The sequence below is a fragment of the Carassius carassius genome, chromosome 17 (assembly GCF_963082965.1).
Source record: "Carassius carassius chromosome 17, fCarCar2.1, whole genome shotgun sequence".
Taxonomy (NCBI): Eukaryota; Metazoa; Chordata; class Actinopteri; order Cypriniformes; family Cyprinidae; genus Carassius; species Carassius carassius.
In genome coordinates this window covers 3,618,585-3,690,673 of record NC_081771.1, presented here as the reverse complement: position 1 = coordinate 3,690,673, position 72,089 = coordinate 3,618,585, and the positions used below count along the sequence as shown (strand labels likewise).

General features: G+C 36.7%; 2 protein-coding genes across 2 annotated transcripts in view; both read right to left on the bottom strand.

The window, feature by feature from the left end:
- Positions 1 to 13,024, bottom strand: part of LOC132160778 (protein FAM83C-like) — a 14,515-nt gene extending 1,491 nt beyond the window's left edge. Inside the window, exons 1-3 of the mRNA XM_059570467.1 lie at positions 12,303 to 13,024; positions 11,450 to 11,617; positions 10,961 to 11,085 (exon numbers count right to left, since the gene is read on the bottom strand). Coding sequence (XP_059426450.1) covers positions 10,961 to 11,085; positions 11,450 to 11,617; positions 12,303 to 12,806 — 797 coding nt within the window. The 5' untranslated portion in view covers positions 12,807 to 13,024. The remainder of the gene's footprint in view (positions 1 to 10,960; positions 11,086 to 11,449; positions 11,618 to 12,302) is intronic.
- Positions 13,025 to 26,376: 13,352 nt separating this feature from the next.
- Positions 26,377 to 49,379, bottom strand: LOC132160777 (ubiquinol-cytochrome-c reductase complex assembly factor 1-like). Its single transcript, XM_059570466.1, has 9 exons — positions 49,163 to 49,379; positions 48,585 to 48,695; positions 47,310 to 47,417; positions 46,281 to 46,353; positions 45,882 to 45,939; positions 44,856 to 44,964; positions 33,200 to 33,277; positions 32,986 to 33,099; positions 26,377 to 26,612 (listed from the first exon to the last, which is right to left on the bottom strand). The coding sequence occupies exons 1-9, from the start codon at positions 49,235 to 49,237 to the stop codon at positions 26,478 to 26,480; spliced, it is 861 nt and encodes a 286-aa protein (XP_059426449.1). The 5' UTR covers positions 49,238 to 49,379; the 3' UTR covers positions 26,377 to 26,477.
- Between the last annotated feature and the right edge of the window lie 22,710 nt (positions 49,380 to 72,089).

Genomic DNA, 72,089 nt, shown 5'->3' with positions numbered 1-72,089 from the left:
TTTTTACATGGTAAAAGAAATGGACACAGGGACCCCATTGGAACTCAATTGAGACAAGTGAAGCCCGTTTTTAGCTATTTTTAGCACTTCCGTTTCTGAAGCGCAGACTCAAACTAAGTTTGATGACGTCAGCAACCTGCCTGACAGATGTACATCTTCTAGTAGCTGTGCGTGCAAACTGCCATCGTTATTCTTGCAGAGACTGCGAGCTTGAGCGGGGAGTTCTTTGGCGTAAGTGAGAAGGAGTAAGTATTCTGATTACTTATTTTGTATAGTATTTTAAAATGTAACGCCAGTAAGCCATATTAAGTTAATTGCCTGCGAGCTTCTCCTCCTGTCTGTACGGTAATGCGACAGAGAGTCGAGTGGTTATGACGCAATCGTAAGCCTATTTTTACAAAAACTGTTTCTACGGGGCCATAATGTAACATAGAAGGTAATGGAGCCCTTTATACATTGTCGTGTATCTTTAGAAATAAATAATGGACAAAAAGTCTTTAAACGCCTCAGATGTAAAGTTATTCGCTGTCAAAGTGACACCAAAATGAATGGGAGGTCAATGGGATGCTAACGCAAGTGAAGTTCTGCTACAAGATGGCAGCACCCTGCTGACTTCAACTTCCGGTCGACTTCCTTACCACCTGTTTTTTTTAAGCAATGGCGGCTCGTGGAGCCTCTAAATAGTTCCCGGAAGTAGCAGCAAACCGATGCCGTGCCGTAGAGATGCAGCAGAACAAACCGTTTGCGACGCACTTTTCAAAGGTAAGACGTTTAAATAATAAGATTGTATATTATCAGTACATCTTAACAATAAATTGTAAATTAAAACCTTCTAGTAGATTATCGCTCATTAAATGAGTAGATTTAAGGGATGCTATCAGATAACTAACAGATTAGGCTAGGATTGGAGCTGAATAAAGTTAGTAACGAACACCCTATTAATTGTAAAATCTGTTATCTTAATTCGTTTTCATCCATCGTGTTTGGAATTAGAAAAAAAGGAGTCTAAACTTTTTTTTTTGCAGGGTGGGGAAAGTTAGCTAACGTTACATAGCCTATTACGTTAGTTCAATATAACGTTTGACCGCGTGTGACAGCGGTGAGTGGAAGTGGTAAAAATTAGGTTATAAAGTTTTTCCTTATTACACGTATTAAATAATTAAATTCCTTAATAAAAAAATGCACCCTATTGATATAAATTTAGAGTGAATTGAGTTTGCAAAAACATGGGTGGAGTGTTTTTAGTCATTGTGATTCATAGACTATTACCTGTCTATATTATATAACCTGTCTATATTATATAATACTACTGTATTATATACTTAAACTTGTTAGTGTATAAAAGTAAAGGACCTTTTTGAGAACTGCATTTTCATTCTTTATTTTTCTTAGTGCTGCATTTTTTTTAAATATTTTTTCTTGTCTCTTTAATTTTTTTAATAGACCCAGGGAACTGGCTGATGGTTCACTGGAATGCAGACTGACTTGCTGCTGGCTGACTGAGTAGTGTCACCTGTCCCTGTCTCTCCTCTCTAGCCATGTCCTCTATTTCTTCACTGTCACTTTCCCTTCTCTGAGTGTCCTCATTCTTTTTTTCCTCAACCTTTGAAACTGATAGAGGCATAATACATGGAATTGCTAATTTTAAATATTGAATATATCACATCACTCCAAAATGAGAAATATTACTTAAACTAGTACGAGTTTGTACTTATATATGTATCACCTGAAATGATATAGCTGTAATCAGCAGCCATTTGCTGTATGTTTACAGGTCTAGGGGTGCATCGTGGAGCAGGGGCCCTCCTCTTTTTGACCACAGGATGATGTACAAAGATTGTGGGAATAGCATCTGGTCTCTGCCTACTCTTGAATTTTTTGGTCATGACAAATTGGTTTGCCTCAAAATGTGCCTGCAGAGTGACTTGAGTTTAGTTTCCACACACAACTTTTTTTTTTGTCTACACAGATACGTTACATATCACATGGTGGTTAAATGCACAGTTATAAGTAACACTAATGACTCCCTCCAATGTCTCACCTCCCTGGGTTTTGCAAGGCTTTGCTTGTTCCTTATTTCTAGTAAATCATTTTCCATGCAAATAAATTTAAGTATAATTACCTAACAATTTTTTGTTGTTGTAATTTTTATTTATATTTAAATTGCTCCTGCTGACTTGAGCCAACCATTATTTTCTCCTCTCCATGTCAGCGGGGAAGCCATACATTCGCACACCTTTCTCTGACCGAGTGGAGCATCCCATGCAGCACAGTAAACCATGGTGGATACTATGCAAGGACAACATGAAAGAAAGGACACATACAAAATCCTTGGCATGCTAATAAATTTATTAGAAATGTATTAATGAATTGCTGTAAATAGTTAATTGCATTTATTTGAATAAAAATACAAAGTAATCACGTAATATATAATTACAATTTAAAATAACTGTTTTCTATTTTAAAATGTAATATACTCCTGTGATGTCAAGCTGAATTTTCAGAATCAATACTTTTGAATGGCAGTGTACATGTTTATATACGAGTATACATAATTATATTACTATATGTAATTGTAAGAATTATAAACAGTAAGCTTCATTTTACATTTACTTAACATGCTAATTACTATTGCTAACGGTTAATTGACCAATAGTGCGGTGCGAGCTGAAAATCACCTGTAACCAGCCTGTCTCTGTACTACCTGAAAGTCATCAATATGACATTAGTTAACATGAGATCAGTGAAAAAAAGAACAATATGTAACAAAGGCAACAGAAACCTGTGTTTATACAACTTAACATTTTTAAAATAACGGTAATTGAACATTAATCCTCAAAAAAGACCTGATTTGATATTTTAAAAGCAAAATCGCTGCAACTACATACTCATGCTACATACACATGTCGGTGTGTTGTTTAAATATATAAAATAAATGCATTTATTTACCAGAAATCACAGTTCTGTCACTCTACTCTATCAGTTTGAATGGCCGCCAACGCACTTCCTGGAACTATTGGAAGTCGACACGAATCACTTGACAACCAAACATTTTGAACTTCCGTTGTCAAAACTCTCTCTCTATATGGCTCTGCATGAAACAGGAGCAGAATAACTTTCTGAAAACCATTCTTGCATAAATTGGGTTCTCTTACGAGAGCTCTCTCTCGTACTGCGTATTAGCTAAGACGCTACGGGAAAAGTCTCTTTTCACGAAATACTGAAGCAAAAAATTATCCTTAATTTTGTATTTTTGTAAAGCGCATTTGCAGCAGTACACAGCCATAGGCGAGACGGCTCGTTCGCTTCGCGCCCTTCTTGCCACTTCCCGCCGAAACGGGTGTGGCCCAACCTATAAAAGGAGCTCGAAAAGGCTGACTCACCTGATTTTTCATCTCTTCATCGAAGCTCACGCATCGCTGGATCACAGAGGAAGCAAGCGCCGTCTGAGAAAGCACAACAGCAGGACGAGCCATTCTGAAGCTGCTAGCATCGCCGCCTTCCACTGCCGTTCCTGCTGCGCTATCCGGCGCCTATATCCTTTCAATTCTGTTATATCCAAGCTGTTCTTTATGTGTGTGTGTGTGTTCGCCCTGCGACACACACTCGTAAAAGAGCTCGCGTCTTTTTTAAGATGCCTTCCTGCGACTCGTCAGAGCCCCACTCAGCGAGGGAGACCGGTACGTCATCTGTGTCTCCTGCCTGGGTGAAGATCATGCAGTGCTCGCGCTCGCTGACGGCGGATGCCCCCACTGCGAGCTGTTGCCATGGTCACTCTGAGGATTCGCCTGGCCTTTTTCTCTGAGCCTGCATTCTCCGCTGCGCTGAGGCGCCGTAAAAGCATCGCTTCCAGCGGATTCCACAATCGTCTTCAGCTCAACCGAGCTCGCCGGTTCGCCCTGCTTCACCGGCCCCCCCTGCATCCCGGTGGGCAGCGCCCGCTGTTTGCCGGCTCGTCGTCCGAGGAAGTCGTTCTCAGGGCCGCGTCAGGGGAAGAGGACACGCGCTCTCTGCTAGCTTCGGGCAGTGAGGGCTGGGCGAGCTCCGAGGATCTCGCGCCTTCTGCTCAGAAGCCCAGCAGACGAGCTGACATCGAGAAGGAGCCGGGGCGAATGCTCGTGTTGGCCGCGATGAGTCTCGGCCGCGAGTGGTTTGCACCAGCGCCCCCCCCCCCCTCGTTCCCGGCTGGATGGTATTTCCCTTTCGGATGAGCATACTTCTCAAAGCCCGCCTCATTTCTTCCTGAGCTTCACGAAGAGGTGGCGAAGGCTTGGAACGCTCCATATTCAGCGCAAACTTGTTCGTCTGTCTCACTAGCATTCTCCACACTGATGATGCTAAAAACAGGAACTACCACTCACTTCCGCCGGTGGAACAGGCGATAGCGACGCACCTTTGTCCGCCCTCTGCTAGACGGCGGCAAAAGCGGTGTTGCCATCTAAAGCCTGCTGTGTGACGCTGCGTCGGCACTACTAACGATGGCTGCTTCATCGAAGCGCAGGTGTACGAGTTCCGCTGTGGCCGAGCTCTCACCCAAGTGCGCCGCTGTTTCAGTTCCAGGAGTTGTGACTGTCTCAGCGTTTTCTGCAATGCGCAAGCCTGCACAGTTGCCCGCTTGCCTGCACATAAAAGCCATTATCACAACAGCTTCAGCAACGCAGCTCGAGACCCCCGTTCTCGCTCTACCGGCCGTCGCCCCGCGCCGCGGGGACCGCAGCAGAGGATTACGGTGAGGCCGGGAGCCCCGAAGCCATCCTAGGAAAGCCATCTACGCATGCTGCATGACGCTGCGTCGGCACTACACACGATGGCTGCTTCATCGAAGCGCCGGTGTACGAGTTCCGCTGTGGCCGGGCTCTCACCTAAGCGCGCCGCTGTTTCAGTTCCAGAGATTGTGACTGTTTTAGCATTTTTTGCAATGCGCAAGCCTGTACGGTTGCCCGCTTGCCTGCACACAAAAACCGTTATCACGGCTACCCAGATATTTCCCGAAAAAGGTGTAATTTCTGGTGACCCGGCCACGGCCGATGGTGCTATAAATGTAGTGATGATGCCCACTGCTCAGTGCCCATCTCCACATATAAGCACAGCCCTTCACACAGGGCTTGCGCCCATAAAAGCGACTCAAGTCGATCACGCGCACTACATAGTAGACGTGCCCACTCCTCAGTGCCCACAATTACTATGTCACACACGTCATGTAGTTTCTGTAAAAAACAAAACCAGTGCACGCTCGTCCGGCCACGGCCGATGGTGCTATAAATGCAGTGACGATGCCCACTCCTCAGTGCCCATCTCCACATATAAGCACAGCCCTGCACACAGGGCTCGCACACATAAGATCGACACAGATCGGTCGAGCGCGCCGCATAGTAAACGTGCCCACTCCCCAGTGCCCACATACACTATGTCACATACGGCGCGTGGCTTCTGTAAAAACGAGGCCCGTGCACGTACGCTCTGCACAGGCAGACAGCGAGTTGAAAGTGGTAAATGTGCACATATGCAGCCCACAGTTACTCGCAGACATATCGAGTCCCACGGGACCTGCTCAGCCTTCCCCCAGTCGGTTAAGCGTCGCTGTGATCAGCGCGCTCCCCGCCTCGAATGCGCAGCACACCCGAGCGCCGCCGTTTCCCGGTCAACAGAGCGCGCTTCGCATCCAGCCCTTAGCCATTCATGCAGATGCATGGTCAGCGCTTCCAGGGGTTTCGGATTGGGTGCTAGGCATTATAAAGAGAGGCTACTCGCTACAGTTTTTTTTTTTTTTTTTCGACGCCCTCCGCGCTTTTCAGCGCGCGTCGAAACTAAGGTCAAAACAGAAGTAGCACACATACTTCAGGCCGAAATATCAAAACTGTTGAGCAAAGGGGCTGTAGAGCCTGTGTCTCAAGCTCAAAGCGAGGGGGGGGCTGTACAGCAGATACTTTCTGGTGCACAAGAGAGACGGGGGTCTCAGGCCCATACTGGATCTAAGACAGCTGAACAAGGCATTGATGAAACGCAGTTTCAAAATGCTTACGACCAGGAAACTCCTCGCGCAGATTCGCAGAGGGGACTGGTTCATGTCAATAGATCTGAGGGACGCGTATTTTCAAATACAGATAGCGTCAAACCACAGGCGATATTTGAGATTCGCCTTCGAGGGCCAGGCATACCAGTTTACAGTCCTCCGTGGCTCCTCGTACGTTTACGAGGTGCATGGATGCAGCGCTCGCTCCTCTCAGAGGCATACAAGTGCTGAATTATTTGGACGACTGGCTGGTTCTGGCCCGATCACGAGCGGAGCTCGTGGACCACAGGGCCGTTTTACTCGATCACCTCGAGAAGCTCGGCCTCAGTGTCAATTGGGCGAAGAGTTTGCTGAACCCCAGTCAGACGATCCTGTTTCGGGTATAGTTCTGAACTCACGTTCCATGACGGCGCGGCTGTCACCACAGCGCGCGATGGGCATTCAGCGCGCAGCGAGTTCTTTCCGCTGCGGCGCGACCGTGTCGCTCAAACACTGTCAAAAGATGCTGGGTCTCAGCATCTCCGGTTCTGCAGCTGGGCCTGCTCCACATGCGCCCCCTGCAGTTCTGGCTGAAGGCTCGGGTGACGCGCAGAGCGTGGGCGTCTGGCCGGCTGCATTTCAAGGTCGATCAGAGCTGTGTTGCGGCTCTAGCACCTTGGACAGCGAACGGCTGGTACCGATCAGGTGTAAGCCTGGGGACTTCCCCGAGTGTGAAAATGGTGTCGACGGACGCCTCCACTTCGGGATGGGGAGCGCTGCTCGAAGGCAGACCGTCCTTTGGCATATGGTCAGAACGCGAAAAGCTCCATCATTTCAACTGCCTGGAAATGCTGGCAGTGGAGAACGCGCTGACGCGCTTTTGTCCCCATATCAAGGATCACCACGTCGTAGTCCGTGCGGACAACATGTCCGTGGTGTCCTACATAAATCGCCAGGGCGGTCTCGGGTCCCGAAACCTGTGCAGGCTGACGGAACGCCTCCTGGTTTGGGCTCAGCGCAACGTGCGCTCGCTGAGAGCAGTGCATGTGCCTGGACTGCAGAATCTGGGTCCAGACAGGCTGTCCAGAGGCAATGTTCCTACGGGCGAATGGTCTCTACACCCGCAAACAGTCCGGCTGTTGTGGGAAACTTTTGGCATGGCGGAGGTGGACCTCTTTGCGTCCCACGAAAACGCTCACTGCCCCGCGTTCTTTTCCAAGAAAGAAAGCGCGCTGTCACGGAGATGGCCGTGCTGCCCGCTTTATGCGTTCCCTCCCGTCTCCCTCCTTCCGCAGGTGATAGAACGGGTGAGAGAAACGAGATGTTCAATACTGCTTGTAGCACCTCTTTGGAAGAACCAACCATGGTTCCCAGATTTCATGCAGTTAGCAGATGTCTCCCCGTGGCCGGTACCATTGAGGAGGGACCTCCTCTCGCAGGCCAGGGGCTCGATTTGGCACCCTCAACCGGAGTTGTGGTCCCTCCATGTGTGGGCGCTCAACGGTTACCCGCTGATCTCGCAGTGGGAGTGCTAAATACCATCACTCAGGCTAGAGCTCCGTCGACACGACGTCTGTATGCCTCGAAGTGGTCGGTGTTCTCCAGCTGGTGCACAGCTCGAGGTTATTCACCCCTTAGTTGTGAGGTGACGGAGGTCCTCCCCTTCCTACAGGAGCTGTTGGATAAGGGCAGAGCCCCATCCACGCTCAAAGTTTATGTGGCGGCCATCGCGGCGTTTTCTGAAACGGCGTCCGGTCAGTCAATAGGAAGGAACGATTTAGTCATCCGGTTCCTCAGAGGAGCTAGGAGGCTGAATCCTCCCAGACCTCCGTCAGTCCCTATGTGGGACCTCGCGGCGGTTTTGGAGGCCTTGAAGGGTCCCCCTTTTGAGCCTATCCAATCGGTTAGCCTTCAGCATCTGTCGTTCAAGACAGTATTCTTGTTGGCTCTCGCTTCTGTGAAGCGTGTGGGTGATTTGCACGCGCTCTCGGTGAGCCAGTCGTGCTTGGAGTTTGGGCCCAATGACTCAAGGGTCATACTCAAACCTAGGCACGGTTATGTGCCGAAATCCCTCAACACACCGTTTTGGGCTCAGGTTATTGCCCTGTCTGCCCTGCCGGTGTCAGGGGAGGATGGAGACTCGAGTCTTCTTTGCCCTGTCAGGGTTTTAAGAGCTTATGTGTCTCGCTCTGCTGCCTTTTGGCAGACGGAGCAGCTGTTTGTCTCATTCGGTGGACGTTCCAAGGGAATGGCTGTTTCGAGACAGACTCTATCCAGATGGATAGTTGACGCCATAGCGTTAGCTTACGCTTCCAGGGGCCTTCAGTGCCCGTTGGGCGTCAGAGCACACTCCACAAGAGGTGTCGCCTCGTCGTGGGCGTGGTCTACTGGGATCTCCTTGCAGGATATATGTATGGCGGCAGGTTGGGCCTCGCCGTCTACATTTATCAGGTTCTATAACCTGGAGGTCCCCGCCTTGCAAGCAAGGCTGTTGTCGGTATAGTCGAATCAGGGCCCTGAGGGGAATTCTGAGTTCACGAGCGCTATGCGCTGCCGACTGTTATATGGGCAGTATTGCGTGAGACCCGCATTGCCACATTGGTCAGGCCTTGCCTCGGCTGTGTGATGTCATATTGCCGCATCTACGGATGCTGCTAGATATAGGACGGAGGTTTTTTTTCCCTTTTCTGTCCTGGACTCTCTGTGAGTCCCTCAGGTGACTGTGCACTGTAAATCCTGGGCGTTGCTTCAGGTTTATTGGTGTGTGATCCCTGCGCGCACGGCGTTTTACATTGGGTTCCTGTAGCGTCTTAGCTAAGACGCAGTACGAGAGAGCTCTCGTAAGAGAATGTACTCGGTTACTAAACGTAACCTCGGTTCTCTCTAGAAGAGCGAACGAGTACTGCGTTCTCTGCCGTGCGCACGATTCACTCTGGTTCCCTTCGGCGATGAAATAAATCAGGTTAGTCAGCCTTTTCGAGCTCCTTTTATAGGTTGGGCCACACCCGATTCGGCGGGAAGTGGCAAGAAGGTTGTTGGTCTGATGTTGCATCAGCCCGCGCTCGATAGGCTGTGCAGTTAACGCAGAACAAGCCAATGAGCGAACGAGCCGTCTCGCCTATGGCTGTGTACTGCTGCAAATGCGCTTTACAAAAATCCAAAATTAAGGATAATCTTTTGCTTCAGTATTTCGTGAAAAGAGACTTTTCCCGTAGCGTCTTAGCTAAGACGCAGTACTCGTTCGCTCTTCTAGAGAGAACCGAGGTTACGTTTAGTAACAGAGTACGTTTCATAATGGGAAAGGTTCAAAGATTCTGTCCATCCAGTTTTATGGATGGTTCACAAGTGTTTAACTATGTTCAAGCTAACCATCTGTTTATTACTGAAAAGTTTTGCATAATATTGAAGTAAAAGAGCATGTGATGAGCTGTACATTAGATCATCTGTCTTTTCCGGTTTGTAGATTAATACTAGGAAGTCTACAGTGAGCACAAGAGCACAAAAGACAGGAAACTGTATCCCAGCATGCATCAATCTCAGTTAATTATTTCCTTCCTGGTGAAAAAGATCTGAGAAGTCTAATCTTAAATTGTTAGTAATAAATTTGCAATCAATTTCCCTTTGAACTGTGTGGACTTCTAGTCAAACAAAACTCCCTGTTGTCTATTATGAGGACAAAGCCTTTAACACATGAGTGTGGCCTCACCCACTATCCACACTACTGTGAGCTAACACGCATGAGTTTATCCACGGGCTGCTATCAGTCGCTCTAACCCTGAAATAACAAGACAACTCCTTCACAAACTCATTCCTCCTATCAATCAACTGAGGAGCAGATTAGCCTGCAAGACTGAGATCATTTGCTGGGTCTAAACAAGTAAAAATGTTAACAATAAACACAGTGCCTGTATAAATCATCAGTTTAACTAAAACAAATCAATCAAATTAGCCACCGAGGCTTGAAAGCTGACAGTGCTGAGGCTAATGCTCAGGAAACAGTGTCTCGGAGAAATGCAGAATCATCATGTTTTCATTGCTAAGCTGCTCAAGTCTACAGATGTCTGCTGGAGCACGAGGCACATGTCCCGTCATCTTCCATGCGCTAAAATGATTTGCATAATACAGAGTGATATGAGTGGCATGAGATAAGCCTGGACTGATGGGTATTTCAACAAGAATAATTTAAAGCAACTGAATTCCTCCTGTCAAAAATGTGTGTTGCTTCAAGCGTAATTGGCTTTGAAAAACTTGCTGTGACATGCTACACAAACATACAGATAAGAAGGTACAGCATGTCTGAATGTGTTTTAATATTATTGACTAAAACTATTCAAAACAGCTATATTGAAACAAAGCTAAAATTAAATATAAATATTAGATAATGATTGGAAACATTAGCAGCTAAAATATGTTTGAGGTTGAAGCACTCAATGTAAAAAAAATAATCTGTAAAAACAGGCCACAATGTACTGTTAATATGAATTTTTTTTCCAATATTTTCTTTTATTTGTTTATTCATTTATAGTGTAGAAATATTTAAATTGGAAAATGTGAACAAATAAACCATTAAAACGGAACTACAACTGTACAACAATAACTGAAATTAAATATTAATACAAACTAATAGCATATAAATAAATGGAATAAAACACTGATCTGGCACTTTTATGTACTAACCAATTTATAAAACTATTTACTGTTTATTCATATATTCCTTTTATCAAATCATTGGTACAGCCCTTATAAATTTAACGTGCTAACCAGTCAATATAATTTTAACACTGTGGTTAAACAGTCATCATTTAAGCAAAACTATTCTTAAAGCACCATCATTTAAAGGATCGCATTAAATTACAAGATCTAGTAAACATAACTCCAGTAATTATGCTATTTTGGTAAAAAATGATGATTACATAAGAGGATTTTTTAAAAACTAAATTATACAATACATAAACATGATTAACATACCTATATGATCCAGCTATGACTTCCTCACAGTCAATGATCATGAATTTTTCTTGAACCTGACCTGTGAATTTTTTCCCACTTTTGGTGCAATATGTGTCTCCACACACACTTCTTATCCGCATATTCTGAAACAAAGCAGCATTAAATAAATGTTAATTAATTGTTATGATGAAAACACAGAGAGTAAATGTTTAATACAATTACAATGTTAATATTACCAACAAAATAAAAGCTGATTTGTTTTGACAAATGCTTTTGAAATGTGTGCTCATTCATCTTGACATTTGCTTTTGATGTAAATGACCTAACAGACTTATTTAAGGAAACTTACACAAGAATTATGTTTTGCTGTTGACTGACAGGTGTATTCATATACAAAACCGAGAACACCCATCTTATTGAACACTTTCTTAAGACTTATTATGTGCAAGGATAAGAACTCGTGAGCTGGACCACACCATTTTATGAAAGCACCAGCATCTGACTTACACTCAAGTGTGAATTCTGGACGTCCATTTCTGAGCACATGTTCAAAAAATAGCTGAGATTCTTCTCGTCAAGTAAAATATACACTGGAACCCGGCGCTTGTTGGAGGCCTCCATCAGATCACAGAACAAGTCGACATCTGTAAAAATATCCATGACTACAGCGATAACCTGTGGTGTAAAATACAAGCATTCAAATAAACCACACACTGTAAACATTCATCCCTAATTACTTCATTGCTTTCAGGTGATCATTTCATGGTTATCATCAAGCAATTTAGTTGTTTGCAATGTGTAATGTATTTTTTTATGCAATTTTAAATTCTCCAATTAGTAATCTGACCTTAATTTAGTAACAGCAAAACATTTGGACATTTAAGAAACACTTATAAAATCTCCAAATTTATTAAACAAACATTATTCTGTTTTTCTCAGAATAAATGGCACTTTTATAAGACATTTTTGCAATGGATTTCCATCACCGACTTCAGATTTTAAGTAAATTTATGAAGTGCATTTGAACAATTTTTTTTTTTTTTTTTAGTTTCGTTTGGTAAGTCTTTGTGCTCACTGTTTCTCAAAATCATGTAGGCCTACACAGGTTTATGTGTGGCAAAATTACTTTTAGACGTCTGATTATTTCTTAAGCACAATTTGTGATGCATAAAGGTTATAGTTGAACAAAAGCACTTAAAAAATGTACAGTCTGTCCAAATGAACCTGTCTGAAAGATGTTAAAAATGTATTTTGTTTACCTGTGACGTCACACGTCACATACAAAGCAGCCGCAGAAAAGCAAGTTTCATGGAAAACATATTTGTAATATGCCAAATGTTTTGCACATTGTTGTTCTTACCTTCTTGGCTTTACTTATAAGAGATCGAATGAGATCTTTGACATTTTTCGACTTGTCTCTCTGGAAGTGTATCTGCGCTTCTGTGGGTCCAAATCGGCTGGAAGCCTCTGGCCAGCCCAGCTCCAACATTGGTGGCTCCTCGTCGGACATCATGGGGAAATAAGTCCCTGATGTGAGCTCGGACACCGTGTCCCCTTCCTCCATGTCCACTCCATTAGTACTGCTATCCTCAAAGCCACTTTTGGCCACATTATCGGCGATGTAGCGTATTTCCAGCGAGGAAAGAAAGTTCACTTCTCTTTCGTCTTGCAAGACCTTTTTGTACTCCTTCTCTCCGTGCTCCAGGAGCGCGTCGGTGGCGAGCCGAGCGGTTTCGTTGTGGCTGAACTCGAGCGTTGATCCTTGTCTCCAGGGGTTCTTCACTTCCTCCACTCTGGTCGCGAGCTTTCCGAGCGCTTTACGCGCAGGGTTCGGCGTCGGACGCAAAACCTCTGAACTGATCATTTCCACGACTCACGTTTGTCCAAGTAATCTAAGTTTTACAAAAGCTCAAGCAAGCATTAGGTTATTAAAGCAGGTGTATTCCAAAGCTGACCTTGTTTTGTGTCATGGTATTTGGAGTGCTCTATTCACAGAGGCCTCTCCAAGTATTGTTGTGAGCTGCCAGGAAAATCAACGCTGTCCTCCACCTGCGCGCTCACCTGCCCTGTTCATCCAGCTGCTCCACCTCCTCTGACGTCATGTGGAAAGAAACTTGTGGCAGGCCATGTTAACATATACCTGATGGAAAAATATATAATATACGAACAATAAAGTGATTAACATTATTATCATTAAAAGTACGAATTATTATACATATTATTATAAATAAAATAAAAAATAAAACAAGAATTGAATAATATTATTAATAATGTTTATTTATGAAATATATCTAAACACTAATATGATTAATAAATATTATTAAGGTTATTATTAGTAAATAAAACCTATATATAAAATATAAATAAATATATAAAACATATAAATAATATTTTATTTATATAAATATATAATATAATAAATAAATAAAATAAATAAACAGCACCAAACAAGAAAATAATTCATTATTATTATTATTAACAACAGCAATAATTATCATTATCAATAAGAATGTTAAAATAAATCAATGGAAAATAACTAGAATAGAATTAAATAATCTATTTAATGTATTTGTATAATTAGTAAAAAAAAACATTAAAATTAATAACTATTATGCATATTAAATAAAAGCTAAAACAAAGGGAAAAACATCAGAATATAATTAAATAAATGTAATTATTGTTGTTTATTTAATTGTCAAATACACAAAAATAACATTATGATTAATAACAAAAACAATCATTATTATTATACATATTATTACAACTAAAAATAAGATAAAACAAATGAAAACAGCACAAAATGGAATAGAATTAATTAAATATTAGTAATGCTTATTTTTAAATAGTGACCAAATACACATGAATAATATTGACAAATATTATTATTCTTATATAAAATAATGATCAATCAAAAATAAAATACACACATTTGAAGATAAACATACAAATATCAGAAGTCTGTCTTTTTAATAAATGTTAACATGGCTTGCCATTCATAACCAAGCAGAGGAAGCTGTGCTTCTAACAATTGTGGCAACAGACAAACAATCTAGTGTACTCAACTTGGCGCCCATCTGTGGAATTGATAAAGATATTTAGACACAAAGACAGATTCAAATTACAGTAGACTTTATTACTGCAGATCGTTTATCAATAACTTGGCCAAAGTCTAGAAAAAGTACCTTGTAAAATTTTAGATAATAGGTATTAATATTTTTGATTGCTTGATGAGTGACTGACGTTCGAGTCAATTGGTTATAGTTCTTTTATCTGGACAGCAGTAACTGGAGTTTAGGACAAAACGACATCATGTGATCTCTCGATATGGCGGTTCTGCTTTTGTGAAGCATTTCTGCCTTATTTGAATGGTAAATATAGAGGATGTCACTTGTTCAATTCATTTACATGACTGATGTGTGGAGTTGATCACGAAGCGGAAAACGACACAGTAAGCAGACATACTCGAATGGCTGGTCTTTGCAGGATCCTGACTAGCTGTGCAACAGTTTTAGAGTAAACACTTCACAAACATCATACAGAAACAGAACTGTGTTGTATAATACTTCTCAACTCTCTTCTTAATGACACCATTGTTGTTTTTTCATCTCTATTGTCCAGCAGTGAGATATTTTTGGGTCTTCCTGTCTTTCTAAGGTAGCAGCCTCCCTGAGGCTCGGCCGGCTGTGTGAATCATAACTTTTCCATGACATACAGTAAAAGGGAAACATATGCAAGCCAACAGTCAAACAGAATTTTCTTTGTTCAAAGTACTGAATGGACATTTTAAACTCTCAGCTGGAGCTGTTATAGTTGCAAAAAACACAGAAAACTTTTCCACAGCTTTATAGCCTATAAAACACATCTCAGATGTCTGATGGAAACAGCTAATTTAATTGAGGATTAACACAATATAACACAAAAAACATCTCCTGATTAATTTTCAGTTCACCTATTATATGAAGAAATAATTTTTGACTGCTACTGTCATCATCCAGACGTCTCATACAGCACATCGTGGACACACTGCATGGCACAATCTTATGCTTGTCGTGAGTCACAGGGAGCTCGGAATAATGGTTTTACTGTATTGGTGACAGTACACTGGACTATCTGTCCATGCTTTGATGATAAAGGGCAAAATTTGAATTTTTGTTCATGAATAAAACAAGAGAAGTGTTCAGGCAGAGAAATATTGCCCTTTTGTGAGTTAAACAATTGGATCCAAAAACATGGGACCACTTTAGCAAAGCTTTTCTAATGCAATACAAAATGTTACATTGAATTATATTTGAGTGAAAAGTAAAAGAATTTGAATTTTTAGAAAAAAATAAATAAATAAATAATATATATATATATATATATGTTTTTTTTTTTTTTTACTTTATAGTCATCAAAGAATTCTGAACATAAAAATATAAAAAAATATTAAGCAGCACAACCATACTTAGCGTTGATAATAATCAGAAATGTTTCTTGAGCATCAAATCAGGATATTAGAATGATTTCTGAAGATCACATGATACTGAAGACTGGAGTAATGAAGCTGAAAATTCAGCTTTGCATCACAGGAATTAAGAACATTATATAATGTATTTAAATAGCTAACTATTATTTTAAATTGTATTAATATTTTACTGTTTTTCAGTTTTTACTGTATTTTTTATCAAATAAACGAAGCATTAGTAAGCAGAAGAGTCTTCTTTCAGAAACATTAAAAATGTTACCAACCTATATGTATGGGTCAATATCACTGTAGGGTGCCTTTTGGTGTCCTGTACATAACTCATTTGCCATTATAACTTAACATAAAAATGACTATGAAAGTGTGTGTTTTTATATTTATAACAAAAACTTTACTTGGCTCTTTAGATACATTTTCTAGGTTTGTTTTGTTTGTTTTGTTTTGTGTAAGAGGATGCATGTTATTTTGCTATGTCCCATGCACTGCTTATTAAATTAGAAAAATATAAAAAAAAAAAAATCCTATTAATATTTTGTTAAATAAGAGATTACTCAGTTAAAAACTATATTTTTATTAAATAAAAAAAGAAGAGTTTGTCCATGTCCCTTGAATGGTTGTCCACCCTGTCGTATTGGGGAATCCACCCCATCCCGTTTAGTGACATCAGAACAACAAATTTTTTGTCTCTTCAGTGGCGGGAATTTTAATGGCTGAGATGAATAAGTAAGTGACTTTTCAGTTGACAAATTTTGTTCATCTGAATTAAATATACCAGAAGTGATTCGAATACAGTATTTTCAAAATATGTAAGTTAAAATATACCAAATTCTCTTCAACAATGACTAAATATTTAGCTAATCATAGTTTGTTGTAAGCTAATATGCTAATTGAAGCTTGAATTTATGGTTTATGCTTTAAATAATGGCCCATAATTATATTAAAAAAATGTGTGGGAGCTCAGCTAATATGTTTCTATAGTACTTAAGTGTCTACTGTTTATGATATGACAAAATTTGAGTATTGTGAGGGTTTAAAGGCACTCTATGGTGAGATTGAACGATATATATTTTGTTCTTTATCACATAATTTTATCAATAGTCATGTCAAAGCAGTAACTAAATCAGCATACTATTGTTAACTATAAACTTGTTCATGCCTTCATCACCAGCAGGGTGGACTATTGTAATGGGCTCCTCACCGGCCTTCCCAAAAAGACCATTAGACAGCTGCAGCTCATCCAGAACGCTGCTGCCAGGATTCTGACTAGAACCAGAAAATCTGAGCATATCACTCCAGTCCTCAGGTCCTTACACTGGCTTCCAGTTACATTTAGGATTGATTTTAAAGTACTTTTACTCGTATATAAGTCACTAAATGACCTAGGACCGAAATATATTTCAGATATGCTCACTGAATATAAACCTAACAGAGCACTCAGATCATTAGGATCGAGTCAGTTAGAAAGACCAAGGGTTCACACAAAACAAGGGGAGTCCTCCTTTAGTTACTATGCCGCCCGCAGTTGGAATCAGCTTCCAGAAGAGATCAGATGTGCTAAAACACTAGTCACATTTAAATCTAGACTTAAAACTCATCTGTTTAGCTGTGCATTTATTGAATGAGCACTGTGCAATGTCCGAAATGATTGCAATATATATTTTCACTGTTTTTTTTTTTATTTTATTTTATGTAAAATCATTTTCTAACTGTTTTAAATTCATTTTAAATAAGTACAGTTTTAATAATTTTAAAAGTTTTAAAATTGCTTGTTTTATTCTTGTTATTATTTTTCTTCATTACTATTTTACTTTCTTTTATGTAAAGCACTTTGAATTACCATTGTGTACGAAATGTGCTATATAACTAAACTTGCCTTGCCTTGCCTTGCCATAATTGTAAATGCTCTTCTTGGTTTGGCCTGCAGATCCAGGAACCAGATCCTGTTCAGTTTGTGGTCTTTTTTCAGTTTCAGTGGAACATATATGTAAAACTCAACATGCCAAAATGGTAAGTTGCTGAGAAAGTCAACAGCATATCAACATATGACAGCAAATTGGTTATATAATGATATCATTATTGACAGAACTACTTCCTGGTATAAATTTATTTATAGCTGTATCTGTTAACAAACATAATTTTCAACACTTTCATCACGAGAAATGAACACATTAAATGTTAATATGAGCAGTAATAACCGCATCATCTCTTGAGACCTGACAAAGCCGGTTTGTCCAGATACTCATGTCTATTTCACATGATAAAGGCTCCAACTGTGTCAACTGGGAAACTGATCCATCTCCAGAGTCTTCATTAGATTCCACTGAAGTCTTCAGTCAACTATATCAGCTTAAACGAAGAATTTGATCATCAAGCATTACTATTACTGCTCATATTTAGGGTTAGGTTTGTTTTAAACCCTAGCAATCACACAGCACATTGTTAGCTACTGTACATTGTGGTAAAATGTTTCACAGGCCAACATCTATTTTTCTTCACACAATACGCTCACAATTTTGACATTTAAAGCAAAAGTATGCAGCTCTGTGTATTTTTTCGAGGTTGGAGCCCCATACAGTTATGTGAGTAGAATTCACCATCTTAAATACATAACTGTCGTAATTACAGTGGACAGCTGTACAGACTGGTGCGCCCGAAATCACATACTGTCTGGATAGTCACTATATTTGAATATCAACTTACTTCGCGAAAAGAAATGCTGTATATAGTATGATGAATATGGATTACATGAATAAAATTACGATGTACTACATCCGCCATGTTGTTACTATCACATGACCAACCAGCGTCAGTGTTTTGCTCGCATTCCAGCATACTGTTGTGTTTTTCACATACTATATAGCAAAGAACGTATATAAACTTTTTGTGTATTGGGAAGAAGTATTCGTTGCTGGATGCAGCGGTGCTTTTGTTGTGGCATAAAGCAGTCCGCCCTGTCTGCTGAATTTCGTACCTGCTCGCAAAACTTGAGAAAGGAATCGGATCCTTTTCTTTTGCCGTATACATACAGTCGGCATCTAGTCATAGTTGGGGTGGTGGTGAGGGCGGAGTCGGCGTGGGGGAAAACACAGCGAACATTGTAGGGCTGTTCGATTCCACAATTTTTGGTTCTGGTCCTGGAATCGATTCCTCGCTATTGTTTTCGATTCTTTTCCTATTGTTTTTCTTTTTTTTAAGATTAAAAGGAACCTAATCTCACCATGATGACTGCAGGATAGGTCGTATAATGTATACTTCCTATAATATGAAGCTGAAAAAAAATTGACGATACGAAAATTTTAGTTTTTTCAGCTTTGCCCGTGAAATTAGTCATAGCCCAGCTCAGCAGGGACATGCGTTTATCGCATGAATTAAATAAGACATGAAGTGTCTAAAATAAATGTGCACAGTTCAGCTGAATGATGAAGTTTACTTTGTATACTTTGCACAATATTAACAAACCATACACTGAAACAAAATAACCAGAACATTGACTGATAGAGCTCTGTCAATCAGATGGCTCTCGTCCACTGATCTATGCTCGTGACGTATTATTTATAATTATCATTGGCTGATAGAAATGTTTTAAAAAAAAATATTTTAGATGGTAATAAGATCAAGACCCTCAGTGACGTCATGATCTATGAAAATTGTGGACAAGCCAGTTCCACCGTAAAATAACCTCTGAATCGTTTATATATATATATATATATATAAAATTGAAAATAATCTTTTATCTCACAACTATTGTAATTATGGCTTAGGTGAATTGTGCTTCTGAAACGAAAGGCTACATCCTAAAATTCAAATGATTAGTGCCGGCTCGTTTTCTTTCTGTTTATTTTCGTGTGCAGCCTTTGTCGGATGTAGCCTTCTGTTAGAGAGACTCCCATAGATGAGCTTTGTTGAACTGAAAAATACTCTGAAAGAGGAGTCGATTCCCCTTGATGGAATCGATTCCAACCTTTGGAACCGACTATCGATTCCCAACGCCTCGGAATCGATTCTTTTTGCAATCGATTCCCAGCCCTAATTGTGTGTAATTGAATGACAAAAATTCACATATTGAGCGCTCATTCCCAGAGACGCGTAGAACAATCGTAGTCTCTTTTAACTTTAATATTCATATACAATAGTCCATATCGATATTTGATTATTTTACAGCCCAACTGTAGATGTATTCATTCAAAAATAGCCAAATTCCGTGACGTTCTGCAAGTTCCATTTGTGACTGGATTCCGCGATTCTATCCGTGTCGCTTCGCAAACACAGACGGGGTGAATTTATGAATGAAACTGTAAAAGTTCAGACACAAAACCTAGTTGTTACGTATCCTCACGCTTTTTTAAGTGGGTATACGGAAATCCTTGGCCTTTTCTAGTGGGTATACGGCGTATCACGTAGACTACACCTCTTAGCAGACGCGTTTTCATGCGAGTTTAGGTACGACACTAGCCTAACGTTATGTAGTTTTGCTTCAGGTAGAATGATAAGGCCAATTATATATGCATGCCACTTTCTGAAACAACCTTACACAGTTTAGATAACGTTAATAATGAACACAATGTTAACTAGCCTGCCTTTGATGCAATGCCGACTGAACACATACACATTATTGTGTATGTCTTGGGATTCCACAACTTCCCTTAATCATTCTCAAAACATTTTGCTTGTAGCCATTTTGTCATCCTTTCCAGTTCTGTATGTTTATTAGGAAGGTTTTAGAACTTCAATTCATAATTTGTTAGATTATTGGAGGCAATGTTAGTCTCCAATGTTTTCCCCCACGGGCTAAATTCACATCACGTGACGGGGCGTTCCCGGGGGCGTTCCCAGACCAACCGTCCGTATCTATTAGAAGTCAGTTTGAAACAAAATGGTTTTGAAACGGATATTTAAATGTAAAAAAAAAGCTACATGCTACAGTAATTTTAATTAGCCTAGTGAAAACCAATAAAAAATGTAATTAATTAATCTGATAACACAATTACATTCAGTCTGCTTTTTGTTAAGAGCCTGCTGAATTTGATTGAATCCATTATGAAAGGTAAAGTTGGTGATTACACTTGTCATGTTGATGTTGAAATGTCAACGGTGAGGCTGTAATGTCATAAGACAGTAAAGTGCCCTCAGCGAGAGCGAGTAGCAAGTCTGACTTATTTCAGCAGGATCACGACCTCATAATACAGTTCTGAGAAGAGACAAACCTGCCCATTACGCTTCTTCTGACAACCAAGTTTATTGTAATACACTGTTTAAAAGTTTGGGGTTGATAAGATTTTTGTGGTTGTTTTGTTTTGTTTTAGAAAGATGTCTCTTATGCTCACCAAGGCTCCATTTATTTAATCAAATATACAACAAAAACAGTAATAATCAGAAATATTTTTACAATTTAAAATAGATCTTTTTCTAATTTAAAGGAGCATTCCGTAGGTTCTGAGATTTCTAACCGTTACTGACACCAGTGGCCGTTAGAGGAACTGCAGCCAGTCTCATGCTCGTTCTCAGTGCGCACGCTCTTTTTTTTTTTTTTTTACTTACGAGTGTCCGTGGGTGTCTGAATTGCGCTGGAGGCTGGTCGCTTCTTTCCATCCGCAGAGTCCATTTAAAAAAAACACTATTGCCGCTGCTTACTATAATGGCTGGCGTGCCGTACGGTTGTAAGCCCAAGTAGACGAGAACGCGCATGACGTCACATTTTGTGAATTTTCGCGCCAATTCGGGCCCGACTCCTCCACACCATGCTCCACACACAATTGAGCCTACAGGCTGATAGAGGCCACCGTGGTGGACACGAGGTGTCATTCTTTTTTTTACATCATGGTTGGCTCATACATGTACAAATGAAAACTCTATCTTAAAGATTTTTTTTAAGTAAAAACCTACACATAGCTCCTTTAATATATTTTAAAAGTGAATTTATTTATGTGACGTCACTGCTGAATTTTCAGCATCGCTCCAATTTTCAGTGTCACATGATCCTTCACAAATCATCCTAATGTGCTGATTTGAAACATTTCTTGTTATTATGAATGTTGAAAACAGTTATGCTGCTAAATATTTTTGTTAATGTTTTTATTATACATTTTCTTCTGGATTACTTAATGAACAGTAGGCTATTCATTTGAAATCTCATGGTCAATTTAAAGCATTCTTGCTAAATAAAAATTCTAAAATTCCCAATGGTTACCCAATATTTTAAGGTAAACTAAACTAGAAATTCCACTGCTATTGTAACTCATGTTAAGTATTAGCAAGCTGCTCATGTCTACCACTTCCCATGAGCACCACTGTGACTGAGGCAAGCAGTTTTTGCCCTGTGAGACCTTTGTTTCAGAGAAGGAACCATTCATTACTTCAAGAGCTGAGTGATCCACCATAAAGCAGATTCAAAGGTCCTTCATGAGTTCAGCTGGGAAAGGTCATCACTGAAGCATGTCGTCCTGCTTCTGTTGACTGTGAGTGCTTTATCTCAGCAGATAACCTTCAAAGACACCCCAACCAAAAACAGAAATCTTGCTCAACCACAGAAATAACCTCCATTGTCAGGTGAACAAGTGAAAAACAAAAATACAGGCAGACTGTTGAAAGAGGGACACAACTGTAAGATACTGTAGTATATTTTTGTTTTCCACACTTGGAAAATCATCACACATGCAGTGGCCACAAAAGCATTTGGAAATGACTTAAAAAGCCATATTTTAAAAAGTGTAAATATCACTGCATTTCAAAATCAAGTGGCATTTGATTTAACAACATTCAACCAAAGAATTGGGTTGAAAAAAAAAATGGGTTTATAAAATAATAGCAATTCCATTCAAAATATTAAAAAATATTTTAACTTAATATTTTGCTACAAGCATATCTAGGGACTTGACCAATCTGTGATGAAATGAATCTTCTACATTTACATTTAGTCATTTAGAAGACGCTTTTATCCAAAGCGACTTACAAATGAGGACAGTGGAAGCAATCAAAAACAGCAAAAAGAGCAATAATATATAAGTGCTATAACAAGTCTAAGTTAGCTTAAACACAGTACACGTAGTAAGGGCTTTTAAATAATATAATAAATAAAAAGAAAACAGATAGAATAGAAAAAGAATAGAGCAAGCTAGTGTTAGAGGTCTTTTTTTATAATTGTATAATAAATGAAAAGAAAATAGAATACAAAAAGATTACAAAGGTAGTTAGGTAGTTTTTTTTTTTAAAGAATAGAATTAGAATAGTAAGTGCTAAAGTTAGAGGGTCAAATAAAGATGGAAATGGGTTTTAAGTCGATTCTTGAAGATGGCTAAGGACTCAGCTGCTCTTCTAATTGTTTCTTTAATCAGCGAATCATTTATTAACATCTGGCACGCTCAGCTATCAAGCTACAGGCCCAATAAAAGATGACAATAATGCAGCAGTGAAACGTTTCAGAACCCTTGTCAGGAAAGGAACTTGTTACAGGAGAAGCTATATACTATTATGCAAACTAACACAATAATATTTGTCATTTTTAAACAACGTTTAAACAACACCTATTGTAAAAAGTTGGTCTCTAATAGCAGATATTGCTCTAACTTAACTTGACTCTAACATGGCTCAAGTCAAATTGCTTTGCGTCTTACAATAGATTCGTATAGGACGGTGTTCACTTTGAAGATGGATAAGAGAGGTAGGCGTTAATCATAAAACAGGATTTGAAACTACACAACTTCTGTTTGAATTCAAATCAGCAGCAGCCAATCAGGTTGCCTCATTTAAAGTAGGCCACATAATATCCAGAGACTGATTTTAGATGGGTGTAACCAGTTGTTTTTGCTTGAGAAGGTTCAGAGTTCAGAGCTCCTCTTCCCACAGTGAGATGGCATTTGGTGAATACCTTCAGCAGATCATTCATGTAAAAACAGGAACATTTGCATGCAGCGTCTTGCTGATCTACCTTTGTGCAATTTCTCACCCTAAGCCTTTCTGACCTGGAGTCTCAGCTCTGTAAAATACAGGAGGAAAGCTGGAACATGTGGATGAACAGGAAATGTTAATGATCCCATTGTTCATGTTGACACAACGGTGAAGAATAGTGTGACTTTCTGTTCTGGCTCATCAACAAATGACCAACATTTAACAGCGCAAGAAAATAATGCAGCTTTACTCTATTGGTTAAAATTTAACTAAACAATAGATTTTCTTTTTCTTTTATTTTGTCTCTTATGATCACTAGTGCTGTTTTATTTGAAAAAAAAAGCAAAACAAAAAGTACTTTTTTAAAAACCTGTTTTCTATTTGAATATGTAATTCATTCCTGTAACGAAAAGCTGAATTCTGAAGTCTTCAGCACCAAATGATTCTTCAGAAATCATTCTAATATGTTGATTTGGTGATTTAGAAATATTTAATATTATATCAATATTGGAATCAGTTGTGCTGCTTCATATTTTGTGGAAACTGTGGAGCCTGTTTTCAGGAAATTTGATGAATAGAAAGTTCAAAAATTTAAAATTTAAATTAGGAGTCTTAAAATTTGTCTTTACTGTCACTTTTGATCAGATTAATTTGTCCTTAATGAATTTAAGTATTAATAATAATAATAATATTTTGAACAGTAGTATTAGATGAAATGATGAACTAAGATGTAATAAAAATATTAAAAATACAATCTGCAAAAAAAAAATATTGCTACTTTTTTAAGCCATTTAAAAATGTTCTGAATAAAATCTTGGTGTGGTGATATTAAAGACAGAGCAGACCAGTACTTCATATACAATGGAGTCTTACGGAAATTATACAAATGTTAACAATGATACCAAGAAAACCCCATACTATCTTGTCTTGTGCTGTGAAGAAATTGAAATTACCAAGGGAGTGTCTGAAATAATTTTTAACCCCTACCTGACACGGAACAAAAGGATGTGTGACGTTAATTAGGACAGACACTGAAACTCAGAGAAGTTACGAAATAATTCAGTACACATCAACTGGATTTGAAGTGATTAAAAAGGCTTGCCAGGGAATGACTGCACCAAGAACCATCCTGTTAAACTGCCTGTGTTCTATCTCACCTGTTCATAAGCTCTAGATCACACAGCAGCTTTGTGTTCATTCAGGTCAGTTATGAGAAAAAGACGATACTAGGAAGTCAGCAAGGCAACGGATAAGAACAGATCCCAACTAACAAATTAGAGTTAATCACCTGTTAGCAAACACTAAAGCTGGTCTCAGCTCAGCACATAAAAGACTGTGAGCAAACCTCAGGGCGACAGAAGAGTGATAGCAGCATCATGTGAGCAGGAAGACGAGGTCAGGGAGGTTGAACAACATCCTTATGTGTGTTTATCACCCTCCACTGACTCATCTGTTTAACCAGTGTCCCTACAAAAGCCCCGATGACAGCACAGAAACCTGAGCCTGAACGCCATCTACCACTCAAACAAGACAAAAGTATAAAACTGAAACTAGGACAGTTTATCTAGACATACTGAGCTTAACACACCTGGACCTGAGACAATTCTACAGGTTTCATGGACTGACGGACGGACAGACAGATTAGTACGAAATCACTGGAACACTATGGGATTTCTGTGAATTTTGGTGATCGTTTTGACAATTCTGAGAGTCTGATTAGTTAGAAAACAAACGTCTGTGTTTAGTTTGGTGGATGTTGCAATCACAAGTAGGCCTATGTGCAATAAAAATAGGATTGATTTGTGAAGCACATGATACTTGACACATGATGTCAACACCCTGCTGAAGATCTGCAGACACTGATCAGGACAGAAATTACATTCTGGTTCACTTAAGGGAAGACAAGGATTTTCCACACTGGCATGAGGGATTATATAAACCCTTCCAAACTTCACTGCACTGGTGAAGAGCATTTCGTGCAGGGATCACTAACGGGTTTTTTTTTTTACATTTTAGCGCCCCCTGTTGTCACAAAAAGATTCATCTCCAATTACATGACTAGCACTTCCTAAAGGAATATTCTGAGTATTCTGACTATTCTACTAGCAGTAGCACTGGACACAGAAAGGGATTAGGTCCAAGCAATAATAAATCAAACAAAAACAAAATCATCAAGATTACAGTCGTTAAATTTTGAGGAAAAAAGTTATGATAAAATGTTGAGGATAAACTCATTAAATTACGGGAAATTAGTTTTTACATTTAGAGAAAACAAGTCTAAATAAAATGTTGGGAATAAAATTAAAAAAAAATAATAATAATAAATAGTCATCCAAATTTGAGAAAATAGTTGTAAAAAGTCGAGAATAAACGTGTTGATTTCATCTCAATGGACAGCGTCTGCAGTGGGCTGGGTCGGGAGTAATGCACTGGGGAGTATGATCGTATGACGAACTCGCATTGCTTCCTTTTCTCATCACTTCACGTCGGAAAAGTGGAAATCAAATGCTTAACATGCGTTTAATAATAACGTATTAATCGGGTAGGTTTGGAGTTACTGAGCCAGTAAAAAAACTTTATAGACAATTAAAGAAATTCCTGAGGTTTAATCAAAGCAAGAAATTATTGAAAAGAAACAGATTTAGACACAAAGTGAGATAACTGTGGTCAGAAGAGGTCATTACTAGAGAAGCGCTTTTATTGGTGGACGACCCTGACCAAAGAGTATAGAAGTAACTTACTTCTATACTCTTTGCCCTGACAAATAAAAAATACACTCACATTCACACACACTCCAAACATTTTCCTCCAACACATTGAGAGTGAAAAAAAAATTGCACTGTAAACGCTGAGGAGAGATACAATGATAGAGCCAGGAAATATTCCTATAAATATTGCAACATTGCAGCCATATGGAAAGACATAAATACAAGAATACTCTATAGGTTTAGAAAAGGAGAGTGCAAAACTATTCTGACGAGTCCTTAATACTCTCAATATATATGGGAATAAATGTGTGTGCGCGCGTGTGTGTGTTTGTGGTAATCACATCACTGTGTTGACGAGGGAAACTGCGAAACCAGCAGGGAAAGACAGATAAAGAAAGAGGGTGTGACTAATCAGGTGAGTGCTGCTTCCTGATTGGCTGCTCGTGTGCTGATTGACAGCTCCAGGTGAGATATTAGGCTTTCAGAGACCAGCATCATTGTAGGTCGGGCCGGGAACCTTCAGGATGCTCTGGGCGTTTTCCTCCACCAGGGGGCGCCAGTTCACTTCTCCTGTTAAAAGCAGGTCCTCCCCATCCAGAGCATCGATGAACTGCATCTGTGTGGAGAAAACATCTGTATCATCTGTGGCTGCTAAATTATCACAGTATATTCTGACCAAAAATATCAACTATGTTCTCAGGACAAAGACTATTTCTTTTTCCAGAAATGTCAGGTTGAAGCAAGTAGGGTTGCTCTAGTAAACAAAAACCTAAAATAAAAAAGTAAAAGAAAATTTTGAATAATTTATTAAATAAAATATAATTGAACTTATAATTTAAATAAAACAAATGAACTATTACAAATGACAAAAACATAAAAATTACAAAAACTTTAAAATGAAGACAATTTTTTTTAATGCATTCCAATACAAATATGCTTTGATAGAGGGCTTTTTGTACTATGTGGTGCTAAAAGAAAAAAAGTAATTATCAAATGTGTAGCAATAAACAGCAGCTTCTTCCTTGTGAAAACTTGCCACAAGTGTGCATGTGCATCTATTCACCCGGGAAATAACAATGAAAATGGTCAAAAGCTTTTTTTGTTGTTGTCCATGTCAAGATTTTAAATTCACAAAATACAAGTGTGGTCCAATCACAGAGGCTGAACCTCAACAGCGAGCCTGAATGAATCCAGGTTCAATTTAGATCACTTCTATAAAAGCGCTGTAAAAAGACAGACCTCAATGAATCCACCTCCTAGTGTTTAAAACAGGCACACTAATTTAAACTGGGCTACAGTGAAGACAGCTGTGCTAATGCATGCAGGACCAGAGCTGCGTCCCGGGAACTAATTACAAACCGATGAAAACTCAACAGACAATTCCAGTTATAAAGTCTGACTGGATGAGCCATCTGCTAAGGGCACAGATAAACACTGCTGTTCAAAAGTGTGGTCAGTATGATTTAAAAATAAAATATACTATACGTTCAATACACAAGAATGCATTACATCAATCAAAAGAGAAAGTCAAGACATTTAAAAATGTTTCACAAATATTTCAATTTCAAATAAATGCTGGAAAATATAAAAAATCCTGGGAAAAAATCATGGTTTCCACAAAAATATGAAGCAGAACAACTGTTTTCAACATTGATAGTAATCAGAAATGTTTCTTGAGCGGCAAATCAGCATATTAGAATGATTTCTGAAGATCATATGACACTGAAGGCTGGAGAAATGATGCTGAAAATTCAGCTTTGATCACAGGAAAAATGTACATGCTAAAACATATTCAAAGAAAAAGCAGTTATTTAAATTGCATTCATATTTCACAATATTACGGTTTTTACTGTGCTTTTGATTAAATAAATGAAGCCTTGGTGAGCAAAAGAGACTTCTTTCAAAAAAATCTTACCAACTCCAAACTATTCAATGGTACTGAATATTTTATGGTTCTTTTAAGTCAATTTTGGAGGCTGACAGACCCTGGTCACTATATATTTTCATGATATTTGTATATGAAAAGACAGGAAGATCTTCTTTTGTATTTCACCGAATAAAGGAAGTCATATGGGTTTGGAATGACATTAGAGGTGGAGTAAATTTGCTTATTTGGGGTGAAATATCATGTTGTCTGTTTCATTTCCAAACTCAAACTCACAGCTCAGCTTGGAAAAAAGTTGCCACACTTTAAAATGAGCCAGTGGAGCATTCTTAATGCTGCAGGGGTTTAAAAACAGAAAGTCAAAGACACACACACACAATGATGTCAGAGCTAGCGGGTGTTTGTCGAGAGCAATTAGCGTTGAATAACGATGCAGTCAAGCACCGGCGCACATATGCGAGCGCACCATGTGACTTCATCAGGAGAGGCCGCTGTAGCCATGGCGACGGTGTCCCTCTCTGCACTGTGTCATCAGTCGCTGCCATGCTTCATGTGCTGCACCTGTGACTGTTTTCTTTTCTTTTCACCTTCTCACTCGTTCCAGCTCTCCTTCTGCTTCACTCCATCCCGAGCTAAGCTGGCCCCTGACGCTCGGGGGCCGACGGATGACGCTTATTTGTTGTTTTTCTTTCTTTTCTCAGAATGCCTGCAGGCACCAGAGCAGCCGCATATAACGCACTCCTCTCGCAAACGCTCTCGTTCGTAATAAATTCCTGCCCGCACCTGTAATGAGCTCATGGCCTTGGCACTGATGGAGAACTATCGGTGTGTGCTTTGTCGAATGATGAGAGCTCTTGATGGGGGCTTAAGATGGACTTTGTTTCAGATACTCATACACCAAGTGGGAAGTTGTGGCCTATTGGTTAGAGAGTTTGCCCCTAAACCTAGGGTTGTGGGTTTGAATCTCGGGCTGGCAATACCACGACTGAGGTTCCCTTGAGCAATACACTGAACCCCCAACTGTTCCCCGGGCGCCGCAGCATAAATGATGCCCAAATTTAACAAAAGAAAGAATTCTGAGCTGTAGCAGAAAAAAAAAGTGAGAGAGAGAAAAAATACGGTCAGAAAGTCATAACAGAATAAACCTAGACCAGGGTCAGGTCTTATTTTGGGATAATGTCTATCAGACTATACAACATCCTGTTTATACCTGTTTATTACAGACCAATTCAGCAAATAAATAAATAACTAAAAACAAAGCACTTACCACCAACTATGACATTAACAGGTTGTTGTATTCATGCACTATGGTAAGCATCACTATGAGAAAAAAAACTGTGCATTTAATATTAGAATCTATGAATTAAAAATAATTAATTTTACAAAAACAGTTTTTAATTTTCAGAAAATTAAAAAATCCCCAAAATATAATAAAATACAACAAGATACATAAAAATTATTTGAAATATAAATAAATAAAATAATAAATTAATATATATATATAAAAAATAAATATATAAATTCACAAACATAACACATATTCTACATTAAATTAGCTTTTAGCAGGGTATTCTGGACCCTGCAACCAGAGAGTGAAAAGTACAGTCACGTCATACCTTGAGCAAAAAAGAAACATATATAGTCATATACTGTAATGTATATATGTATATTTTTAAACAAACATTAACCATGATTAATAAAGGCTGTAAAAAATTGTTGTGCACAGTTAGATTATGATTCCTAATTGTAAATTGTTACCCATGAAACATTTGAATCTGAAACACCTTTTCCCAAAACAAACAAAACAGTTCAATCTGCTTTATTTCGAGTCAAGATCTCAAGTCTTGGTGGAAAAGCCTATTGTAAGCAAAATTACTGACATGCATTGGCGTGGCAGATCAACAGTTCCTGTTTGTGTTTACATCCGCCTCACACCACTCTGGCCAGAGGGTAAGGTGTGCGCTGTGCTGGAGGAATCTCAAGAGATTCACGCCAATGACTGAGCTTGTCTACCAATGTGACACAGAATCAGAAAAACTGTATACATTTCACAAACGCCTGAATTACAAAAGGATTTAGAACTCATTATTGCTAGGATGTGAGGGTGTGACAGAAGTTGGGCTGCACTATTTGGTATAAAAAAAAAAAAAAAATAAAACTCATGTCAGTTTACTTTTTTTTGGACAAATGCTGTGCAATTTGATATATTCACACACTACATACACTACCTTCCAAAGGTTTGGGGCAGGTAAGAGTTTTTAATGTTTTGAAAGAGTCTTTTACATTTACTAAAACTGCATTTATCTGATCAAAATTGCAGTAAAAACCAAATTTGTGAAATAATTATCATTTCAAATAACTATTTTCTATTTAAATATATTTTAACATAAAAGTTATTTTTGTGATGATAAAGTAGATTTTTTTTTTTTTTTAGGATTCATTAATCCAGTCTTCAGTGTCAGAAGAAAAACTGCTGCTGCTCAAAAAACATTTCTTACTATTATCAATGTTGAAAACAGTATTAAAAATGCCTGTACTGTCACTTTGGATCAATTTATTGTGTCCTTATAAGTAGTATATATATAGATCTCACGTGAACCAAAAGTGAAAGTATTTATAATAAAATAATAAAAAGTAACATTGCATTCACATTGAATCTGAATTTCAAAGTGGAGTCGGACCACATTTTCATCCACTTTTGTAGTAATGGGATCTTCGCACTTTTCATTCATGTTTACAGTATTTTCTGGAACCCAGTCAACCTAAACATATTATTTTTTTTATAATACTATATTAATTATAACTCAAAAATTAACTCCCATCCTAACCTCAGAAATACACCCAAATGAATTAGAAACTAATCAATTCAGAATACAAGACATACATTTGAATAGAGCTGAAACAACGAATCGATTTAATCGATTAAAATCGATTCTTAAAATAGTTGTCAACTAATTTAGTCATCGATTCGTTGCTAAATAACTTATTTGCCGTAAGCGGCTCATTTCGGGCATATTTCAAATCTGCGGTGACCAAAGTGTGACAGTAATGAGCCACCGGAGGTTTTACTCAGCCAGTACAACAGGAGAAGTAGCGAATAGCTGGCCTCGTTTTATGTCACGTGCTTCCCGAAACAGCATCTCTGTCTGCAGCATTCAGCGGGATGTGGGAGTACTTTACTTTGAGCCTTCAAAAAAGAAGATTAACCTGTAAACTCTGCACTACTGAACTGTTTAAGGGGCCGTTCACATATCGCGTCTTTTGCGCGCTCATGTTCGTTATTTCCAATGTAGGCGCGCAGTATGCGCGCTCATAATGGAAGCGACGCGGTCGCGACGCGCCCGTTTTTCCAGGCGCGTCCGCACCGCGTCGAGTTAAAAAAATTTCAACTTTTCAGAATGCGGCAAGCGCACAGCGGGTCATGTGACAAGAAATAAATAATCAGCTTCATCCTTTCCCGAAACAACGTTTAAAGCTCAGCCAAGATGAAGGAACAGCTGATCATAGCTGTATATGGATTTCCATTTTGAAATAAATTTAGTAGCAGAGCTACTGCAAGTGATTTTTAGAGCTGCAAATCCATTTATCCTTTGCTGAAATTTCCGCGTCTTCAAGGAGAGAGCATGTCATGGTTGCTTAGCAAAGGCAGACACCTCAGGGGCGCTTCTGCCCGAGCGCTTTGGAAAGAAGGAGAAAGCGGTGCGCCTAGCGTTTTCCATGCGTTTTTAGGAGCCTAAGACTTTTATTTGTGCAGATTCTCCAGTACAATGTTGTTTGCAAATGTTTAGTCGTAAAAGCTGATAACATTGCTTTTTAACAGTTAACATTTAAAGCTTTACAAACATGTTCTGTGATCAGTTTGTCGTTTACCAGTTCATAATTCATTCGTGCAGCCTAATTATGACTGAATGAGAGAGGTAAATGTTTAAAGATATTTGAAATGCACTTTTTTTCTAAGTATTCACTGCTCTTTTTCACACAGCAGGTTTTTTGTGTGTGTCCGATTTTTTTTTTCTGGACAACCTTCTGATGGATTTTACTTTAAAATGTGAGTTCCATTCAGGTTTCATGCCATTGGCACTTTATTCGAAGGATTGTTTACAATTTCACAGCACAAGCTATAAAGCTGTTTCCCAGTAAATAATAAAATACAACGCACTGCAATCTTATTTTGTTTTATCCTTATTCTTCGTGAAAATATGTTCTGAAAGATTCCTTAATAAGCTTTGTTCGGGATGTTAAACTACTTTAGGAGCTCTAAGGACTGCCATGGTGAAAACATTTGAAATCTCCTTGTGAAATTTGCTAGAGTATGGGTCAGTGTTTTGATTGCAGAAGAGTTCAACAAAAGGATTACTAACACATAATAAAACAACTCCAGGTATATTTTTGATGAGGATATGACAATGAAAAATGGTTAAAATCTCTTAAAAATCTATGCTGAATGATAAAGACCCTTTATTAATAATTTACTTGGGGGGGGGGGGGGGAATGGGAAAAACAAAAATATAAGTACATAAACCGATTAATCGATTAATCGTAAAAATAATCGACAGATTAATCGATTATCAAAATAATCGTTAGTTGCAGCCCTACATTTGAATCAGGAATTCTGTACCAACCCTCAGGCATAATTTTAAATCTGCATCAAAAAACATTTTGTGAATGGCAGACCAAAATGGATTTCTCCTACTGACACTTTTCACAATTAAATTGCAGTAGTGATAATCATCACCTTGATTATGTTTTTCATGAATTGTGCAGCTCTAGCATGGATGTTGTTGAGGCTGAAGAGGGGCTCATGAAGAGGTGAAAGGAAAGGGAAAGCTCTCCACAAACACACAGTAAATGCTGAACCCGATGAATGTCACATTATGGGGTGGAGATGGGGGGCGTTTGCTTGTTAAACACAGTGCCAGTTGATTTGAGTGACGGAGTGGGTGACGTGCAGCACTCCAATGTGTTTATGTGTGTGAAAAAGTCAGAGCTGTATATACACACGTTTCTGTTTGCACAGGAGTAGAGACCTGGCCTCTGACCATTCACACACACACACACACACACACACACACACACACACACGTGTGCAAAGACACACACTGACCTGTTTGCGGACGTATTCGACCATCAGCTCGAGCTGTCTGGGGTCTTCACACTGTCTATTGAACATGTTTCTCCAGAGCGCTGCCGCAAGAACGCAATCGTCTGAAAGAATTCCCTGAAACATACAGAAGAGATGCCAAACATACTGTTAACTCTTGAGTTACGATATGAAAAACTAGTACTGATAATAGTCAACTTTGGGCTTAACCGCTTACCTCATCATAACCAAAAAGTGCAGCATAGAATGTCTCCGTCATCACCTTCATGCTCTCCTTCCTTTGAATGGCATCAATCTATGAAAAAGGTAACGAGAAACAATGAGTTAAAAGGCAATATTCAGACCACTTCACCATAACTAGAGTGACAGACAAACAGTCTGTCAGTCAGGCCAGTAAATCATAATTCTCATAATTTTCTGCTGGGATATTATCGGTATTAGACAATAACCTTATAATAATAATAAGGTTATTGTCAAAAAAAAAAAAAAAAAAAACCTGAACTTAAAATAATAATAAAACTAAAGAAAACAATCGAACTTAACTAGAATAAAAAGATACAATTACATTTATCAGTTAAAAATAAAAATAAGTTGTTTTAGTCATTAATTAAGCTAATTCTGGACCCTGAAACCAGTTACTGAATAGTATAATCACATCATATTTAACCTAAAATAAGAAATATAAGTAGATATTCTTTACTGTGACCTTTGTTTACCTTTTTAAAGCATCAAGGACACATGAAAAAAATTAGTAAAACACAATATTGACAGCAGTTTGGACAATTAGTATCCAACCGAAATATTAGTCAGGACGATTAATCACAATTCACAACTTCCCAATGTTAATATTATGGGCACTGGCCAATAATTCTGATGATGATGTAAAATAATTCTAATATCAAAAGGAATAAAACTAGATAAATCTAAAAACAAAAAAAATGTATTGCCATTAACAGATCATTTTGGACCCTAAAATCAGCCATTGAAAAGTACAATTATATAATTCCTTGAATGAAAGAAATGTGAGTGGAGATTCTTCACTGTGACTTTTGTTTGTCATCATTTAGATAATCAAAACACAACAAAATATTCATACCAATTTGCCATAACTAGTGACTGATCCAAAATATAAAATAAAATAAAAATGAGCCATTAACAGATCATTTTGGAACATGAAAAGTACAGTAATGTTATACTACGAGAAAAAAAAAAGACACAAAGATGAGATTCTCAGATTCTCACACCATGACTTGTTGAATTTGTAAAGCATCATTTAGATGCTAACAGGTGATGGAGCGATTGAGTCCCTGCCTAATACTGAGGTCACAGTTCTGCATTTAGTCAGAGCTGGAATAGTCCTTGGCATTAAATATCAAACATGTGGACGAAAACAAAAGCAGGAGTGGATCTGAAGCGAGGGGCCTGCCCAGGTGCGTCGCTCCATATGAATCTAAACACACAACGGCCACAGACACCAACCCTTGGGAGGTTTTGGGTGGGGAGATTTTCAAAATAAGTGTGTTTATTCTTAAGTCTTGTATGTCGGGTCACAGTGTGTGTGTGTGTGCGTGTGCGTGCGTGTTCGTGTGCGCACAGGGCAGAAAAGCACCTGTGCATAATTACGCAGACCTGCAAATAATCAATCTCATCTGGCTGTGCTTTAAATCTTCTACCCGCCTCGTCTTCTCTGCACGCTCGCTCGCTCGCTCTCCTTTGTGTTCCTGCCCACAGCTCGAAACATTCGGCGCAAGCATGTGAACGTTCATTCTGAGCAACTCTCTTTTGCTTCCAGAGAACGCTACAAATCAATTTACTCAAATTAACAAATATGATTGAATGATTACAACTACTGGTCACCAAATTTATTAAAGAACAAGTCAATTGATTCAAATGACTCTTTTGAAACCAATTTTATCGAATGATTCAAATATTTACAGAAATACTCAAAAAAAAAAAAAAAAAAAAAAAAAAAAAAAAAAAAAAAAAAAAAGACACTCATCAGTTGCCAACTGCTTGTTACCCAATAAATCAATGAACAGGTCGACTGAATCAGATGACTCTTTTGGAACAAATCTGTGTGAATTATTCAAATATTTACTCAAAAGGACACTCACCAGTTGCCAACTGCTGGTCACCAAATGAACTGATGAAAAAGTTGATCGATTCAATTGATTCTTTAGAACAAATCTGAGTGAACTGTTCAAATATTTACTAAAATACTCAAAAAGACATTCACCAGTCACCAACTACTGGTCAACAAATGAATTAATGGAAAAGTTAATTAGTTTAGTAAAAAGTTAATTCCCATTTATTTAAATAATACTTTAAATAATGCATATTTCAAAGCTGTTTACAGTAACACAATTTTGCTGCAAAATTCAATTACGAAAAAATTTTAACTGTTAAGCAGCTCTACAATAGTGTCTTAGTTCAGCTCAGTTTTGTTCAATGTTGATTCAATTCAGTCAAAATTAGTCAATTATAAAACAACTTCTATTTAAACAGTTAAAAATCTCTACAGAATGCAATAGTCATTGTTCAACTGAATTGAGATCAATGTTGATTCAGTTGAGTTACAGTGTTGCAAAGTTCATCAATTATGAAACAAATTAAATTCAGCTATAAGCAGCTCTACAGAAAACAACAGCATGTTTATTCAATAGTCACCCTTCAGTCTGATAGTGTCAAATTGATATTTACAATTGATTGACAGCATAATCAACATGCATAATCAACTACAGACACCAGATTTCCAAAGTACCAGAATCAGAGAAAAGATTCTTTTTAGAATCAACTTCAAGACCTTTTTTAGGTTAACCACTGCCACAATGGATCAATACTTGAGTAAAGATGTCTGGAACACCTACAGTACTGCGCATTAACGTTCACATACTTCACTATGTTTTTTTTCTCTCCTTTTACTTGCTTCCCTTCTTGAATTTTTCCCTCCCAGTGTCCACCCTGATCTCCCCTCCCACACATCCATCTTCATCCCTTCATCCTCCTTTCCCGTGTTGTGACGCAGGTCGGTAAAACCAGGCTGGGATATTTAATCCCTCACACTAATCAGACCAAGGGACCAAAAACTTGCTTGTGAAGCAGAATCTTGCTCCTATACCACCAAATTAGTGTCATATCTCACTTCACTGTTATTACTATGGCTTAGAAAAACTCCTGAATCACACACACACGCCCCGACACTCTCGTCAGTGTGTGTAGAGGTAAAGTTCAAGGGGGGCTGGTCTAACATGGCACAAATGACAAGTATTTTAGCACAATTAGGCGAAGTAACCTAACCGTAGTGAGGATTGAGTGAGTGGGGGTCCTTCCATTTCCAGCGCTGTAACTGTATCCCGATCCAACAGGACCGACCTGTTTCGGACCTGCCAGACGCGCTGATTACACTCCGTTTACACACGATTTTTCACAGCTTAAAAAATAACGCATTCGGGTCAGGCACAAAGGGAAATACCTCCTCACTTCTGACCTGTGAAAACAGACTTCCACATCAGGTCAAAGTGTGCGCAGATGTTCCCATCTTCACAGAGCTGGCGTTCCCAGTGAATACAAGCCGTTTATATCGGGGGTTATTCCATTATCACTTCATTATGTAGTAACTTAAAAGGATACTTCAACCAAAATGACAATTCTGTCATCGTTTATTCGCCCTCATGTCATAATATTATTTTTTATTTTTTAGCAAACTGTCCCTTTAAGTTACAACTAAATACATTAAAAAATGACTTTAACAAAAAAAAAATTATAATTCAAAACTTGTATTGCAATAATTGTAAATTTTTCAAAACCGAAAACTTTCTTTCCGGCTAAATAAAGTAAGGTAATTTTGCCAAATAAGTTTAAAGGTATAAAGGCATTAAGTATTAAGTAGAATAAATAGTAACTCTAACAGTAAATCTAAATAGTAAAAATAAATAGCATCTATAAATATTAAGGGTTTATTTGTTTAGGCACAACATTTGTAAATAAGGCACAAATAAAAAGTTTAAAATAACTGAATAAACAGTCTGTTAATTGTCTGGCCATACTGAACATGAAATGACTGACACTTTTTGTTACGTTGTGCAATCAAAACATTTGATGTTTAATATGCAGTTATGTGGAGACGGACAATGGACCAATTAGATTTAAAGTGGGTGGAGCTAAACCGGCAAAACATTTCTGAAAAAAAACAAGTAATCAATAAAATGACACATTAACATTTTTACATTTCATCTTACTGTATAACTAAAAATACAAGCAAAAAAAGTTGCCATATTGCTAGTGAATGTGTAATGTTAGCAAATTTTTTCTGCAGGAGAACCTACAAGAACGCAAGAGAAAGAAAGAATGATGGAAAATGAGGTCACTTTTCTTTGGTGCCACTCGATGGCCGCTGCCAGGACTGAGAGGTCAAATGTCTTCGGTCCCGAATGTACCTGCAGCCAAAACATGCGCCACAGCACGACCCCACTCACATCTCATTGAAAATCATGTCAAACCAACATACATGCTCCGAAAAACTGAGAGCAACTTCATACACGTGATGGAAGCGAGCCGCTGGGCAAAATGACAAGGCAAAAGTCAAACGCCTTTTCCATTTCACACACATTTCATTTCATATAATATGTGAATGAGTTCTGATCAAGACAGCTGGACATAATTGATGACTGAACATGTTTATTTAAGCCATGTTTATGAGCCAATCGCAGCTATAGGAATATATACATAAATGGGCCAATAGGAGGAAATTATGTCATGTGTGTCAAAAATTGTCAGTACATTTCAATAAATAAAATAAAAAAATCATTAAAAAAAAAATACACATGCACTCCCAGAGCTCATAAGGAGCCCAATATTTAAATACTGAAAATATTTGTTCAAACATTTCAGCAATGTCTCAGTCATTCATAGTTAATTACATTTGGTTAAGACTTTTTTCATTACAGCAACATACAGTTATCAGGGAGGGAAAAAAAGACAAGAAAAGAGTGTGGTTCTCTCTTATTCCAGTCAATATCATTATTAATACATTTCTAATAATCTCTAATTTTGTATATATATGAAATCTAAAGGATGCTGATGAACACATTCCACATGCTCCTTTTCATTTTACCTATAAATCATTTATGCATGGCACACAGAGTTTTACCAAATAATAATAATAATAATAAAACTGCATAAGGTGACATTTTGGTCCATGACATAAAATGAGTTTGACAATCCTAGCTAGGGGCAACTTTAGCAGCCCAAATTTCATCTGGCTTTAAATTTGAGCCTTCTTATTAATATACTCACTGCAGTTCCAATGTTAAATTGATAATAAGCTTGTAAAATCTTACTGGCTGAACAGAGCACCTGAAAAATGAGAGGATTATATTAAGAGTCCTCATGAGAAAATGGAGATTTTTGATTTATAGGCTCTGGGAGAGGGGGAAAAGTGACATTATGGAAAAAGTCATTGCACAGCATGGCATAAGAGAGGTGCCGAGTTCATTAAATACACACACACACACACACACACACACACACAAATGCGGACATTTAAAGTGTTTTAAGTGCACTTATTTTACTCCAGTGCATCTTGCTCTCAAACAAGGCTTCTTGCTCAGCGAGATGGAAAGAGGTCAATCACATTAAAATGTCTTTTCACACTATACTTAACCAAGGTTGATGTCAATTATCAAACCTAGCACAAGGTCGTTTGACACAAAAAGGGACAGTCTACTCAAAATTATGATTCTGTCATCATTTGCTCCCCCTTATTTCTACTTTATGGTTCTTTCATTGAGCTTTTGCATCTTTCTAGATATTTTACCTGAAGTGCCCTGTGTGAAAATTCAATGTAATTCTAAGTGAGAATCCAACCAGCATATAAACCAAAAAAAAAAATCATTTACTTTTGTGTTCCACAGAAGAATTATAGTCAAACTGGTTTGGAATGACATAAATGATGAAAATTTTCATACTTTAGTGAACTATTGCGTCCTACACCCCTAACGGTACGCATTTTGGATGTCTTCCTGACACATCCATTTCAGGTCTTGGAGCTGCTACTGAGGAGCTGATGAGTTGAATCAGGTGTGTTTGATTAGAGAGGCACACAAAATATGCAGTGTACTTCTGGCACACCAGGTCCAGGGTTGGGAAACTCTGCTTTAAGACAAACAGACTGTACATGCTGACAGCTTCACAGACGGACGAGAAGTAGTTATAAATACAGATGAATGTGCATATTGTGTTTTTCATCTTGTATCGACTGCAAATGTACAAAATCAACTTAGTTGCCTCGGCATATAGTCGATTAATTAGAATTAGAATGTTTTCAATATGATTTCAGAATTTTCATTTTCCCAATGTGTTCAGAGAAGCTACAACAGATGGAGTGCACCAGGACAGAGCAGAATGCAGGGGTTTAAAGACACATTTAATACAAGTTACACAAGTTAAGTGCAAGCGTAGGACACTATGAAATATAAAAATAAATGAACAATGGAAAAAAATTAAATGCACAACACAAAACACAACAAAGACGTCCGCATGAACATGTTTGGCTCTAGAAACAGTGCTTAATAGGATAAGATCAGTTTAAAAAAATAAAAATAAACCGTGAAAGTTAAGTAGCTCACTGTCAGGATACAAATTAAAGCATCAGATCTAAATTATATATATATATATAATTTAGATCTGATGCTTTAATTTGTATGCTTTAATAATATGTTAATTATATATATATATATATATAGTACAGACCAAAAGTTTGGAAACATTACTATTTTTAATGTTTTTGAAAGAAGTTTCTTCTGCTCATCAAGCCTGCATTTATTTGATCAAAAATACAGAAAAAACCTGTAATATTGTGAAATATTATTACAACTTAAAATAATAGTTTTCTATTTGAATATACTTTAAAAAAATAATTTATTACTGTGATGCAAAGCTGAATTTTCAGCATCATTACTCCAGCCTTCAGTGTCCAGTCTATCACATGATCGTGAGTGTTGGAAACAGTTCTGCTGTCTAATATATTTGATGAATAAAAGGTTAAAAAGAACTGCATTTATTCAAAATAAAAAAAAAATTCTAATATATATTCTAATAATATATTTTCTTTACTATCACTTTTTATCAATTTAACACATCCTTACTGAATAAAAGTATTGATTTTATAAAAAAAAAGAAAAAAAATTACTGACCCCAAATTACTGACCAGTAGTGTATATTGTTATTACAAAATATTTATATTTTAAAAACATAGCTTCTTTTTTTTTTTTTTTTTTTACTTTTTATTCATCAAAGTATCCTAAAAAAGTATCACATGTTCTGAAAAAATATTTAGCAGCAGAACTGTTTCCAACTTTGATAATGAATCATCATATTAGAATGATTTCTAAAGGATCATGTGATAATGATCCTAACAATTCAGCTTTGCATCACAGAAATAAATGATAATTTAAAGTATAATAAATTTAAACAATTATTTTAAATTGTAATAATATTTCACAATATTACATTTTTTTCTGTATTTTTGATCAAATAAATGCAGGCTTGATGAGCAGAAGAAACTTCTTTCAAAAACATTAAAAATAGTAATGTTTCCAAACTTTTGGTCTGTACTGTATATATATATATATATATATATATATATATATATATATATATATATATATATATATATATATATATATATATATATATATATATATATATATATATATATATAAAATCTAAATAAAGTTGTTGACTAGTAACCAACCTGACTACCCAGGCTTAATTACTTACCACTAAAAATGACTTAAATAAAAAGTAATTAAATTTAAAATAAAACTAAAATAAAAGACAAAATGCAAGAGGAAATAAATATTTGTTTCCTGCATTATATATGTTGCGAATATTGTTGGCCTTGTGACAATTTTTTTTTGTTTATTTTTGCAAACTGCTTTGGATAAATGATTAGATGTAAATGCAAACAGTCAAATGCCCATTGGAACAAAAAGTAAATACATATATATATATTTTTTTTTACAAAGGATTTTATTTTCAAAACAGTTAATGAGATCATTAAGTACTTAAAAAATTTATATATATATATACCTGTTGACCTCACAAATCAAACATCTGGAAATCTGACTACTCAGGATTATATACCAACCCTGGATTAACATTAAATGTCAAAGGCTCAACAAATCTACCAGCATTTTGCCACACCAACAAATCTTCTCACACAAAAGCACAACATTTTGTTTACCGGGACCTTTGAGGTTTTCGTTTATCTCTCTCTCAGAGAACACCACGTTCTCTATCTTAAGCTAAAACAAAAACAAAGAGCTGTTCCCTCGGATAAATAAACTACTCAACGACTCAAAACTGCTAATACTCTAGCTGACAGTCAAAAGAAATCTCTGGTATGATCTGGTTCATGTTAACTAGTTCACGGTGTTATGCAATACACTGTTATATGTTATGTACCATATATATTTGTCAAGCACAGATCCGGACTGAGTTGCACTTGTTCTTTAAAGCAATACTAATTCAGTCCTAATATTAAGATTAAGACAGAAGGTAGAAAAGATGGGGGTGGGGGGGTGTCAACAAAGAGAAGTGTGGGGAAAGAGAGAGAGATTTCTGTTTTCACAGCTGGGTTGAAGTCTTGTTCCCACCCTTTTTGACAGCAGTTCCCCTAAGGCGCCTTGCATTGGCTTCCTCTCAAACACACACACATATATATGCGCATTCTCTGCACAGCAGAAACATGTCATCTTTACTGACCTCACAGAGATTTAAACACCTTTTGCTACTCCACTGGACAGCGATCAGCTCCAAATGCCTCCACAGTCTGTAGAGCATAGTAATTACATCCTAAAACCTGACAGTGTGTGTGTGCATGTGTGTGGCAGTATTTTACTGTATTTCACCATTTTTCAACATATCAAAACAAAAGACCTGATCAACAGTCATTTCACAAGCTACAACATTTGGCGGACAAACTATCTGTTGTATAAAAAGCAGAAATTACTTATTACTTGATTCATGAGACTAATAGGCTGTGACCTCAAACAGTATTTGAACACATAAAATTGTCAGAATGTCAAATATATCAAATCAACTGGCATCTAGAAACGAATGACGCAGGATCTTTTCTCTTCACAAACATTGTTTTCTTTGTCATTTTGATTTTTAGTGAATGTATGAAATCAGTTCTCCTCATGTTCACTCAAGTGTACTTCATCACTTTGCACAAAGTCCTCATCATTATTTAGTAGGGGCAATAATAAAAAGGTATCTGGTCATTTAAAATAAATGTGTTTTTTCCAAATAGGCCCGATAAGACTCATATTCTTTTCAACTGTCCTGGATGCATACTTGTGCATGTGTGTTCTTTTGGGAAATGCGCATAGAAAAGGAATAAACATTTGTAACCTTGCACACAGAAATCCATCTCATAGATATGAGATCCATCAGGGAAAGCCGCAGAAGTCCTTCTGCGTAAATTAGGTAAATAGTGTCGCACACAACACTAGCAAATCCATGATTTCTTAGGCTATCGATTTCATTTATTTTTCCAATCCACTGGTCACAACTGAAAGCTGAACTTGTGGTAACATTAATACTATAGAAGTAAATAATGAAATGAAAGAAATGAAGCAGCGGTCATTACATTCATGTCCAGTTTTGAAAATAAATGCTGTCAGTTCCAGTCGGACCCAGGTCTAATTATATCATGTATGTCTCGGGTCGGGTGGATTTAAGTCAGGTACAGATTTTAGGACCCGAGAAGACCATATATGACAGTCAGCAGAAGTGAGAAAAAGTATTTATAACATTTTAAATATGGATGTTTTCTTACAATAACGCATCAAATCGCTACAGGAGACCTTTATTCACCCCCCGAAGCCAGGTGAGGCACGTTTTACTACGGATGTGTGTGCATTATTTTATTACTTTTGGACTGTTGAAAAAAAAAAACCACCTGCTTACTCTCATTCAAACACTTGGAAGAGCAAGGAGAAAAAAGAAAGTCTGAAAGAAGTCATACAAACATAGGATGCTTTGAGGGTAAGTAAAACATGGGCTAATTTAAATTTTTGGGTGAACTTACCCTTTAAGCTCTATTCTAAGATCTTGCAAACTGACACTATGGTTTACTGGTCAAACAAGCATGGTTATCAGTTAGCGATGATCTCAAAATGGCCTAATATCAAGTTGACAGATGATAGACTATACCGTATTTTTCGGACTATAAGTCGCACCTGAGTATAAGTCGCATCAGTCCAAAAATACGTCATGAGGAAAAAAACATATATAAGTCGCACTGGACTATAAGTCACATTTATTTAGAACCAAGAGAAAACATAACCGTCTACAGCCGCGAGAGGGTGCTCTATGTTTTCAGTGTAAACTACAGGAGCACTGAGCAGCATAGAGCGCCCTCTCGTGGCTGTAGACGGTAGGGGTGTAACGGTACGCAAAAATCACAGTTCGGTACGTACCTCGGTTTTAAAGTCACGGTTCGGTTCATTTTCGGTACAGTAAGGGAAAGAAATGCAAACATTAAACTGCAGGTTGTTTATTACTATAAACTTTTTTTTAACAATTTGTTTACACTTTTTTAAAATACTTTTTAATAAAATATAAAATAAAAAACGAATAAGAAATAAAATACCGCTGCAAAGTTCTCGACTAAATAAAATACTCTCAGTCTCAAACCAATATCATATAATAAAATATAATGAAAAATATAAATAACTATGATTACAGTGCAGCATTACCAATTCCTCAGATTTCGTTATTGCGTTGGACCGATCGGAATTAAGAGCAAAGGTATGTTTAAATGCCGATGCGAGCTGCGTTTGAATTACAATCGTTTTTTTCCTAGTTGTAGTGATGTTCACACTCGCGTGATGCCTTTTGAAAACCTTAGGCTGGTGACACACTGGCATATTGCACCTGTCAAACATGGTCTATTTTGCAGTCAATACTGTTGACGGTGTCCTTCATCAGTAGGCTTTATATTTATGCTCAACATGAAGTATAGATATTGTTGTCATGAAGACAAGCGGCCTCCCTCTACGTCACCTACAAAAGGAGAAGCGCGCCAGCGCCGCGTCAGGCACGATTCTGGCGCGCTGCTGCTGCAGGTGACATAGAGGGAGGCCGCCGATAGACCAGGCTCTTGTCTTCATGACAACAATATCTATACTTCATGTTGAGTATAAATATAAAGCCTACTGTTAAAAGACACCGTCAACAGTATTGACGGCAAAATAGACTATGTTTGACAGGTGCAATATTTGAAAATCGATAATTCATTTTTTTTTTTTTTTTTTTCGCGCGTCTCACGCAGGCAGTCTGCAAGCTCTAACCTGTTAAGATGGGAGCCGAATTAAAAACGGACACGCCACGCAGCTGAGACGCTTGCGCCACACATCCAGTGTGTCGCCGGCCTTATAGAATCAGCTGCAGGGCGGGATTTGTGCTGAACGCGGAGACTTCCGCCACTTAATATGTCCGTTTGGAAACACGAAAATGTACTTATGTTCTGTACACAAAATATTGCATTCGGTCATCCGGTACACACGTGCACCGTACCGAAAGCCCTGTACCGAAACGGTCCGGTACGAATACACTTACCGTTACACCCCTAGTAGACGGTAATGTTTTCTCTTGGTTCATTTCTCTTGGTTAATGTCAAATTAATTTTGATAAATAAGTCGCACCTGACTATAAATCGCAGGACCAGCCAAACTATGAGAAAAAGTGCAACTTATAGTCCGGAAAATACGGTAACTATTATGGACTGCAAAACACAAAAGCACAAAATACGTCTGGCAAGGTGTTTCAAAAGAGGCAGTTGAATCAAAAACACATCTACTCACTCCCATGATCTTGCTCCTCTGCTCCACATCCTCCCACATGGAGTGGACGATGTAACGGCACATGTACTTGCCAGCTCTGCCTTCCTGCCGCATCCGAACCAGACACATCCTGTCAGAGCAGAACAGAGATGAGCAGAGCAGAGCGCGGACTCAAGACAGCCTGACAAACCGACTGCCTGTGTCTCTGCTCAAACACAGTCATCATGCAGATTCACGGCTATAAGCACAAACATGTGCCTTTAGCTGGAAGAGTACAGAGTGTTGGGACCAAACCACCACCATTAATCAGAAGTCTCATTCTGACAATAACACATATTCACTCATTTTTTTTAAGATCAGCAAATCCTAAACACCTGGGCTTTGGCATAGGTGACGTGGACGATTAAATTTAAAGAACTAAATTTAAAGACGATTAAATTTAAAGAATTAAATACTTCAATGACATTTGTAGCAACATTCATATTGAATTAAAAATTAGTTTGAAGTATTAATCAAATACTTAATTAAATAAATGACATTTATAGTAATGTCTACAATGAATTTGAAATTAATTAATTTGCATTATAATGATATAAAACATTTTACATTTATCTATATATTTTTATAATATATATATATATATATATATATATATATATATATATATATATATATATATATATATATATATATATAAAATGGACAGTTCTTAATCACTAATTAAATAAGCCAAAACAATAAAAGTCCCAACAAAAAAAAATCTGGATATGGACACATTTTTAAACAAATGAAGAAAGATATAAAAATGTAAAAAGAAATCTACACTACTTCTCTGTAACTAATCAACTAAGGAAAGACAATAAAGAATATACAATCTGCATATAATTATTAATTCTGGCAATCCTGAAAATTTGGCAAATTGCAGAATTAAAAAAATGTGTCAGAATTTAATTAAAAATTACAGAATTCTGGGAAATTCTGAAAAAAACAATACAGGATTTAGAATTTGCATGACACAGGGTCGAAAAACTGCATCCAAAAACTCACCAAACGTGGAGCTGTGCCACCAAGAACCAGGAGTTGAGCGTGTCGGGGAGAGAGCATTCTGGGAGAAAGAGAGGGAGTACAGGACATCACAAGAGAGAAGGAGAAAACAACACGTAGCCAAACCAATGCAGACTTGGGCTCCGATTCCAAAACCGCTATTGGGTTTACACCTGTTTTTTCCTCAGCTAAAGAAAACAACATAACACAGCTGTAAAGTGCCACATAAATCTTTCAGGTGCTGCTGAAAAAGTCCCTGTACGCTCATTTCAACATTTCGGATAAAGTGAGGGGTGTTTAGGAGTTCTTCCGAAAATTTCACTGAGCATGACATAAGACTCATTAGGCCATAATACGGTCTGAGTGTAAAAAGCTAAAAGATTCAGGACCAAAAATACTTACTTTCAAAAAACTCGTCATAGTTGATTCTTTCTACACAGCATGTGTACATGCGCAAGGCAGCTATCTTAATTTTCTGCAAAAGAATAGAGACATTTGTGACACACATGATCAAAAAGTCACTCAATCTGGAGTGATCAAAAGCAGAAACTGATGAAATTGGCCACGACACGGCAGTGTTCACATTTTCAGTCCGGTCTATCAAGCCAAACATGTGCCCCAAAATGAAGCAGACATGCTGAAGTTTTAGACAGCAGTGTGATGCTGATGACTCTAGCATGGAAGGTCATCTCAGATTTCACAAAGTGTGGCCCCAGCTTTTGAAAACACAAAACAGGTAGTGGTACGAGATGAAGTCATCATTCCAACACCAAAACGTGACAGTGTCTACATCAAAGTCAAGATGTTTAAGGGGTGTGGAGGCTAAGACGGTGCCAGTAAACTACTAAATTCAATTGTAGATGTAAAAAATTAATTTTTCACCCCAAAATTAAAAATACATAAATACAACTAAAAATAAATGTTTTTTTAATATCCTATATAGCATAAAAATAAGCATATTTTTAGATCCATTATAAAAAAAAAATCTATTTTTAAAGGACTATTTTTATGATAATTAAGCTAAACATCCAACCAAACTCTCTACAATGCAATGTGTTTAAAAAAATTATTATCAAAGGTGACTCCCACTATATTCTCATTACTGGAATAAAATATTATATTAGCATATAAATACTTAATTTAAACAATCTCAATATTTCAATTAAATATCATATTTTTTTCATATTAAAGTAATGCAAACCATTTTAATAAGAATTAATAATGAACGTAATGAAAAAAATAATGGGGGCTAAATGCAAAAAAAAAAAAAATTATAATATTTAAGCAAAAAAAAAAATATATATATTTAACTTGGTTTTAGCATGAAATGTAACCCATGTGTGTCAGTTTTATAAAAAATTGTGATAGATGGGTGACACCAATATATAAAGGGCAAATTCATAACACTAGATTTAGAGATTGTTTCTTTACCCATTTGTTGTATTTGAGGGGTCCTGTGAAGCCTATGGCCTCAATCAGTTTGGTGAAGGCCCCCACCTCTTCATCTGTAGTCTGTGGGGTCTCTTTAACAGTATGCAGCTTGTAACAGAATATAGAAACATATCTGGCATTAGAGCTTTATAAAACACTGGCATAAACACATGGGTGTATACAGACAGTGTATATAAACAATATGTTGACAAAAGCAGGTTACAAACTCACTGGAATGCTAATACAAAACAAAACGTGTCTGAAAAAACTAACTCTCTCATTTACAAGATGCCTTTTGAAAGATCTCTAAGGCTTTTGATTTGTAATATTGACAAATGGCCATTAAAATGTCAAATCGTTCAGCTATTCCTGTTTAAGATCAGCATTTTACAATCATTTCTAGCTCAACCTGGGTACACTTTATGGCATCACTGCAATGAAAATGTTCCCTCAAGCCACTACTATGGATGCAATAAAACCTTCCCCAATGGATTTCTCACCTGGATTTTATGTTTTACTGCTATGATTAGGAATACTGACTAGTAGAAGTTTAGTAGACCATAATCAGCACTTGCCCTTTGGGGGCGCATAGGGAGGAAATGAGAATATGTTTCTCAACTTCTTTAGACTTTTGGAATTTCAGAATCAGAAATGAAATTAGTTTTGTAGAAAATATTAAATGTGTTGCTACATACATTTATTTAAACTAAAATTTGTCAAGACTTCAGAGTTAGTTTCCATTTTATAATAGAAGTTAACTACATTAGTTAACATGAACATTTAAAAATACATTTTTAAAATAAAAAAAAAAAATCAAAATCCCTATCCGTTAATATAACATAATGAAGCTGAACTAAAATTAACCAACAATCAACAGTTGTATTTTTATTAACTAACGTAACAAATACTGTAGCAAATGTATTGCTCATTGTTAATTTAGCATTAACTAATAGGATGTTATAATAAAGTGTTACCTAATAGTTTTGATTGTGTAAATTTGTTTGACAACATTATTTCCATGTTACCGTACTTACATTTGTGTTTTTTGATCTCTTAACCATTATGAAAACACATTCATATTTCACCCTAAAATCAATATAAAAGCATGTTTTTGCAGAAAGTAATGAACCCTGCTTCTTCAGTTTTTTTTTTTTTTTCCATTATGTCAATTGCCATCAGTGTAATGTATCTTTTACTTTTGTTGATTCCTTAGAGGCTTCCTCCAGGATTCCTAAGAAACAAATGGACACCAAGATCAGAAAAAGCATCACACACCTCTCTTGTGCTGTGAAGAACTCTGTATTGTGAGTGATTGTGGACGCCCACATCCGCTGTCATTCGGCAAGCCACCAAAGCCCTGGACTGACACGCATCTTGTTCAATGGCCTGGGAAGAAAATATAAAACTTGACAACTGCTTTCCAATCCAATTTGAAATAAATACAGGGATCTGACACCTGTTTATCCCTTAATTGGTATTAATATTCCTAATAAACTAACTGACCAAGATATATAAGATAAATAAAAGTATACAAATGTTATAAAAAACATATATATATATATATATATATATATATATATATATATATATATATATATACACACACACATATATATATATATATATATATATACACACACACACACACACATACATATACATATATATATATAATGTCACCTGGTGTTGTAAAAGTACAGGTTAGGCAAGACTGTTAATGTAAATAATAACTCCAAATAACATTAAAATGCCCGTCTTAGAACGTAAATGAGAACAAATATTTAAAGGGCCCAAATATAAAGCACTTAAGTGATGTCATTGCCTTTTTTGATACTTAAGTGTCTATAAATTACCTTTCCGGGGACAGCTCTCGATGCTGAAGCGTTTAATAACTGTCTAACGGCGGACTGCAGCGCTCGCCGATACATGATTCCGCTGAAGTTACAATGGAGTATTAATGTAACTATAAAACAGAAATCAGTAGTTGTTACTTTCTAACACGTTTTGTAACTGTTTGTTATGTCCCTCTCCCTTCACAGCAATGTCAAAGAATCTGCGCCGCCCTTAAAGCTGTCCGTGTGGAAATCAGCGCTGTGGAATATAGTTCCGCCGATGTTGGCAGTAACGCCTCACAAAGTAAGCATATCTTATTACTATGCCATTATATTTCCCTGTGTCCTCTTCTAGTCATGTCCCTGAGAAATCAATTTATGAATTTAGTTTTGTGTTTTCACTACTTTGTTACTGGACCGTCCTACCCTGGGGGAAAAAAGTAACAAACAGGTAACAAATAATTTAATCATGATTTAGAGTAGACCAGCTAACTACACTTACAAAAGAACTGTGCCAGTACCACATATTTTAATTATAAGATACTTAAAGTGGTAATTAACCCAAAAATGATAGGTAAAAATTGATAGCCTGAATGCACTGTAAGCATCTGCTAAATGCATACATTTAAAATTTTTACATTTAATTTAATTTTAAAATGAAATTTCTATCATAATTTACTCAAAATGCATATTGTGACTGAGAGAATATCTTCTTTTGTGTTCAGCAGGAGAAAGCAATTCATTCAGGTTTGTAATCGCTTGATAGTGAGTAAATGGTGACAGAATTTTCATTTTTGGATGAACTCTCTCTTTAAAAGTATACTAGGCCTATAATATTACCATAGTACATGTCCAAAATGCCATGTAGTACCTATGGTATTTTTGTGCCGTAGGCCATCTGCTATTGTAGCTATATTATAATAAGTACAAAAATTATGAAATGAAAAAAAAAAAATATTTGACAGTTTACAAAATGCAGTTCTCAGTTTATTACAAAAATTATTTAAACACACATGTATATGTGTGTGTCAAAGATAAAATAGGGTTTCAAGCATCAAAACAATAAAAATTCAATACAGCTTACATTTTTTTATATATACATTAGCATGTGTACTTTTTAATTTAGTTTTTTTCCTGTGTAAAAAATAATGACTATCTTAAGCACTGTTTTCACTGCATGAACCAGGATCTAAATAAAGTTCCAAGGTAAAATTTGCTCCTTAAAAAGGTCCGGAACTTTCGGGGGCGCGACTTGGGCACTGAACATGCTGATTGGTTGAGTACATGCAGCATTGTATTACAACTACCATTTAGTCGCATAATTAAGAACATTACTGCTATTGTGTCATGAAATTTAGTTTTAAAAGTATTTCAGGCGAGAAAGTAGTTGTTTAAAACTCAAATCTGCAGTTTATTTATTAAGACAGCGCCTGTTTGAAAATGTGCTTTGCTGATTTCTGAGATGTGAGCTCCATGGGATCAGCGGGTGCTCAGTGCCCAGACAGCAACAGATCTGGGGGGGAAAAGTTCCTGGGAAAAAGAAAGAATAATTATATTACATTATAAGACTATATACTTAAAGTTTTTCCCCCAAATCTTATTAACTGTAATATTAAATATTTACCAAGCTTTGCCACTATCCCTCAAACCACTAGGTTTTACCTAGTTGTCAATAAGTAGTTTTAAATCATTAAAAAATAATACTATTTATTACTGTAGCATGTCCACAATGTTGTTGTGTTGGGGATAACAATGTGCTTAATGTTAACGTTGCAGTTTATTCATTTTTGTGTTGCAAACTGTTATTTGATGTTGGAGTTGAATTTGAAATGAAAAAGGGGAAACAGAGAGAAGGAGGAACTCAAATCATACATGATTCTTTATGTGGTTTTTCTGTCCTTAGTTGTGACTGAGCTGCATTGCAGAGGGATGTTTAGCATTTTGGCAGCGACAGGTGAACTGCTTGATGTCGTCAGACAGTGGCATGCTGCTTAACAGAGAAGTCACATCAGATGACGAATGGTTGGCTCTATTCAGTTCTAAAGATTAATGTTGAATAAGTATCTGGCTTCACAGCTCCCAAGCCACAAAGTAAGCAAGGCTGAGCATTGCTGCGTCCACTAATTGTTCAAAGTTATCTGGGCATCGATGCAACTTCCTGCCTGGCTACATCCAAAAATCACAAAAATATGTAATGCCCCTTCTGCATGAACGATTTAGAAAAATAATACATGGAGCCCCCCTCTGCATGGCACACACGTAAAAGTCCCAAAAACACTCGGGCACTTTGAAGTAGGGATGTTTTCACAGCAGGGAGTAGATGAGGTAATGTTTGAGTTGTCTTTGCATTGCTTTCCGAGTAACTGTTTATGCTAGGTGAGAGGTTCTTCCTCATAGCTGTGGAGTTTTAACTTAAATGTCACAAGTCTCTCTGTTTCTTCACTCTAAACTCAGGAAGGAAAATGTCACCGTTATTACCAGTGAAATATTTGTCTTGCTTTCACTGCTGCACCTTTATGCCTTCAGGAAACAGGAGGAGGTGAGGGGGCCGTAACATGGTAGTATTATAGCTGGCCTCTTGAGGAACTGCCTGAATGTTGTTCATCCCCATGTCACCCATCCCTGAAAAAACAAGCAAGCAGTTGGGTGAAGTCATATGGGACAGTGATGTGGTTCTGCACAGATTAAATGTAATTTATTTAAATCCTATGCAACATACAGTTCATTATGAAAGAATTAGTGCTTTACTCAAGGTCATATCAGCAAACTACTAAAGCCTGTTTATTCCTTAAGTGTAAAAAAAATAGAGTTATTGTTACTTCATTTCTGGTAACTTAAATTTTTTGAGCTTATGTTTGTGACTTTATTTCTCATATGTGCATCTTTATTTCTTGTAATTGTGACTATTTCTCTCAATTGTCACTTTAATTATTGCATTGGGACTTTATTTCACACATTATATCTAAAAAAAATAGACTATATCTCAAAATGTAAAAATTTCTCAAAAGGCACTGCAACTTAATCATAACTTTGCATCTTTATTTTGTCATGATTGCAACTGTTTCTCAGATTTGCATTTTGACTTTTTTGTAATTATATCAAATTTTTGTTACTTCATATCTCATAATGTGACAATTTCATAAAATGTGGCTTTGTATCACATGACTGTAACTTAATCTTACATTTGCATATTTATTTCTCATGTTTTTTACTTTATTGCATTTGGGAGTTCATTTCTTATGATTATGAATATTTTTCATTTATGAGTATTTCTTGTTTTTGCAACTTCATATCTCAAAGTTGTGACTTTATCTCTCTATAACTGCAACTTAATCATGTTTGTGACTTTATTTCTCATAATTTCATCTTTCTGACATTTGCAAATTCATTTCTTATATTTGTGACTTTGTTTCCTATAAATGTGACTACGTAACTTTGCATCTTACAGTTCCAGCCTTAAGGTGTTCTGGGTGGTTGCCAGAGGATTTTTTTCACCCATTTCATCAGAGTTGATTCATTCATTGTAGTAACACAAGGATGTGAGGGATGAGTCACACACTAAATTTAACAAATTTATACATGAACCTCTCACCATCTCTCACAGTTGCACTGTTATACCTTAACCTCTCTTAACCCATTGAATCCTTGAGAGGGTTCATTCTAAACTCGGCTTGACTCAATGAGAACACTTTTTCTTTCAGAAAACAAAATGGGTCTTTTTCCTCAAGTGAAGCGAGGACTGCTTTCTCTAGCATGTTTGGATTAATAAGGAGTGATTGATGAAGACAGGAGAGGAAACATTCGATTCCTGCTCTGCTCCCGTTCCTGTGAGAAAAACCTTGGGAAAGAGAGCTATAAATAAGAAGCGTTGGTCCATGTGCAACGACCATCTCGCTTAGGCAAGCTGTGTGTGTGTGTGTGTGTGTGAGCGAGAGTAGAAGTGTGTCAAGTGTGTGTGCACGTTGTTGGTATGTCAATTTGGCATGAAGGACAGACTGGCGACAAGGTTTGGAAACAAGGCAAGGAAAATATTGACCAATCATGCACAGCAAATGTCAATACATAAGCTTCAAGTGTGCTCTTTTCTGCAGGATTAGTCCATTACTGAAAAGTTCACAATGAATTGAAGCATGTTAATATTTTCTACATAAGTTTCTACCTATACAAGTATATATTTCTTTCTCCAGTATTTAACTCCTGAATCACCCAGAAACGCATCATTTGGGCTATAAGGTTTGCAGACCACACAGGAACTAGGAAATATGTAAATATATGGTGTCTACAGTCAGTTACAAGCCATAAAAGCATGAAAAGCCTGTTGCTACAGCTTGGTCCGCTTTAAGGGAACATCACAGTTTCACAAATGTTGACTTGCCCTAAGTGTACTTCGATTTTTTTTTTTAACTTGACTGAAGTACTTGTCTAAAAATGTGGCTTTTATTGTAGTTATCTGAAAAACCCTAAAGCCAAAGTCAACAACAAAGATACCAAACCAATCATGTTTTCTCATCTGAGATAATGAAATTGGCAGATAAAACTGTGACCTTCTCCATAAAGTCCAGTTGCACATATCATAAAAAGGCAGAACTCAACACATGCAAAGTTGAAGGGTCAGCACATATCATTATATTTCACTCGTGTGACACAGACGTAGGTGAAACAACAAACCCAGGCCTAATTAGCTGCCCTGTGTGTAAAGTTTAGCCTTAGAAAAATAAACCCCCACCATAAAGTGGCTCTAGAGTTGGGGGTACGGCATAGTGAGGTAGGGTGGAGGTGCCCACAAGCAAAGAGTTCCTGAGTTCAGAGGTTGGCGATTTCATTCTAGAAGTGCTTTCAAATGGATTCTTTTTGTCACTGCTGATGTAAACAATCAAACAAGTGTTACCTCTGAACATCTTGTTCTTGACAGCTGTGTAAACAAATTAGCATAACAAACTACAGCTGGATAAACTTGTACCAAAGTTGCTTTAACATTGATTTAAATGTGCTGTCGTATATGTGATACTTGTGAATTATAAAATTGATTGCACATGTCGGCGCAGCTTAATGATGTTGTTAGCATGAACAAAAAAGTTCTTTTATTTTTATTCACTGCTTACAGTTGCATTGGTAAAAAGGCCTGTTTGATCAGGATATATCGTTTACAGTTATGCATTTGGCAGGCACATTGCATTCAACTACGCATTTTCAGTTCATGCATTCACTGGGAATCAAACCCATGACCTTGGCATTGCTATATAGTACTGTGTTTTAATCTGTACAAAATAAACCTAGCCTACTAATCATTGGTGCACATAATTGCGAATTTTGAAATAAAAAATGCAATAATTTGCTTTTAAGATAATGTTATGAATTCCTTCTAATCTTTAAGAGCCAGTTTCACAATCCAAAATGATAACGCTAGATCAGCTAAAAATATTCTTGTTGAAAATCGTGTTTCACTTGGAAATACACTGCCATTCAGAAGTTTGAGGTTGGTAAGAATTAAGGTTTTTTTTTTTTGAATGTAATGTTTATTCTTACAAAGGCTGTATTTATTTGATGAAAAAACAGTAATATTGTGAAAAATGATTACAATTTAAGTTAACCGTTTTGTGTTTTTATATATTTAATTAATTCCTGTGATGCAATTACTGAGGTCTTCAGTGTCACATGATCCTTAAGAAATCATTTGCAGCTCTAGAAATATTTTTATATGATTTTTATCAATGTTGAAATCAGTATTTTAGTATAAACCATGATACTTTTTTCAGGATTCTTTAACTTAAAATAATGAAAAAAGGACATCTACTTCAACCTGAATGTATTACTATGACTTTTAACAACATACACTTTTCCCAGGACCAGGATCTAGTCTGATTAATAGCCATGGATTGCAAGCTCATAAACATGTACAGTACATTATAATAATTTAAATTTTTTAGATGCTAAAGCAACATTGAACATACACATTTTATCAGTAAGTGATTTCAGTATCTCCACCAGCTGAGCTAGAGGAAAATTAGTCGTGAGCAATGGCATAGCTTTGTTCTTAGTCATGTAGGGTTGAGGCGAGCAACATCATGGCTATCTCGAATGTTTCACACTAAAAAGGAAACTTGGAAAGGTTGAGAAACGCCAAGAATCTACATTCCGTCTTGAACCATTGGTGCGAGGTGAAGAAAGGTTAGCAATGGCCCTAATACTTCTTTAATTGGTTGATTTCAAATGAAATTTGCATTAGTTTATAACTCTCAAAACAATCACCCCAGGGCATCATAAACAGCAAAACACTGGCAAACAATTCCAACGCTCTCTTGCAAGTCAAATCTCGGAACTCGGCATGCTGTGTAAGGTTGGCCAAAGTTATGGTGAGGATGTTTGGCAGGGCCAGTATTGACACTAGAGCTACTCACAACATGCCTTTTTGAATCTTGGAGTGCTATGGGTTTCAGTTGACTGCAAAGGTCATTTAGGTCCACCCAGTTTCCCAAGAGAGTATATAAGGGTACCGCTGAACTATGTGGTACTGAGGAAGTTTTATTATTTTAAGAGGTGGTATAAATGCGATGTTTCACCTCTTATCCACCCACACTAAATCGAGACTATGGCTGTGTTCATAGTTAAATGTGGAATTTATGTCACATTTTTAATTCTGGTCTAGGCCACTTTCAGAAGTGGAAATAAATCAGAAATCCATCAAATTTTTTGCCACGCAACTTTAGTGTAAAAGATCTAGGCTGCATTTTTTATAAAGCAATGAAAATTGATTGTAGAGATAATTGATGCCAATGGTTTCTACAATCTACTTTAGACTCACAATGCTTTTTGGAAATGCAGGGAAGACTGCTACCTGTTAAATTGTATCAGTGACGTGTTTTAATATTTTTATTTTATGTTATACTTTTTAGCTAGGAACCATTAAATTGATCAAAAGTGACAGTAAATACATTATATATACTATTTATTTACAAAATTGTCATGGTTCAGACAGCTTATATTTCAACATTGAAAATAAGAAATGTTTCTTTAGCACCAAATCAGCAAATTAGAAAATGTTGCTTTGCGTCAAATGAATAAATTATATTTGACAATATATTCAAATAAAAAGCAGTATTTTAAATTATAATAATATTTTACAAATGTTACAGTTTTCTTTATTTTTGATCAAATAAGTGTAGCCTTGGTGAGGTCAATTTATGTTTCAACTTATAAAATTCAAGTTATGTTTCAAAAACGAACTGACACTAAACTTTTAAGTGGCAGTTTGTTTACAAAAATAAAATACAGAATTTATGTAAATAAACTTATTTTCACTAAAAATGCCCATTTTTCATATAGTAGTCTTGCCTCTAGTGAACCACAGAAAAGCAGCATGTGTGAAGACGCTAAGGCCTCACACATGTTGCTATTCAGTTGTACACTGAATGAGAAAGAAACAAAGCAAAGGATGCATTTGTTCAGAGTTTCCTGGCATGCGGCCTGTCATGCTTAGGTGGAAAGAAATGTCATAAACACCCTTCATAATAAAAACCACATCTGATAGACAGTAACCTGCCATCGGTGCTCGCACACTCCTGAAAACCAGGCGGTTCAATCAAGAATAAATCCTGAATAGCCAACAGTGATTTTAATGTTTTCCAGTTGTACCATCCTCTGCATTTTGAGGCAAATTTTCGACACGGTGATTAGGGTATTTCAGTGCATAAAATACTTTTCTCTCACTCTTACACACAAATTTTCCCTGAAAGTATGACGGCCTGCCAAAAGCCGCTCCAACATGACCAATTACTCCAGCATCTCGCCACGAAATTGTATATCACACAATTACTCTACAGAGAATCAATTAACAGAGTTTGGTGCTGAAAGCTGAGATGCTGAAAGTCGACAGCGCTGGCGGGAACGTGTTTGTATGCGCTGCTTAGCTTGGACTAAACGGTGGCATGGCCACGCGTGTTTTGCTTGGCAGCCGCTGCGGACCTGTACACAACACGCAGCGCTGACCTCATATCTTTCATGTATTTGGTAACACAATAACAACTGCACGGGGTTTAAGGGCCTCAGAGAGACCGCCAGATCTGACGCGTTGCCTGAAGCGGTGCAACACTCACTCAGTGCTAATTGCGAAGCATAACAGGCCTATTTGTGAAAGCGCATGTAATGCACGAGGTGTAAGTTAAATGCTGTTGAGAGGCGTGTAGCTAATGAAATGCTCAACAATTTATCAGCGTCTATAAATCATTCGACGTATAGCTTAGGCTGTTAAAGTCTTGATATGATTAACTTATCGAATAGACCTACAGTATGATTTATTAGAGACACCATCCTATTTAGGAAAGAAAATGTGCTAAAATACAATAATAGAGTTAATATATGAAAAAGAAAACAGAGGTAACTTGGTATTACTCACCATTTTTCATGAAAAAATAAACTCTGTTTGAAGAACATCTCATATTAAACTACTATGGTTTTACAATATTTGCAATAACCATATGGTGCGTTTTTGACATAAACTGTGGTTTGGAGAGATTTTTCGGCTCCTTGAAAAATGTACCTTGGCAACCATAGTTTCCACGAAAATACCACAGTTGCAGTTCTAGTTACAACAATAAAACTGTGGTAACTCAGTATTAGTCACCACTGTCATAAAAATAAATTAAACAATGACAGAAAGATTCTGAAAGTGTCCCACTCTGTTTAAAGAATATCCCGTGTTAATTTATTTAGGTTTTGTAATAACAATTGCTTGGTATTTTATGAGTTTTTGTATTAAGGGATGTTTCTCTATAGAGCCAAATGCAATGCATTTTTTATTATGAGTCATGTGAATTCATGTGTAAATAACAAGCACTCTGGCAACATGTCAGTACACATGCAGTCATGATATGACTCAAGTTTCTAGTGGTTAGAAATGAAATTGGCAGATTAGTTTTTGATTAGTACAAGGTTAGTTTTTGATTAGTACATGCCTTAACTCATCATTATTTAATATTATAGTTACATTTAATTTAGGTATTAGTACAGGACTATTCACTGTTATTATAAAGTGTTAACATAAAATATAAAATTGCTACATTGAAAACCTTTGGTTAAGTGTAAGTTTCCTTCTCATATACAGGGGAAAATTATTGATATGTTGCCTTATATGTAATTTTGCTGTAAAATTCTATGATTTATGGAAGTTAAAACTATGAGATACCATGTCATTTACAGTGGAAAAACAGAAAATGTATATTACATTTCTGCCAACAAATTTGGTGTAGAAGAATTTACTCTCATATATATATAGTAAATAATACATTTGCAAGTAAATTTCACAATTAATTACAAAGAAACCACAAGTAAAATATTGAATTAAATATAAAATTTTGAAGTAGAAAGACTAAAACTAGTATGTTATTTAATAAAATGTATGGCAATAACCTTTGCATTATTTACAGCTTCGAAAAATCTTTTTTTTCCAGTTCATAAGCTGCCAGTTTTACTGTAAATTTCCATGCTATTATTTATATATTATTTCATATTGTTGCCAGGTTATGAATAAACAATTAAACAATCCCAATGGCCACTCTCGAGCCTTTTAAATGCAATATACAATGGCACGCGTCTGTTTACAGTTTGTAGACATGCTCAATTTTGGCTGTGGGCATCTGAGTTGCACTCTGCTCCCTGCAGCGCTGTAGGAGGCCGACGCTACTCAGTGGCTCCTTGTTTAGTTGCTATTTTATTACTGCTGCCTGTTTTTCATTGAATGTCCCATCTGACTCTTTACAGTGGCAGCAAACAGCTCCCAAATGAAACACTAACGTTATGCTAACATGGGACAATGCCATTCCAAAGGAGAAGACATCAAGCAGGCCAGTTTAGGGGCTATAACAGGAGGGCTTGAGCTACTCGATACCCCCCTTTAAGTACCAGATCCCCATTTCATACCCTGAATGGTAATTTAAACTCCAAAACAAGAGTGCAGCCCCTCTAAATAGGCTACTAACAATATGGCGAGTTATTTAATAGCTCAGTTAAACCTTCAGGCAACTTGCTGTTCCTTTTTTTCTCATGTGGTTGCATAACAAATGCCCATATTTTTGTTCTACCAACTTCTAAAACTCTTACCCAAGGCCTATAAAGCGCAAGGAGACTTCTTTCTCATCTAATAGCACTTCTGATAATAAAACGGCACACTTGAGTAAACGACGCATTGGTATAGTAAAGTTCAACTAGCGAGTGATGTCAGGCAGGGTTCGGGAGGCGAAGAGCTCTTAAATGAACACAAATGGCTCCTCAGTTTAGAATGACAGAAAGATGTCTTACTATCCTGCCATCCAGAGCCGCTGCTGGCCAGAACAGAGAGAGCCTTTTAAAGGGCAGAGGCAATAAACTGTGGTTTTTGACATTTTGTTTTCTCTGCTTTGTTTGTTCAAAAATTATGACGGGGAGCCCTCTCCAGAAGACTAAAAAGAGTCTTTCTGAAGACGTTTGCTTACCAGGGAAAATCTTTGCCAACTCTTGAGTGCAGCCCAAACCAACCAACTCCTACTAACTAGATTTTCAAAAGTAAATGGGAGCGGTTCTTGCCTATGGGGATAGTGTATTATGGTTGCTAGGTGGTGACTTTGGCTTAAAATTTTAAAAAGTAAACCGTGCAGTGATATTAATTCAATGGTTCTGAGTGAATTATTCAGTCAAATGACTTATAAAGTCACTTTTTTAATGTGCATCATTGAATTTTTCATGCAGCATTTTTCTCCAAATTTGCATAAAAACATTGCGGATGACTGGGAAAGTAAAAGCAAACCTCTGTTCAACAAACTGCACAGACCTCTGTTCAATGTCCTTAGCACAAAGAACTGCACAATTTATGTACAGTTTTAATACTTTTTTGCATCTAGAAATGTATTTATTAAATTGTAGTTTACTTTATGTATATATATATGTGTGTGTGTGTGTGTGTTCTTTACTGAATAAAAAATGTATCTACATGTACATAAAATCATGTGCATGGAAAGTGTGGATGGTTGGAAAAGTAAAAGCACACCTCTAATACTAATTATGTACGTCTACTTACTGAATAAAACATTTATCCATCTAAAATTTGCATTTTAGTTTTCTATGAACATTTTGAACATTTTCTTCACATTTTCATGTTTTCATGCAGCATTTTTCTAAAAATGTGCATGAAAATATGTAGATGTAAAATAATAAATCTGATCACTTAGAAAAGTTAAAGTTTGAGGTATCTTTCATCTTTACATTTAATACAGTGGTTCTCTAACTTTTTGACTTGAAGTTCCTCTGTTATCTAACAAAATATTAAAGGCCCTTATAAGTTAATATGATATGATAAAAATATATATACATATGCACATTATGCATATATATATATATATGATTAAAAATAATATTTTCACCACTATGTTCTGCTGTAATTATGACAAACATAACAAAGCTGCTTGTTTTCAATCTTTTTTTATCAACAGAAAGTGTCAATACTTTCCATTAATTATTATTATAATGATAACAGTTTAACATTAAAATGAAATATGGTTACATTTTTTTTACAAAAAAAATGTCAAAATAAATATTAAGTTTACAGTTACACATTGATTTTAAAGCATTTAAAAAAAACACTAAATTTGTTTTTTATGTAACTTAATTTATATAATTTTTATTAAGACATCCCTCACTGTTCAGATCAATAATAGTGATGCTTGCCTAATAACATTACACCACTAATAATATTTAATCCTTTATAAAACTTATGTTTGTATGGTCTAAGATTGTTAAAATTGCAAAAACGTTACATAATCTCTCTCCGATTGGACTCACTAAGGTGTGTTCATCACAAGCTATAATATATGGCAATGCCATGTGAGGGAACAGGTTTGTGATATTTTATTTTCGTTCGTTTTTTCACGATTAGGTTGATTCCAAGGTCTCCACTGTTATAAAGTTTCCGGTCAGATGCGTTCAGAGGTGCGTGACCCTCCCTGGAGTCTGAAGCGGTTGGTGTTTGCAGCATGGTGCCCTGCAAACTGAAAAGGAAAATCAAAATAGCTAAACCCTTCTGCATGAATTTATTGGCCCGAGGTAAGCGCTCTCAGCATCTGAGGACTCATTAAATGTAGAACTGATAAGTTAAAATGAGTAGAGGGACGATGACATCATGACGGAGCTAAATGTTGTTTTATAGTGTTTCGTTTTCACTTTGGCGAGAAGCGCCGGTTTCGGACGGAGGCTGTCTGAAGGTTTGGGTGTGAAAGCCGATTGTGGGGTGAGTCGTTCATGTTGAGTTGTGTGTGTAAATGTGCTTGTGCTCACACACAAACCTAGTGATATCTGATTGCATGCTGTACATATAAACAAACATAAGCATCATATGTCAGTCATTCACTTCAGAAAGGAGTCGTCTCAGTTCATCAACTTAAAGGTTCAGGGTGTAACTTTTGAATCACTTATAGAATTGCAAAAATAATGACAGGTTTCCTCAAACATTCCCCTTGTCTTCCATTCTATGTAGGCTACAGTTTTACTTCAGACTCATTGGTCGAACCAATTTCTTGTCATTATACTCTAAAAGCAACCAGCCTTTTCAAGGTAACCAACCAGGGCTGTGTTTCCCAAAAGCATGGTAAGATTAAGCTGATCACAGCTCCATTGGTGACAATGGTTCTATGGTCAATTTAGACTTACGATGCTTTTATTGGAGTTTGGCTTAAAAAAGGATTTACTTTGAAAACATTTTTTACTTGAAAATTGCTAGTAAATTAAAACGTGATAAAAACGTTACATTTTTAAATAAAAAGACTGAAATACGGTAGTATTTATTCATAAAATATACTCCAATTAATGTTTAATTTAATATTTTAAATAATAATTACAGTGCAGGTTGAAACAAGATTTTACTCAGAAATGCCAAAGAAGCACCAAGTAACAGTGAACTAAACATTAAAGTAGAAAGACTAACATATTACTTTCTTGTAAAACAATCTTCTTCAGTAATCTTTGTTTTATGTACATCTTAAGTGTACAGTAGAAATTAATTTGCACATTAGAGAAGAAATATTTTAACATTTTCGTACAAATTTAGCTATTTTTATTTAAGTACTCACAATGAGAGCTTGCCAATGCAAAACATACCACCAATGCTAGTGTTTTAAAGACAAGTGCCAAGGTGTTGCTCGATGGTTTCTAGGGTGTTTTGATTGTTTTTTCCCATCTTTTATTGCCTAAAAGGAACAAATTGTTAATCTGAGAAAAGAAACAGTACAACTTTCCTCAATAAGTTGCACAATCTGAGCTAATAGCACAAATGGTGCAGGATGAGTTATGGATCGAAGTTAGTGATTTAAACAAACTCTTAACTTTGGCATGAGTATGAGCACTAATGATTATATTGTGTATTGCTTAAGTGCGCTATATTGCCTTTTAATAGTTTTGAAGGTTACGTAGTTAGCCAGACTTGTTTCTTTGTTTTAATTTGTCGTTTATTTTCCTTTTCCAAATGCTGAGCGCATTGTGATTTAACAGAAATTCACATCAGCTGCCGTCTTGACAAGTTGTTTATCTCTCGAAAAATGCAACGTCTTGAATTAATTACGCGATCTTTTGCAAGAACCCCGCTTCGTTTACCTTTCATTGTCTGCCGTGTTGTAAATTGTGTTTGACAGCAGAATTAGATTAAAATTCAAAGGCTTCCTCTCAGACCATCACAAAATCATGTATGACAGCTTGTGTTGGGTTTTAGGCCCGTATTGAGAGTGATGGCCTTCTCTATGCTGTTTAAGAGACATTCCATTACTTCCTTTTGGCTATTGGCATTTACAGTGGTTGAGTAAGAACCAAAGTTTCAGAAGCAGGCGCCAAGAGTCGTGCATCAGAGATGTGCAGGTGTGCAAAGGCCTGGCGTTTTTCGAAGTCATGCATTTTGGTTTTAGCTTGCATATTGTTTAGCATATTGGCAATTGTTAAGAAAGATGATAATTGTAACATAGCAGGATGTCTAAATCATTTAATCAAAGCTGAATGCCAAGAGCTGTAAGTAATTTCGAACTTTACTGGCAGTCCCAATACAGTGCTTCTTAACTGAGCTATATAAATGACTCTAAAGGACAAGGCAAAGTTTATTTTACTGTTTCAACTCCACATTCCTCTGTATTTTGCAGGATGTCTGTTGCAAAGTCTGCAGCGGATTACAGGAAGACAGAGAACACACGGTGTGTGTTAGCTTATCTTCATCTTTATCATCACCTTCGTCCTCACAAACACCGATAATATGATCAGACCCAGCTATATGCTAACTAACATACAAAGAAATGTTCTTGCTTTTCATTTCCGCCATCATTACATCTGAACGAGCTCTAGCTGAAACAGTCACTGAAACAGATTTTAAAGTGAGCAAGGAAGGAAGGAAACTCAGATTTTATGGTTTGTATTTGGGTGGGGGGCAGGTGGACGTAGCCGCTCTTTCAACCTATAAGCCACGACGGGACGTTGTAAGTAAGTGATTTGAACGCCATGTTTGTTTATAGAATTTGATCTAAGTTCATAATTAGCTTAAACCTGATTAGCCAAGAGCTAAATAGAGTACAGCTGGAACTGCTTTTTGGAAGGAAAAATGAAAAACTCAAGGTTTTTTTTTTCTGTCTCTCTCTTTTGCAGACAGAGAAAGCCAATGTTTCTAATTCCATGACTGATGGAACTCGGTTGGAAGGGAACTTTTTTTTTTTTTTTTTAACTAGGTAAGGTAGAGAAAGAGTTCTTACGAAAATCCTATAATTCCACGTGTCTTCTGTGAATGAGACCTTTTTAAAAAATGTTCATGCTATTCTTTTCAAGAGGATGAAAATGTGCAGTGACTATGACATATCAAACTCCAAAAAGGATATAAAGCACCAATAAAAGTAGTCCATAATGACTCAAAACGAGTTAAAATTCAGTGTTCACTCACTGCATTGTGTGAACCAAAGATGTTATGCTTGATAATGCTTGGTGATATTTTAATTAGACAAAGCATTACATCACTTACTCACCAACGGATCCTCTGGGTGCCGTCAGAATGAGAGTCCAAACAGCTGATAAAAACATCACAGTAATCCACATGACTCCAGTCCATTGATTAACATCTTGTGTAAAACTAATCTATCATTAAGATGTACTTAACTTTAATCTGATGTTTCAGAGTCCTACGAATTTAAGTCCTCAATTCCTAAAACTGTTTTCTCCAGTCTGAATCAGGTAAAAAATATGCACAGATCAAGCACTCTTTGCAAGCAAAATAGTCTAAAACTATGTCATGGAACTAATATGTCATGGATTTTAAGTGTAAGAGAGGAACGGGAGATGGATTATTTCATCGGAGGAAGAGTTGTGGATTTTGGACAGGTATTTTTACTAGATGCAATGGTTTAAAAACATCTTAATGAAGATGTTTTTAAACCATTAAAACATCTTAATGAAGGATTTGTTTATACAAACATGCTGCTTTTTGCTTCACAATACATTAACTGATGGACTGGACTGCAGTGGTGTGGATTACTTGTGGATTATTGTGACTCCCATTCTGACGGCACCCATTCACTGCAGAGTATCCACTGGTGTGACTTGATGCTAAATTTCTACAAATCTACTCCGATAAAGAAAAAACTCATTTACATCTTGCCTGAGGGTTTCAGCAGTTTTTTTTTATTTGTGGATGAACTATTCTTTAAATCCATCATATTGTGTTGATACTTTACAGATTTGAATGAAATGTATTTCTGTTCAACACTTCTCTCAGTTCCCTAGCTCCACTATTTAGATTTTTTTTAAGATTGTTATAAGCCTGGCCCTACTTCTTACTTAGAGGTTAACATGTTTCCCAGCAGGCTAATAAAAACCTGTACACCTTGATAGCTGGTAGTCAAAAGTCCAGCTTGATTAGACTGATGAAGTGTTTGTAAAAGAGATTGTTGAGTTGAGCAAAAATGGACACTTGTCGGCTTGTAAAAGGAGAGAGTGAGACAGAAAGGCTTGTGGGGGTTACGGCGAGTTCATAGCACTGATCTCTGGTCAGTGTTGTGTGTTTCAGGTGTTCTCAGTCAGCACCACGACTCTGTTCTCCCTTTACTACTTAGCGGTCAGCCGGTATGTGAAAGGGCTCCTTTCTTTCAGCCTGCTACTCCATCAACCCCCTGCTTACTGCCTCTCTCTCTCAGCCCTGTTACACTGCAAGGATTCATATAGTCACTGAAACCAAGCCAACTAAACAAAGACATCAATTATGCTGCTTTGACACTCCAGGTTTTACTTCAACACGCACATACGCACACATTTCTCGCATATCCCTCTATAATTCTCTCCTTCCCTCCTATTACACCTCTCATGCATACAGAACAAGGGCTGTCAAGCTTCAAAAGAGACATGAAAAGCACCATACAAAGAATGTATTCCAAGAGAGAAATGCACTGAATAAACTGTGCATGCTAGTGTTTAATTGCATGCTGTTCGCATTGTTATTCAAAAAATTGCAGCAGCCATAGCTCTTAATTTTATGAATAAATCTATAATAAGCCCAATTTACTTAAGTGGTATGTTAGAAAAGAAATTGATTTAAATATAGATGGAACCATGTTGTACTGTATGTTTGGTTAGTGAATAAGACTTTGCATTAATAGTTTTATGTGAGAAAAGGGCTTAATTTGGACAACTTTAAAGGTAATTTCCTCATTATTTTGATATATATTTTTTTATATATATTTTGATTTTTTTGCACCCTCAGATTCCTGATTTTCAAATAGTTGTATCTCGGCCAAATATTGTCAGATCCTATCATACATCAATGGAAAGGTTATTTATTCAGCTATATGTAAATCCCCAAAAATAATAAATTGACCTTTATGACTGGTTTTGTGGTCCAGGGTGACATATGATATCATATACACTAACATTCAAAAGTCTGGGTTTGGTAAGATTTTTAATGTTTCTGAAAGAAACTGAAGCTCAACAAGGCTGCATTTATTCAATCAAAAATACAGTTAATACTGTAATTTTGTAAAACATTATACACTTATGTATTTTAAAATGTAATTTATTTCTGTGATCAAAGCTGAATTTTAGCATAATTAAATATTCAATGTCAGAAATCATTCCAATATGCTGATTTGCTGCTCAAGAAACTTTTCTGATTATTATCAATGTTGAAAACAGTTGTGCTGCTCAAAAGTACAGCTGTTATTTGAAATAATCTTTTTTTTTTTTTACATTACATGAAGCAATGTCTTTACAGTCACTTTTGGTCAGTTTAATGCTGAATAAAATTATGAATTTTTTGCTTTGTAATCTTATCAGTTTAATGCCCAATATACTCCCAATATTCTCAATAAAATTCTTTCCACAAAAAAAAAAACATATACATACATACATATACATATATATATATATATATATATATATATACACCAACCTCTAACTTTTGAATTATGTTTTTGTTAAAGATTGCAGAGTTCATTCATTTAGAACTGTAAATAAAATACAAAAATAGCAGATAAACATTTAATGCAAAATGTTTCTAACTGAAAATGTACTACATCAAAAATCCATAGGCATTAATTTACTGTCTGACCAAGACGAAGTTCAAAATCAGGAAAAAAAACTCTTGAGGGAACTCAAAAATGTTAAGGCATCATTTTGCCTTGATTTAAACTTTTCTCGGTTTCTTAGTGCATATGGAAATGTCAAACCTGGGGTAGCATGTCTTGAGGTGTCATGTTTAAATACATACAAGCATAAATACGATTAGAGAGCAACCCCAGAGGGCACGTTTACAGCAATTTCAGTCTGTTCCTCACACACAACTATCATATGGCTTCAGAAGACTGCTTCAGGAATTTAGCGCCTTTCTCAACTGATCCTCAACACTTGTCTCACCTCTCCTTTTCTTTCTCACTTTCTCACAGCGTTGTTGTACGAGTCTCCATCTGGTTTCTATTGGTGAAGCTGAGAAGTCCAGGATGGAGTAATTGGCTATTGGCCAGTGGATCTCTTTGTGGGAGACAGCGGACTGAGAGATCTGGACTCAAGGAGTCTGGGAGAAAAGAAAATGGTGTCGCACCAGGACCGCTTCCACTGTATTGGGTTGACAAGGATTGATACTTAGCCAACTATGCAAACGATATATCAAACTACATAACACAGTTCATATACATAAGCAAATTAGAGCTGGTGAAGAGTGCAGAGCCAGTGGAGAGATATTGTTCTCTGGTTGTGATCTAACCCACTGTTTTGTCATTCTGGTGTTTTTTTTTTTTTGGTGGTTTTATACAAAAGGATGGCTGACCAACATGAGAGCTTAAAGTCAAAATGAAACTGATCTACATACAGATGTTCTAGACTCTGAATTTGCATTATGTGGGAAAGACATTTTGTCTTGTAGCAACAATGTAAAGAATTTTTCAGAACTACAATGTTTATGTCTTGTTCCGGAATTCGTTTTGAATCACTCCAGTTTTACTCATTTGTGTTAGTCATAATATAACTTTATGTCGTTTTCGACAAAACTGTTGTGGGTTCGAAATTTTTCCCATAAAGTAAATGATTACACAAGACTAGGATTTGCAGGAATTTACTTTACGAGCAGATGTCTAGCAGCAAATTTTGCTTGTTAAACAGGAAACCTGTATTCTAAACTATTGCTTCATCTATTTTTCTGCATAAAACTCGATGCAGATTGTAAATAAACCTCAGGTGTGTCTGTGGGATGAGCACAACTATTATACAAGTACTTCTACTGGGCTTCTATACTCTTTGGTCATTATTTAAAGGGGTTCATCAGATGCTACATGCATTTTTACAAGTTGTTTGAACTGAAATGTTTGTTGGCAGTGTGTGTAAAAATCCAACCAGTGTTTTTTTTTGTTTGTTTATCTACTAAGATCTTTACTCCTTTCTCAAATCGAGCTGATTTAAGATGTTTGTCTTTGTGACGTCACACAAACAGACCCCTCCCACAATAGTTTTATTGACAGAAGCGTTTCATCACAGACTGGACTGGGGTCTTAAACCCGCCCCGAGTGACTGTCATCAGTCCGCCATTCACTGCCGGAGCAGATGTAGACAAGAATTGCTCCTAAGCAATTGAGGTATTTTGTTGTTGGATGTAACATAGTAGTCGACATTTACTCCTGACATCTGAGCTGCTGAAGACGAGGGGTATTACATTTGTTTCTGGAGGGAATGCACCCCCGATCTACCTTAATTTGTCTATCTTCATGCAAATCATTCGTTAACCAGCTTCACCTACAGAAATATAAGGTCTTTTTGAATGAATCTTTGCCAAACGCCTTTCCTAATTATGTGCTAAGTAGCAAGTTTCACAATGAATGCAGCTAAATTAAACAGTCTCCCAGAGAGCGGCTCGGAAGAGAGGGGCGGAGTCAGCAGAGCTAATTGACATTTAAAGGAAAATGCTATAAAATGGCTTGCTCTGAAAAGAGCTGTTTTTGACAGTAAAAAAAAGTGTTTTTTACCAAACTATGTTGCAGACTTTTCATTAACTTTTTATTAATGACCCCTTTAAAATAGGAATTTCTTTGGATTTACACATCCTTGGGAAATTTTGGGATAACATAAACACAGAACTGCATGAAATATACAGACATATACAGAAAAGTAGTTTTTGGATATTTGATTACGAAAATCTTACATATTGTGCCTTTTTGTTGTTGTGGTCTTTTATATAATAACCCTGATTAAAATTGTAAATACTGTTTTCTATTTTAATATATTTTAAGATGTTATTTTGGTCTATTTAGTGCATCTTTGTAGAATGAAAATATAAATACTTTATTTTTTTAATTAATAAAAAAAAAACTATTTCCCTCAAATTCATGAACTCGTGATAAAATACAAATTTTAATTTAAAATTGGTTGTTGTTTTTTAAATTCTGTCAAAAAAAGTCCATGACATTTTTATTCCAAAACATATTATTTTGCATCAACGTTTTTATAGTAGCCTACATTCAAAATGTTGCAGCCTATTTGCAGTAAAGTACCCCAAACCATATAAAACTAACCAAAAGCCAGCCTGAACATGGTGGGAGACCAGCTAAGGCTTAATTGAGCAGGGTAGTTTTCAACAGTGTTGTTACAAGGTTAAAAGTCAGTTCTTAGCTATCTTTATTTGTGTATAAATGTTTTTCTGTTGGGCTTAGTGAGGTCAATATAAATGTAAACATAGTGAAACACTCTTTAAACCCAGAGGTTAAAAAATTATGTCATTTCCTTAAATATGATGTCAGAAAGATCAAACTATTACTCTAAAGCCATATTTGTAATCGCATGGCCCAGCTTTAAGCATGCACACGATCCCCTGATTCATTCTTCTTGTATCTCCTCCAGGAATACATGACTGTTGTTTGTTTGCTCGGATCAGAGCATCTTGGGAATGGTTACCATACTGTGTGTTTGCGTGGTTGCATAGAAAAAGTGTTTATGTGTTGCGCATGTGGTGACGGATGACCAGCGCAAGAGTCAAGATGTGTTCAGGTATCAGGTTTGAGTCATTTCACTTGTGAGATCAATGCAAACTTGAGTCAGCTAATAAGAGGAAGTCTCTGCTGTGATGTTTGCTGAGGATGCTCACGCTCGCCTTTGATAGTGTGTGACACAGTTCAGGATCCCTAAATGACCTGATCTTAAAACAAAACCATTTGTCGCTGAGGTGCAGCAATTATAGCATCCATATGCAAATGAAAAATATCTGTTAAAATTGCTATAATATCTCAGGTTGGTCTTCTAGAGGGCTTTACTTAAATGTCCTGATTTTTTCTTACATCATTAATCTTACATGTCTTGAGTATATGAAAAAATTTGCAAACAATGAAACAATGAAATATTTTTGCTGTTCACATATACTCTTCTATACTCTTTATATACTTCTATACTCTTATATTTTTTGTTCTAAGGAATTTTGATGAAGACTTTCAAAAGTGTGGGGTCTGTAATTGTGTTTTTTTAATCACCAGGCTGCATTTATTTAACCATAAATATGGTTAAAACCTGTAAAATTGGGAAATATTTTCTATTTGAATATATTTTAAAATGTAATTTATTTCTGTGATGCAAGCTGAAGTTTCAGCATCGTGACTCCAGTCATTAATGATACTTCAGAAATCATTCTAATGCTCCTCCACGTGCTGCTCAAAACTACAGCTGTTTTTTTAAATGATCATTTTTAACATTATAAATGTCTTTACTGTCACTTTTGATCAATTTAATGCATCCTTGCTGAATAAAAGTATTCAATAAAACTGTCCTTTTGTTCGTGGTGATGACATGTAGTTTTGGGCTGCAGATTTGAATCCAGCCTGCCTCATTTTATATCATCCTTATTCATTTTTCTACTATTTATTATCGTTACTATCCTTTTTAATATAGGCAGAAAAAGGAAAGATAAATGATGCAATTTTCTTCAGAGAACTACACTGATCCTCCACTCCTGCTGAACATTGAAGTCCACATGTTAGACCCTCAACAGCTTGAGACTGTTATTCACTCTGAAACACACGTAAACCGAGTATTTTAAACTGCAAACAGGATTTTCTTCCACCAGACATGTGGTTGTGATCCCCACAGATATAATGAATACTTTTCTACTCTAGACGTATAACTATTTGCTAGAACATGGTGTTTTAATAAAACAATATTTATTCATAAACTTTTATCGATAAAGGACAGACAAATGTTTCACATTTCAGTTTAGAAGGAGCAAAAAGAGTTCACAGACTAATCAAATTCTGATGAGTCTAAAAGAACATTTTACCGCTCTGAGGCTGATCTTAGATCTCAAGAGACTTAAAGGGATAGTTCACTCAAATTAAAATTCTGTCAATAGGAAAACAAAATCCCAGACATTTTAGACAATTTACAAATCCCAGCTAGGATATATCTGAATGGGAAAAATATGATGTATGGTCACCCCAAAATAGTTAATTTCTAGTGATTTTTCACCCTAAAATGACAATAATGTCATCATTTACTTACCCTCAACTCATTACAAACCTATATGAGTTTCTTTCCTCTGGTGAACACAAAAGAATATATTTTGAAGAATGTTGGTAGCCAAACAGGTGACGGTAGCCATTGACTTCCATGGTGTTTTTTTTTTTAATTATTATTATTTTTTTATGGATGTCAAAAGCCATGTTTTTTTTTTCATGTTTAAAGACTTCATATCTGCATTTTCCATCTAAAGTAAATCTCAATTTATGGATGTTATATATTTGTACTGGAAAACATGACAAAGATACTAAGGAAGATACAGATTTTTTTTGCTATACATGCAATATTTGATACCATGACTTTACAGATTTAAGACCTTTGAAGGCCTTATACTTGTGGAATGGTGAATTAAAACCTTTTAAGACCTGCAGAAATGCTGCTTTCATGATGTTTTTATTGTAATTTTGCGTCTTTTTGCAGCATGAAACCTCTAGTCCTCGTTTGTTGTAACTGCATTGAAAAGAGTGAGCAGCAGATTCTTTAAATTTCTCTCTTCTTTGCACAGAAGAAAGAAAGTCATACAGGTTTGAAACAAGGTTTGGAACAACAAGAGAGTGAGTAAATAATGACTGAATTTTCACTCAACTATCCCTTTAAGTAAAAGCAATTGAGATCTCATTTGTGATTTTTCTGTCCAACATGAGAGAACAACAATAAAAGATCTAAATGTGAAGCATGTCTCTACTCAGAGCAAGGACGTGCTGAAGGAAATTGCTTTGGAGAGTGCTGATATTTTCATATTTCAGAGCCGGTGTGTTTGCCTAGCACCTTGCAGAGAGAGCGAGAGAGCACAGAGTTTTCTAAATGACGGGTAATAGGTGAGAATGTCAGTGGATTCTTGTATTTGTATGTGTGTGGGTGTGTGTGTGTGTGTGCTCAGTTTGGGGCCCCGCTCCGCCATGAGTGAAGTTAACATTCAGTGCCAGATGCA

Excerpts from the sequence above, each read along its gene's own strand:
- LOC132160777 (XM_059570466.1), bottom strand. The coding sequence starts at position 49,237 with ATGTATCGGCGAGCGCTGCAGTCCGCCGTTAGACAGTTATTAAACGCT. Across the intron at positions 48,696-49,162 it reads CGAGAGCTGTCCCCGGAAAG|GCCATTGAACAAGATGCGTG; the intron begins GTAATTTATAGA and ends TTTTCTTCCCAG. Across the intron at positions 46,354-47,309 it reads CCCTCAAATACAACAAATGG|AAAATTAAGATAGCTGCCTT; the intron begins GTAAAGAAACAA and ends ATTCTTTTGCAG.